We start from the raw sequence: 64,582 nt of genomic DNA, 5'->3' as shown, positions 1-64,582 counted from the left end.
AAGTGAATGATCTCATAATCCCAGGAAGTCGGCATGTTGTTTTCCCCTTTTCCCTGATTGTGCAGCAGAGGAGCAGAGGGGAACATAATTGCATGCTTAAACGCCTGAGAAACGGACGTCCAGTTCTGCTGAGCTGGTGCTTTTGGGTGGCCTCATTGTTGGGACGTGCAGTCATGCAGCTCTTTGCTCCCCTATTGCTGCTCATGTTGGGCTTTGGGAGTGATTGGGGAGGTTAGGAGGGTTGGAGGAGGGGAGGGGGGGGGGGGGGGACTGTCTAGCAGCCAGATATTTAATTCCAACACCAAGCACTGTGCCTATCCATGCCTGATGGGGGTGTGGGGGGATTGCCCAGGATGGCAATGTGGAGAAGAGAGAGGGAGAGGGGGACATTCTCATGCTTTTGTTGTTGGCCATTGAATCAGCTGTTTCATGAGGTCCATGGAGGCTTTGATAGAGAGAGACTTGATTAGGGGGGAAAACTCACACGCACGCACGCACACACACAAACACACACACATTCCCTCTCACACATGTACACACTGTCAGTGATACTTTCTGGTTGACATGCTTATTGTGGCTTGGGTGGAGAAACAAAAGGCTCCTCTATGGGGTGGCAGTGTAATGAGAGGCGGGTTGGTAGTAGATACATTGTTTCAAAGTTTTCCAATCTACTGCAGGACAAAAGGGATAGATCTTCCAATTCGGGTCATCCTCGGCTCCGACTTCGAAACTCAACTGAACTCACTTAGTGGAATCATTTGAGTCATCACGGCTAAGACTGTTTGTGTTCTGATTCTCCAACACAGTCGATGCTGATAGTTACGATGAGGAGGAGGATGATTGCAATGATGATGATGTTGTCCTACAGTGCTTCTGCATCTAAAGTCATGGAAAGTTTTTTATATACAGTAGAAGTCAAAAGTTTGGACACACCTACTCATTCAAGGGTTTTTCTTTATTTTTACTATTTTCTACATTGTAGAATAATAGTGAAGACATCAAAACTATGAAATAACACATATGGAATCATGTAGTAACCAAAAAAGTGTTAAACAAGTCAAAATATATTTTAGATTTTAGATTCTTCAAAGTAGCCACTCTTTGCTTTGATGACAGCTTTGCACACTTTTGGCATTCTCTCAACCAGCTTCATGACAAATTATTTTCCAACAGTGTTGAAGGAGTTCCCACATATGCTGAGCACTTGTTGGCTGCTTTTCCTTCACTCTGCGGTCCAACTCATCCCAAACCATCTCAATTGGGTTGAGGTCGGGTGATTGTGGAGGCCAGGTCATCTGATGCAGCACTCCGTCACTCTCCTTCTTGGTTAAATAGCCCTTACACAGCCTGGAGGTGTGTTTTGGGTCATTGTCCTGTTGAAAAACAAATGATAGTCCCACTAAGCGCAAACCAGATGGGATAGCGTATTGCTGCAGAATACTATGATAGCAATGCTTGTTAAGTGTGCCTTGAATTCTAAACAAATCACCAACAGTGTCACCAGCAAAGCACCCACACACCATCACACCTCCTCCTCCATGCTTCACGGTGGGAACCACACATGCAGAGATTATCCGTTAACATACTCTGTGTCTCACAAAAATCTCAAATTTGGACTCATCAGACCAAAGGACAGATTTCCACTGGTCTAATATCCATTGCTCGTGTTTCTTGGCCCAAGTTCTGAAAGAGCTGCAAAATCTGGACCCCTACAAGTCAGCTGGGCTAGACAATCTGGACCCTTTCTTTCTAAAATTAGCCGCCGAAATTGTCGCAACCACTATTATTAGCCTGTTCAACCTCTCTTTCGTATCGTCTGAGATCCCCAGAGATTGGAAAGCTGCCGCGGTCATCCCCCTCTTCAAAGGGGGTGACACTCTAGATTCAAACTGCTACAGACCTATATCCATCCTGCCCTGCCTTTCGAAAGTATTTGAAAGCCAAGTTAACAAACAGATCACCGACCATTTCGAATCCCACCGTACCTTCTCCGCTATGCAATCTGGTTTCCGAGCTGGTCATGGGAGCACCTCAGCCACGCTCAAGGTCCTAAACGATATTATAACCACGATCGATAAAAGACAGTACTGTGCAGCCATCTTCATCGACCTGGCCAAGGCTTTCGACTCTGTCAATCACCGCATTCTTATTGGCAGACTAAATAGCCTTGGTTTCTCAAATGACTGCCTCGCCTGGTTCACCAACTACTTCTCAGATAGAGTTCAATGTGTCAAATCAGAGGGCCTGTTGTCTGGACCTCAGGCAGTCTCTATGGGGGTGCCACAGGGTTCAATTCTCGGGCCAACTCTATTCTCTGTGTGTATCAATGATGTCGCTCTTGCTGCTGGTGACTCTCAGATCCACCTCTACGCAGACGACACCATTTTGTATACATCTGGCCATTCATTGGACTCTGTGTTAACAAACCTCCAAACGAGCTTCAATGCCATACAACACTCCTTCCGTAGCCTCCAACTGCTCTTAAACGCTAGTAAAACTAAATGCATGCTCTTCAATCGAGCGCTGCTTGCACCCACCCGCCCGACTAGAATCACTACTCTCGGCGGGTCTGACTTAGAATATGTGGACAACTACAAATACCTAGGTGTCTGGTTAGACCGTAAACTCTCCTTCCAGACTCACATTAAGCATCTCCAATCCAAAGTTCAATCTAGAATCGGCTTCCTATTTCACAACAAAGCCTCCTTCACTCATGCTGCCAAACATGCCCTCGTAAAACTGACTATCCTACCGATCCTTGACTTCGGCAATGTCATTTACAAAATAGCCTCCAACACTCTACTCAGCAAATTGGATGTAGTCTATCACAGTGCCATCCGTTTTGTCACCAAAGGCCCATATACTACCCACCATTGTGACCTGTACGCTCTCGTTGGCTGGCCCCCACTACATATTCGTCACCAAACCCACTGGCTCCAGGTAATCTATAAATCACTTCTAGGCAAATCCCCGCCTTATCTTAGCTCAATGGTCACTATAGCAACACCCACCCGTAGTATGCGCTCCAGCAGGTATATCTCACTGGTCATCCCCAAAGCCAACACCTCCTTTGGCCGCCATTCCGTCCAGTTCTCTGCTGCCAATGACTGGAACAAACTCCAAAAATCTCTGAAGCTGGAGACTCTTATCTCCCTCACTAACTTTAAGCATCAGTTGTCAGAGCAGCTTACCGATCACTGCACCTGTACACAGCCCATATTGTTATTTATTTTGCTCATTTGCACTCCAGTATCTCTATTTGCACATCATCTTCTGCACATCTATCACTCCAGTGTTAATACTAAATTGTAATTATTTTGCACTATGGCCTATTTATTGCCTTACCTCCATAACTTACTACATTTGCACACACTGTATATAGATTTTCTATTGTGTTATTGACTGTACATTTTGTTTATTCCATATGTAACTCTGTGTTGTTGTTGTTTTTATCACACTTGTTTTGCTTTATCTTGGCCAGGTTGCAGTTGTAAATGAGAACTTGTTCTCAACTGGCTTACCTGGTTAAATAAAGGTTACATACAGTGGGGAAAAAAAGTATTTAGTCAGCCACCAATTGTGCAAGTTCTCCCACTTAAAAAGATGAGAGAGGTCTGTAATTTTCATCATAGGTACACGTCAACTATGACAGACAAATTGAGAATTTTTTTCTCCAGAAAATCACATTGTAGGATTTTCAATGAATTTATTTGCCAATTATGGTGGAAAATAAGTATTTGGTCAATAACAAAAGTTTCTCAATATTTTGTTATATACCCTTTGTTGGCAATGACACAGGTCAAACGTTTTCTGTAAGTCTTCACAAGGTTTTCACACACTGTTGCTGGTATTTTGGCCCATTCCTCCATGCAGATCTCCTCTAGAGCAGTGATGTTTTGGAGCTGTCGCTGGGCAACACGGACTTTCAACTCCCTCCAAAGATTTTCTATGGGGTTGAGATCTGGAGACTGGCTAGGCCACTCCAGGACCTTGAAATGCTTCTTACGAAGCCACTCCTTCGTTGCCCGGGCGGTGTGTTTGGGATCATTGTCATGCTGAAAGACCCAGCCACGTTTCATCTTTAATGCCCTTGCTGATGGAAGGAGGTTTTCACTCAAAATCTCACGATACATGGCCCCATTCATTCTTTCCTTTACACGGATCAGTCGTCCTAGTCCCTTTGCAGAAAAACAGCCCCAAAGCATGATGTTTCCACCCCCATGCTTCACAGTAGGTATGGTGTTCTTTGGATGCAACTCAGCATTCTTTGTCCTCCAAACACGACGAGTTGAGTTTTTACCAAAAAGTTCTATTTTGGTTTCATCTGACCATATGACATTCTCCCAATCCTCTTCTGGATCATCCAAATGCACTCTAGCTAACTTCAGACGGGCCTGGACATGTACTGGCTTAAGCAGGGGGACACGTCTGACACTGCTGGATTTGAGTCCCTGGCGGCGTAGTGTGTTACTGATGGTAGGCTTTGCTACTTTGGTCCCAGCTCTCTGCAGGTCATTCACTAGGTCCCCCCGTGTGGTTCTGGGATTTTTGCTCACCGTTCTTGTGATCGTTTTGACCCCACGGGGTGAGATCTTGCCTGGAGCCCCAGATCGAGGGAGATTATCAGTGGTCTTGTATGTCTTCCATTTCCTAATAATTGCTCCCACAGTTGATTTCTTCAAACCAAGCTGCTTACCTATTGCAGATTCAGTCTTCCCAGCCTGGTGCAGGTCTACAATTTTGTTTCTGGTGTCCTTTGATAGCTCTTTGGTCTTGGCCATAGTAGAGTTTGGAGTGTGACTGTTTGAGGTTGTGGACAGGTGTCTTTTATACTGATAACAAGTTCAAACAGGTGCAATTAATACAGGTAACGAGTGGAGGACAGAGGAGCCTCTTAAAGAATAAGTTACAGGTCTGTGAGAGCCAGAAATCTTGCTTGTTTGTAGGTGACCAAATACTTATTTTCCACCATAATTTGCAAATAAATTCATAAAAAATCCTACAATGTGATTTTCTGGAAAACAAATTCTCAATTTGTCTGTCATAGTTGATGTGTACCTATGATGAAAATTACAGGCCTCTCTCATCTTTTTAAGTGGGAGAACTTGCACAATTGGTGGCTGACTAAATACTTTTTTCCCCCACTGTATATACAGTGGGGAGAACAAGTATTTGATACACTGACGATTTTGCAGGTTTTTCTACTTACAAAGCATGTAGAGGTCTGTAATTTTGATCATAGGTACACTTCAACTGTGAGAGACGGAATCTAAAACAAAAATCCAGAAAATCACATTGTATGATTTTTAAGTAATTAATTTGCATTTTATTGCATGACATAAGTATTTGATACATCAGAAAAGCAGAACTTAATATTTGGTACAGAAACCTTTGTTTGCAATTACAGAGATCATACATTTCCTGTAGGTCTTGACCAGGTTTGCACAAGCTGCAGCAGGGATTTTGGCCCACTTCTCCATACCTTCTCCAGATCCTTCAGGTTTCGGGGCTGTCCCTGGGCAATACAGACTTTCAGCTCCCTCCAAAGATTTTCTATTGGGTTCAGGTCTGGAGACTGGCTAGGCCACTCCAGGACCTTGAGATGCTTCTTACAGAGCCACTCCTTAGTTGCCCTGGCTGTGTGTCAGGGTCGTTGTCATGCTGGAAGACCCAGCCACGACCCATCTTCAATGCTCTTACTGAGGGAAGGAGGTTGTTGGCCAACGTCTCGCAATACATGGCCCCATCCATCCTCCCCTCAATACGGTGCAGTCGTCCTGTCCCCTTTGCAGAAAAGCATCCACAAAAAATGATGTTTCCACCTCCATGCTTCACGGTTGGGATGGTGTTCTTGGGGTTGTACTCATCCTTCTTCTTCCTCCAAACACGGCAATTGGAGTTTAGACCAAAAAGCTCTATTTTTGTCTCTTCAGACCACATGACCTTCTCCCATTCCTCCTCTGGATCATCCAGATGGTCATTGGCAAACTCCAGACGGGCCTGGACATGCGCTGGCTTGAGCAGGGGGACCTTGCGTGCGCTGCAGGATTTTAATCCATGACGGCGTAGTGTGTTACTAATGGTTTTCTTTGAGACTGTGGTCCCAGCTCTCTTCAGGTCATTGACCAGGTCCTGCCGTGTAGTTCTGGGCTGATCCCTCACCTTCCTCATGATCATTGATGCCCCACGAGGTGAGATCTTCCATGGAGCCCCAGACCGAGGGTGATTGACCGTCATCTTGAACTTCTTCAATTTTCTAATAATTGCGCCAACAGTTGTTGCCTTCTCACCAAGCTGCTTGCCTATTGTCCTGTAGCCCATCCCAGCCTTGTGCAGTTCTACAATTTTATCCCTGATGTCCTTACACAGCTCTCTGGTCTTGGCCATTGTGAAGAGGTTGGAGTCTGTTTGATTGAGTGTGTGGACAGGTGTCTTTTATACAGGTAACGAGTTCAAACAGGTGCAGTTAATACAGGTAATGAGTGGAGAACAGGAGGGCTTCTTAAAGAAAAACTAACAGGTCTGTGAGAGCCGGAATTCTTACTGGTTGGTAGGTGATCAAATACTTATGTCATGCAATAAAATGCAAATTAATTACTTAAAAATCATACAATGTGATTTTCTGGATTTTTGTTTTAGATTCTGTCTCTCACAGTTGAAGTGTACCTATGATAAAAATTACAGACCTCTACATGCTTTGTAAGTAGGAAAACCTGCAAAATCGGCAGTGTATCAAATACTTGTTCTCCCCACTGTATATATATTTTTAAAGCATGTCTCTTCTTCTTATTGGTGTCCTTTAGTAATGGTTTATTTGCAGCAATTTGACCATGAAGGCCTGATTCACGCTGTCTCCTCTGAACAGCTGATGTTGACATGTGTCTGTTATTTGAACTCTGTGAAGCATTTATTTGGGCTGCAATCTGAGGTGCAGTGAACTCTAATGAACTTATCCTCTGCAGCAGATTTAACTCTGGGTCTTCCTTTTCTGTGGCGGTCCTCACGAGAGCCAGTTTCATCATAGCACTTGATGGTTTTTGCGACTGCACTTGAAGAAACTTTCAAAGTTCTTGAAATTCTCCGGATTGACTGACCTTCATGTCTTAAAGTAATGATGGACTGTCGTTTCTCTTTGCTTATTTGAGCTGTTCTTAACATAATATGGACTTGGTCTTTTACCAAATAGGGCTATCTTTTGTATACCACCCCTACCTTGTCACAACACAACTGATTGGCTCAAATGCATTAAGAAGGAAATAAATTCCACAAATTAACATTTAACAAGGCACACCTGTTAATTGAAATGCATGAAGCTGGTTGAGAGAATGCCAAGAGTGTGCAAAGCTGTCATCAAGGCAAAGGGTGGCTACTTTGAAGAATCTCAAATATAAAATATATTTTGATTTGTTTAACACTTTTTTGGATACTACATGATTCCATATGTGTTATTTCATAGTTTTGATGTCTTCACTATTATTCTACAATGTAGAAAATAGCAAAAATAAAGACAAACCCTTGAATGAGTAGGTGTGTCCAAACTTGACTGGTACTGTATATATTTGGACACGTGGATATTTGAGCGAAATTCCAACCACAGTCACTGATAAAGGTAACCCAATTTAACAAATCACAAATAAAAGTAAACTTTGAAAATGTTATGCAATTAAAATAGACAAAAATGCAATTTCCTTATGCAGAAAAAGTTGTACACCCCTACCTTTACGATCACATAAAATTGTTAAAATTTGAATCAGGTGCAACAAAACAGGTGCAAATGATTAGAAAATCATTAGAGAGTAACTTGGGAGGGTCCAGCCTTCCATAAATATGAGAAACTTGGTCTGGTTTGGTCTGAACCATATGGGTGTGTGGTAACACATCATGCCAAGATCAAAATACCTATCTGAGGCCCTCAGAAGAAAGATTATTGATGCCCATGAGTCTGGGAGGGGTTACAAATCCATTTTCAAGCAATTTGAAGTACATCATTCCACTGTCCAGACCACTGGCAATCTACCTAGGACAGGTCGTCCCACCAAATTCAGCCCAAGAGCTGACCAAAAGATGCTCAAAGAAGTCTCTAAGAACCCTAGGGTAACATCAAGGGATATACAGGCCTCTCTTGCCACAATCAATGTCGAAGTGCATGAGTCAACTGTCAGAAAGAGACTGCACAAACTTGGCCTACATGGGAGGTCAAGAAGGAAGAAGCCTCTGCTCTCAAAAAATATTATCAAGACACAACTGACATTTGCCATACAACACCTGGGTAAAGACCAAAACTACTGGAACAATGTGCTCTGGACAGATGAGTCAAAGGTGGAGTTGTTTGGATGCAATGCCAGATACCATGTTTAGTGAAAACGAAATACTGCCTTTGAACAGAAGAACCTCATACCAACCGTAAAGCATGGGAGACGGTGGCATTATGGTTTGGGGCTGCTTTGCTGCCTCAAGGCCAACTTGCCATCATTGAGTCAACCATGATTTCCATATTGTACCAGAGAATTCTTGAGCAGAATGTGAGGCCATCTGTCAAAAAGCTGAAGCTGAACCAAACATGAATCTTGCAACAGAACAATGATCCAAAACACTCAAGCTCAAAAATAAGAAATGGAGGGTTAAAGAATGGGCGAGTCAAAGCCCAGATCTCAAGCCTGTTGAAATGCTGTGGGGGGACTTGAAGCGGGCCGTGCATGCAAGAAAGCCCTCGAACATGACACAGTTGAAGCAGTACTGTAAAGAAGAGTGGGCAAAAATTCCTCCCAGTCGAGGTAAGAGACTGATAGGCAGTTACAAGAAATGGCTACATTAAGTTATTTCAGCCAAAGGGGGAAACACCAGCTATTGAAGCTAAGGGTGTACTTATTTTTTTATTCATTATGGAATTGCCTTTCTGTTGATTTCTGATGAATAAATGATTGCAAAGTATAATATTTCAGTGTCATTTGTTAAATTAGGTTACCTTTATCTGTCAATAGTGTTTAAGTGAAGATGACATATCCATCTGTCCAAATATGTACCAAAAAAAGACAACTTTCCAGGGGGTGGACTTACTTTTTACCATGACTGTATACAACAGTCAGAGCTCTAAGACTTTTGGAGAGTGTTTACTAGAAGATGTTCTGAGAGTTCCTTTCAAGTGTGCACCGCTGGTTGGTTGACTGCCTTCGAAAGAGAGAGAGAGAGAGAGAGAGAGAGAGATAGAGAGAGAGAGAGAGAGAGAGAGAGAGAGAGAGAGAGAGAGAGAGAGATGGAGAGTGTGAGAGACTGAAAGAGCGAAGGAGAGAGGGTGAGATAGAGAGAGAGAGAGAGAGAGAGAGAGAGAGAGAGAGAGAGAGAGAGAGAGAGAGAGAGAGAGAGAGAGAGAGGGTGAGAGAGAGTGGGTGAAAGAGAGAGGCTGAGAGAGGGAGAAAGCTAATGAGTGTGAGAGAGAGAGAGGGTGAGAGAGAGAAAGACTGGATTGGGTTCTAGCATCTTGGAAGAGATTCAAGTATTGTACAACTTAATTAAGAAGCATGGCAGCACCCTTTTTGTCTCCAGCTTCACTGAATGGAAGCTATTTACAGTAGCATTAATTTACTCCCAGTATCATTGGATGAGTTTATACTGAATATAAAGATATTCAAGACAAGATTATAGTTGCCATTGAGTGACTATCTATTTCCTAATTAAGGTGAATAGAGTGTGGTTGAAAGGAACCCTGGACAAATTTTTCCCAGGGGGCCGCATTGGTCTTCAACAAGGTCTTAAGGGCCGCACTGAATTGTTTTAATATTTCCTCGGCATCATAATTAGTCCTCTATCCATCATTTTGGGAATTTTCGATGCTCTCTCCCACTGTGCAGACACTGGTTGAATCAACATTGTTTCCAAGTCATTTCTATGAAATTATAGACGTTGAATTGACGTCTGTGCCCAGTGGGCTGACTGCCTAGCTTTCATTTTGGTGATTATTAAGCTGGACACAGTCAAGAAACTGTATGAATGTAGGTCGGTTATCCTTTCTACACAGTTTCGATTGAGTTTAAGTCATTTAAAACTATACTGAGTTAATTCCCCTCCCCCCAAAAATAATTTAAAATAATAATAATAAGCAAACCACCCACGGGCCAGGTGGTATGTTTGACACCCCTGATTTAGGGTATAAAGAAGAGGGAATGTCTGTGGGCTGTCGGTAAGAATTCGTCCCAATCTTAACCCAAGCCCTGTTGCAGCTTGTGGGTTTCTCTGGGTCTGTCATTGCCCTGTTACTTAAGATGTGAAATAGCTTGCCAAGTAATTCATTCACCAGGTTATAAACCAATTTCTGTGACATCAGTTTATCATCAAATACAATATCATAACAGAAAGTTGTCTCACACAAGTTTTTTCACACAAAGCTACACCAGCCAACCATCAGCTCTCTACTAGAGGATATGCCAACCCAGATCCATGAAATCCTTTTAACACATTATTATGGTTCAGTTGTTAATCATCTATGGTTGCCTAACTAAATTAAAAGATGATGATAGAGCGAGAGAGAGAAAGAGAGAGAGAGAGAGAGAGAGAGAGAGAGAGAGAGAGAGAGAGAGAGAGAGAGAGAGAGAGAGAGAGAGAGAGAGAGAGAGAGAGAGAGAGAGAGAGAGAGAGAGAGAGAGAGAGAGAGAGAGAGAGAGAGAGAGAGAGAGAGAGAGAGAGAGAGAGAGAGAGAGAGAGAGAGAGAGAGGGACTGCTATGATTCAAGCGTCTTGATTAAAATGCGTATGTGACTTGTTTATATTAGACATGATTGTAAGGTGGAAAGAAGAGCAGCAGGAGGATGGAGGGTGGATAGATACACACACTGTCCATGAGGTCATGTGAATCCAATGTGTGTAAACCAACATTCAACAAGCAGACACATCCTCACACCATGAATTACTTACAAATCTAATGAAGGGGGGAAATAGTAGAGAGGAGAGGAAAAAAACATGAAATATCATCCTTATTTTCCATTTCTGCAATCAATGGTTATGAAGCTGAAACTGTCATTTTTGGCATGGCTGTAATTGGTTTTGGCCTGCATTGGGCCCAGTGACTCATGGGAGGAACACATATGGAGCGTTTCCTAAACCCCTGAGAAGAGGAGGACAAATCCCCCATTCAGGTCTTAGACTCTCCTACGTCTAATTATGACCTATAACAGACGTCCGGACAACGTCCGCTCCTCCCCCAACATGATGTTGAATCCAGTCCTGTTGCTGATGTTATAAAACCCTTGGACTTAGAAGAATGTTATTTAGGAACCATTTTATTTTGAATTTTTCTTTAATTTAGTCAGCTTAGTGACACTGATATAAAGTTGCTTGATGCTTCGATTGATGTCACTAATAAGGTGCCATCAATTTCCATTGTAGTCATCAGTGACCACAAATATTTAGGCAGTTGGAAGGAGCTAGACAACTGGAGCATGGTGACTTGTGGGCCTAAGTGTAAACATCTTTCTTCACCTACAACATGGTCTGCAATACTGTTCTAAAAGTTTTTATCTTTCTTTTCATCTGAATCTCCCTCTTCCCACTTAATAAAAATATATAACAGTTCAAAAAGAATCTCCCTCTTCAGTGGCAATAAATTCGGGTTTGAAAATCTCCTTACAAACATGGCAGTCAGAAATGTCAAGAAAATGAAGTCATGAGAAAGAGACAAAGTTACTTCATAAACACACCAGAGGCCAGAGAGTCGATGGGTGAGAGAATATACAAGTTATAACAAGAAATGTCTCTCCCTGGGGTCTGATCTGATAACCCAGAGTGAATGAACTGTTGTCTATCTGTTGCTAGGCAGAGCAGTCTTGTAAATATTGCAGATTTAAGCTAGCACTGTGGAACAGTGTCGGTCGGATTGTAGTTAAAGGCAAACTTTATATGTTTGTAATGTGTGTTATTGTAAGCCTGTGATGTTTCAATTTCCCTCTGGGGATCAATGACATTTAAAATTTTTTTATTGCTATCCATTCCATTCAATGTAATTCAATTCAATTCAATGTATTGAAGTCCAGTCTATCTGTTGCTATGCAGAGCAGCCTTGTAAACACTGTGTAATAGTGTCTAGTATCCTCTATCCACGACTTAACTTTCTCTAAACGAAGCAGCACGGTGCGGTGCAGCGCAGTGCAGCGTCCCCCAGATGAGGCCCGTCCGCCATGGTACACTGCCATACAAAAATGGAACTTTTTGTTCCTGTTTTCTCAACACAGGGAATTTATAGGGCAGCTGCCGCAGATGTTCCCATAAAGAGGAAAGCCCAAACACTGATGTCAAATGGTTTACATACTGCGCTAGATCTCACACACTTGTTCTCTTGCTGAACCGCGCAAGGCAGTTCCATGGCCTCTTTTACAATAATAGATGACGGCTGTCCGGGACACATGACTGGAGTAGATAGATCTGTTGTTTGAAATACTGTAGGTCTCGATGACAGCCTGTTTGACAAATCACTGTGGTGGGGTTATTGAGTGACTGCTGGGAGAAAATATGCTATATTTTTGGTTACCAAGGCAATGTTTTCATGTTTGTCCATTTGTAGTACTGTTATTTATTTCCTTTTTATGTATATCCAAATTACAAGGTTGTAGCAACACTGCAGTAAACAGCCTATCTGTCTCCCTCTCTGTTCTTGCTCAACTCTGACTGTGCTGCCTGGACACTAGAGAGCCAAGGTGTACACACACACACACACACGCAAGCATGCGCAAGCACGCACACACACACACACACACACACACACACACACACACACTCTACCGCAGAGACCCTACTCACAAACACTACCCAATAGATAGAACGCCTGCACACTCCACCCAGCTACCCAAAACATTCATATCTTGCTCTCTCTGTCTCTCTCTCTCTCTCTCTCTCTCTCTCTCTCTCTCTCTCTCTCTCTCTCTCTCTCTCTCTCTGTCTCTCTCTCTCTCTATCTCTGTCTCACCTGAGTAGTGGTCTGATGCAGGTTTTCCTGCCAGTGCATGTACTTCCTGGAGAGGCCATGGCATCCACCAGTCAGGACTCGAGCCACGTCAAAGGGCTGCAACACAACAGCATACTCAATGGGTCTGTGTCTGCGTGGGTGTGTGCAGATGTCACCGTTTGATGTATTAGGCTAGGCAAGATTGTACTTAACTTGTACCTTACCTTCAATTTAAAAAGCATGCATCCATGGTGCAGCATGTAGCCTAGAACTCCATACTATATGTCAAGATCATCATCCCCTTTCAATCAATGGATGGACTCAATGGACTCAAAGATGGTGGACTGTTTATGCTTCTCCTTTTACATCTGTGATAGGCTTAGGGTTGCAAAGCTACCGGTAGTTTACCAAAGTTACGGGAATCTCCAGTCATTTTGGTAAATAACCGAAAATCTATGGCAATCTATTGTAACTTTGGTAATTTATACTTGAAAAAATAATATTAATATATAGTATTCATTTTCTGTTGTCCTAGTAGATAGACCATATGGTTTAAGAGAAAATAGCCTAATCAATGAAAAAAGTCAACAAAGTGTGAAAAAAATTTGTGATAAAAAAAAAATTAAGGATATTTGATTTTGAAACCCTCATATTAAACACCAATAGTATTCACTAAGTTGATAATATTTTACAGCTTTCCATTTTTGTTTGTTTTGAAAATCATCTTATTTAATTATGTATATATTTTACATGTGATAAGGCCACACAGAGGGCCAGAGATAATTACAGACACCTGTTGATACAGTCCGAAAATGTTTTGCATGTTACTGCCCTCCATAGACGGAGGTAGATAGGCTAATGCCACGTTCACGTGCTAGGGAGAACTCGGAAACGTTGACATTTCTGAGAACAAGGAAACGTTGACATTTCTGACTTGCTAACTGCTTAAACGCGGCACGTGTATAACTACAACCTATTAGCAAGTCGGATATTTCAGAGTTTCCTAGTTCCGACTAGCACATAAATGCGGCATTAGCCTACAGCGTTTATTGCAGTGTTGCTACAACCTTGTCATTTAGATACACATAAAAAGGAAATAAATAACAGTACTACAAATCTTGAAAACTTGACAGCTAACATGTAAAAATATGTGGGACTGTATCAACAGTGGAGTAATGAAAAAAATACATGTTTTTGAGTGAAGTTTGCCTTTAAGTGAAGAGCAAATTCAGTGACGGAGGGCAGTGGAAATTCATAAGAGTTTAATTTATGTTAAAAATAAAAACAAAGTGTCTCAGCCCTTGGTTCACATTGAAAAGTGTTTTACAGATAAAGGAAATAATTAGGCTTTTACCCAGCTAACAACAAACATTCCCACAACTTTAGAGAACGTTCCCTTAAGAGCCTCATTAGGTAATTAACTACAGTTTCATAGGAATGTTCTCATGATGTGCAAGGAATTTTTCCAAGAGACCATTCCCTTAATGTCAAATAGAACTTGCCCAGAACGTGGCTACCATGTTCTCAGAACTTAAGATATTAATGTTCTAGACACATTTCATGGGAACGTTGCAAGGACATTCATGTGTTCAGTTTTCTGTGGGTTAGGAGACTAATGCATCACCGTCTCACTAAACATACACAGAACATGGTTGCCATGTTCTCAGAACATAAGATATGAATGTTCTAGACACGTTTCATGGGAACATTACAAGAACATTTATGTGTCCAAAGAAAAAGTCATTACACATCACAATTAATATATTCTTGAGTGTACTTTTAACAGAGCTGAGATGTACTTCAAAGTGCATTCACCTTATTGTTTACACCTATCAAGTTGTTTCAGATCTACACAAGCGCCTAGGGAGGAGGGGTTAGGGTTTCTTCTGGACAGGGCCTAACTATACTGGCCCAATAAGCACATGCTCTAGAGATATCCCACATTCGGAGATATCCCTTATTGGGACAGTGGTTAAGGCATTTGTCACTGGTCCTGGTGACCTGGGTTTTCGACCGCTAGGGTTGTCACCCTACTCTCACAAATATTATTTATGCATCTTTGTTTATTATCGTAATGTGTATAGAGTTCTCCTCTTTCACTCATTTCTGGAACTTTGGCTACCAGCTTTGTGCCTTTGTGTATGACCTCTAGATGGTTTTTCAGGTTTGATGTGGTGTTTCTGGACGAAGAGATCAATGCTGCCTTTGCAGAGTTTTCATTTGACAAAAACTGTGGTTCTCTTTCTCCTCGATTAACTCAAAAAGCATTTCCACAAGGGAAAGGTTAAGCGGGGTAACAACACAGCTGCCACCTTTCTTTGATTTTCACCTTTACGATAGCCTATTGGAAACAGGTTAGCATACAGCATGAATTCCGTTAGCATGAGACCAGGCTTAAAAAATACATATATATAAAACGCCGGTCGAGATATGCTTCTGTGTGACACTCTGGCTCCATGGACTTTGATATTTGAGCCAGGGTGTATTTTGTTTTGTTGGGTATTTGGGTGTATTTCTATGTTGGTAGTTCTGTTGTGTGTATTTCTAGGTTTGCCTTTCTGTTGGGTTCATTTCTAGGTTTGGTCTATGACTCCCAATCGGAGGTAACGAGTGTCAGCTGTCGGCTCGTTATCTCTGATTGGGAGCCATATTTAATCTGTATGTTTTCTTGTGGGAGTTGTGGGTTTTTGTTCCAGGTTCAGTCATAGTCACTGTAGGACTTCACTATCGTCGTTTGTTTGTTGTTTTCGTGGTTGCTTTTATTTAATAAAGTCATCATGTTCACTCCACGCGCTGCGTATTGGTCCGTTTTCTCAGACGATCGTGACAGAAAAACCCACCAAAAAAGGACCAAGCGGCGTGTCAAGCGGCAACAGGATCCACCTACTCAGGATTTATATCCACCCATAAAGGATTCATGGACATGGGAGGAGATTCTGGATGGTAAGGGGCCTTGGGCACAACCGGGAGAATATCGCCGTCCTCGTGAAGAGCTGGAGGCAGCTAAAGCCGAGAGGCGGCGATATGAGGAGGCAGCACGGAGGCAAGACTGGAAGCCTGTGGGTACTACCCAAGAATTTCTTGGGGGGGGGGCTAAGAGGGAGTGTGGCGAAGTCAGGTAGGAGACCTGCGCCTACTCCCTGGACTGACCGTGGAGAGCGAGAGTACGGGCAGACACCGTGTTACGCAGTTGAGCGCATGGTGTCTCCTGTACGCAGGCATAGCCCGGTTCGGTACAGTCCAGCTCCACGTATCGGCCGGGCTAGATTGAGTGTTGAGCCGGATGTCATGAAGCCGGTCCCACGCAGCTGGTCACCAGTGCGTCTCCTCGGGCCGGCGTACATGGCACCAGCCTTGCGTATGGTGTTCCCGGTTCGCCCACATAGGCCGGTGCGGGTTATTACACCTCCCCGTACTGGTCGGGCGACGGGGAGCATCAACCCAGGGAAGGTTGGGCAGGCTCAGTGCTCAAGGGAGCCAGTACGCCTGCACGGTCCGGTATTTCCGGTACCACCTCCTCGCTCCAGCCCAGTACCACCAGTGCCTACACCACGCACCAAGCCTCCTGTGTGTTCCCCGAGTCCTGTGCGTCCTGTTGCTGCTCTCCGCACTAGGCGTTATGTGAGTCCCCAGGGTCCAGCATGCCCTGTTCCGGCTCTCCGCACTAGGCGTTATGTGAGTCCCCAGGGTCCAGCATGCCCTGTTCCTTCTCCCCGCACTAGGCGTTATGTGAGTCCCCAGGGTCCAGCATGCCCTGTTCCGGCTCTCCGCACTAGGCGTTATGTGAGTCCCCAGGGTCCAGCATGCCCTGTTCCGGCTCTCCGCACTAGGCGTTATGTGCGTTCCCAGGGTCCAGCATGCCCTGTTGCTTCTCTCCGCACTAGCCCTGAGATGCGTGTCCTCAGCCCGGTACCTCCAGTTCCGGCACCACGCATCAGGCCTACGGTGCGTCCCCAGGGTCCAGCATGCCCTGTTGCTTCTCCCCGCACTAGCCCTGAGATGCGTGTCCTCAGCCCGGTACCTCCTGTTCCGGCACCACGCACCAGGCCTACGATGCGCCTCAGACGGCCAGAGTCTGCCGTCTGCCCAACGGGGCCTGAACTGTCCGTCTGCCCAACGCCGTCTGAACTGCCCGTCTGCCCAACGGCGCCTGAACTGCCCGTCTGCCCAACGCCGTCTGAACTGTCCGTCTGCCAAGCGCCGCAGGAACTGCCCGTCTGTACTGAGCCTGCAAAGCCGCCCGTCTGCCATGAGCCTTCAGAGCCGTCCGCCAGACCGGAGCCGCTAGAGCTCTCCGCCAGACAGGATCAGCCAGAGCCTTCCGCCAGACAGGATCAGCCAGAGCCTTCCGCCAGACAGGATCAGCCAGAGCCTTCCGCCAGACAGGATCAGCCAGAGCCTTCCGCCAGACAGGATCAGCCAGAGCCTTCCGCCAGCCAGGATCCGCCAGAGCCGTCCAGCCAGGATCCGCCAGAGCCGTCCAGCCAGGATCCGCCAGAGCCAGCCAGCCAGGATCCGCCACTTAGTCCGGTGCTGCCCCTTAGTCCGGTGCCGCCCCTTAATCCAGTGGGGGTTAGTTGGGGGGTGGTCATGTGGAGGGGGCTACGGAAGCGGATAGTGACTAAGGTGGGGTGGGGACCACGACCTGGGCCAGAGCCGCCACCATGGACAGACGCCCACCCAGACCCTCCCCTAGACTGTATGCTGGTGCGCCCGGAGTTCGCACCTTTAGGGGGGGGTACTGTGACACTCTGGCTCCATGGACTTTGATATTTGAGCCAGGGTGTATTTTGTTTTGTTGGGTATTTGGGTGTATTTCTATGTTGGTAGTTCTGTTGTGTGTATTTCTAGGTTTGCCTTTCTGTTGGGTTCATTTCTAGGTTTGGTCTATGACTCCCAATCGGAGGTAACGAGTGTCAGCTGTCGGCTCGTTATCTCTGATTGGGAGCCATATTTAATCTGTATGTTTTCTTGTGGGAGTTGTGGGTTTTTGTTCCAGGTTCAGTCATAGTCACTGTAGGACTTCACTATCGTCGTTTGTTTGTTGTTTTCGTGGTTGCTTTTATTTAATAAAGTCATCATGTTCACTCCACGCGCTGCGTATTGGTCCGTTTTCTCAGACGATCGTGACATTCTGACGGTAATATATGGGTTACTTGAAAAAGTAACTGTAATAATATTACAATATTTGAAGACAGTAACTCGTTACATTACTCCTTTACTCATTAAAGTATTACTGTAATATGTTACTGTAAGTAATTATTACCCCAACACTGGTCCCAAGTGATTCTGTTGCAATTTGTCTATTTTTCAACATAAAAACTTGGAGATGGAACTCTGTGTTGTGTATTGTTTTTGTATACCTGGCATCACCAATGCTTAAATGGCAAATGTGAGAAAGTACAGACATGCTACTGTAAATATACATATTTCTGATATTCTGAGAATATGCCAACCATGTTCGGAGTATGTTTGTTATCAGAGACACGTTTGTTCTACATGGAATAAGTGGTGTGGATTTCAAAAAGAAGATAGACCTCTTTGAGATACTCAGCTATCTAGAAATCTACCGATTCCCATCTTTCGGTAGCTAGGTTTCCATCCAATTGGTGACAGATTTTCATGTGAATATTCTAGAATTACCATAAAGAAAATATGCTAATTTCCCCACCACTAGCTAGGTTTCCATCCAATTGGCAACAGATTTTCATACGAATATTCTAAAATCCGAAAGAAAACAATATGCGCATTTTCCCACCATCAAATTGACTTGTTGCAGATAAAAGGCTGTGCGTGATGACGTAATGCACATAAAATACCTTTTGCAATTAAATTCCCATGTATGGGATAAAAAATACAAGTTAAATGGGTTTCCATCACATTTTCAACTCTACTGATGTTTTTCTCACAATTTGCTTTCGTTATAGAGCGAGTGTGCCTGCTCTGGTATTGACACGTGCTCTCTAGCCAACAGCATGCAGGGCTCTAGGCTCACATATAGCCTACATGATGAGATTATTATGGACAAAAGAGCGAGATTATTTTTATTTGTCAAACGGCAGCCAAACATCGATGATCATGTCACCAGAATAAGACCCTCGATATTTATTGGAAAGGAGCAAGCTTGCACTTTCATCACCCTGTGAAGTTCATCATAATATATTTCATGTGTAATTTAATAAACTGTATGCCTTCTGGACGAGTCCTAGTGGGAGGCCCACACACCCTGTCATCGTGTGACTCCAAATTCACTTCGGTATGATACTTTTACCGATACAAAAAGATCCCAATATGTCGAACGAACAAATTATCTGTCGGTATTTATAAAATTGTACCAAAACTTCCTATTTCTATCACAGTTGTTGTGATTTAAAAAAATATATGGTATGACTTTACTTGAATAAAAACTGTGGATGGAAACGTGGTTAATAACAAACTAATTTGAATTAGATCACATAGGTGGGTTGTAACTGTTGCCAAATAATGACATTGACATACAGTATATTGCTAAGAATGTGAGAGAAGGGTGACTCCCCTAGCGGGTTGTAAACCCAGGCCACCAGTGCCAATGACCAACACCCTAACCACTGTCCCAATAAAGGATATCCCTAGTGCATATGTGTTTATTGGCCAGTATAGTTAAGCCCTGTCCAGAAGAAACCCTAACCCCTTCTCCTTAGGCGCTTGTGCAGATCTGAAACAACTTGATAGGTGTAAGCAATAGTGTGAATGCACTTTGAAGTAAATCTCAGCTCTGTTAAAAGTACACTGAAGAAAAACTTGTATTGATCATAGTGATTCAAGAGTATCATTAAAACAGATTAATATGCCCCACCAACATTAGACAACTATACAGAAATCCCTTAAACGGTAACTGCACCCGTTGATTTGGCCTCATTTTTTGGCTTGCTCCTCAAGAAATGCCAGAAGCCAAACGTGAGTTGGCTTGGGGGTGTTGTTTGATGTGTGTGTTTCTTGGGTTTGTCCTTGCCACCACCAAGACACACCAATCTGTTAGAACCTTGTCCCCATCTGTTTTCCGCTACTCAATCACAACAAACAAACCTCCTGCAGGTTGAGTTCAATAACTACGGGCAGATGTACGGTGAGATGACGGAGGAAGCTTTGAATAGGTCAGTAGCCTACAGAGTAATATGAGAAGAATGCAATTGCTGAATTTATGTAGATATTCTAAACTAAGTGTTTTGATAACTTTCAAATGTAGTAACAGTTCCATGTAGAATAAACAACCCTTTACATAATACCATAGAAGAATTGTTCTGTTAATATAACAATGTGCACCTTTCATCTTTCATTGTAATTCATAGCTGATACAGATAAATCAAATCAAATTGTATTTATCACATGTGCCAAATACAACAGGTGTAGACCTTACCGTGAAGTGCTTACTTACAAGCCCTTAACCAACAATGCAGTTTTGAGAAAATAGAGTTAAGAAAATATTTACTAAATAAACAAAAGTAAAAAATTAAATAAATTAAAAAAGTAACACAACAAAATAACAATGAGGCTATGTATAGGGCGTACCGTTACAGAGTCAATGTGCGGGGGTACAGGTTAGTCGAGGTAATTTGTACATGTAGGTAGGGGTAAAGTGACTATGCATAGATAATAAACAGCAAGTAGCAGCAGTGTAAAAACAAATGCAAATACTTTGTGTGGCCATTTTATTAATTGTTCAGCAGTCTTATGGCTTGGGGGTAGAAGCTGTTAAGGAGCCTTTTGGACCTAGACTTGGTGCTCCAGTACCGCTTGCCGTGCAGTAGCAGAGAGAACAGTCAATGACTTGTGTGACTGGAGTCTTTGACAATTTTTTGGGCCTTCCTCTGACACCACCTAGTATATAGAGTGAGGGAAAAAAGTATTTGAATCCCTGCTGATTTTGTACGTTTGCCCACTGACAAAAAAATTATCAGTCTATAGTTTTAATGGTATGTTTATTTGAACAGTAAGAGACAGAATAACATCAACAAAAATCCAGAAAAACATGTCAAAAATGTTATAAATTGATTTGCATTTTAATGAGGGAAATAAGTATTTGACCCCTCTGCAAAACATGACTTAGTACTTGGTGGCAAAACCCTTGTTGGCAATCACAGAGGTCAGACGTTTCTTGTAGTTGGCCACCAGGTTTGCACACATCTCAGGAGGGATGTTGTTCCACTCCTCTTTGCAGATCTTCTCCAACTCATTAAGGTTTTGAGGCTGACGTTTGGCAACTCAAACCTTCAGCTCCCTCCACAGATTTTCTATGGGATTAAGGTCTGGAGACTGGCTAAGCCACTCCAGGACCTTAATGTGCTTCTTCTTGAGCCACTCCTTTGTTGCCTTGGCCGTGTGTTTTGGGTCATTGTTATGCTGGAATACCCATCCACGACCCATTTTCAATGCCCTGGCTGAGGGAAGGAGGTTCTCACTCAAGATTTGACGGTACATGGCCCCGTCCATCGTCCCTTTGATGCGGTGAAGTTGTCCTGTCCCCTTAGCAGAAAAACACCCCCAGAGCATAATGTTTCCACCTCCATGTTTGACGGTGGGGATGGTGTTCTTGGGGTCATAGGCAGCATTCCTCCTGCTCCAAACACGGCGAGTTGAGTTGATGCCAAAGAGCTCGATATTGGTCTGATCTGACCACAACACTTTCACCCAGTTCTCCTCTGAATCATTCAGATGTTCATTGGCAAACTTCAGACGGCCCTGTATATGTGCTTTCTTGAGCAGGGGGACCTTGCGGGCGCTGCAGGATTTCAGTCCTTAACGGCGTAGTGTGTTACCAATTGTTTTCTTGGTGACTATGGTCCCAGCTGCCTTGAGATCATTGACAAGATCCTCCCATGTAGTTCTGGGCTGATTCCTCACCGTTCTCATGATCATTGCAACTCCACGAGGTGAGATCTTGCATGGAGCCCCAGGCCGAGGGAGATTTACAGTTATTTTGTGTTTCTTCCATTTGCGAATAATCGCAGCAACTGTTGTCACCTTCTCACCAAGCTGCTTGACGATGGTCTTGTAGCCCATTCAAGCCTTGTGTAGGTCTACAATCTTGTCCCTGACATCCTTGGAGAGATCTTTGGTCTTGGCCATGGTGGAGAGTTTGGAATCTGATTGATTGATTGCTTCTGTGGACAGGTGTCTTTTATACAGGTAACAAGCTGAGATTAGGAGCACTCCCTTTAAGAGTGTGCTCCTATTCTCAGCTCGTTACCTGTATAAAAGACACCTGGGAGCCAGAAATCTTTCTGATTGAGAGGGGGTCAAATACTTATTTCATTAAAATGCAAATCAATTTATAACATTTTTGACATGCGTTTTTCTGGATTTTCTTGTTGTTATTCTGTCTCTCACTGTTCAAATAAACCTACCATTAAAATGATAGACTGATCATTTATTTGTCAGTGGGCAAACGTACAAAATCAGCAGGGGATCAAATACTTTTTTCCCTCACTGTATATATACACACACACTACCGTTCAAAAGTTTGGGGTCACTTAGAAATGTCCTTGTTTTCGAAAGAAAAGCAATTTCTTGTCCATTAAAATAACATCAAATTGATCAGAAATACAGTGTAGACATTGTTAATGTTGTAAATGGCTATTGTAGCTGGAAACGACATATTTTTTATGGAATATCTACATAGGTGTACAGAGGCCCATTATCAGCAACCATCGGTCCTGTGTTCCAATGGTACGTTGTGTTTGCTAATCCAAGTTTATCATTTTAAAAGGCTAATTGATCATTATAAAATTATTTTGCAATTATGTTAGCACAGCTGCAAACTGTTGTGCTGACTAAAGAAGCAATAAAACTGGCCTTCTTGAGACTAGTTGAGCATCTGGAGCATCAGCAATTGTGGATTCGATTACAGGCTCACAATGGCCAGAAACAAAGAACTTTCTTTCTTTGTTTTTACTCCTGAACTTCCTCTACCCTCAACCTCTCCGATCATTTTCATGATGTCCATGCGGTTTGCTTCTATATGCTAATCTTTCTAACTGTGCTCTTTCACAAAAGCTCTCAACCTATAACCTATATACTTATTATGGACACAGTATGCTTTACATTAGTTCTCTTGTTGTTATTAGTTGTTGTTAAGTTGTTATTAGCTCCATTCAACGCCTCCCGTCTATCTCTTAACACCATCCATATTGGATTTCTATTTGCCATATATTTTTCAAATGTACTGTGATGTTTCACAAAAGTTCTGAACCCTTCTCATTGTTTCTACAGATTGTAAATTGAAAATAAACATTTTTGCTAAAAGTATTATTATATTATTGATCGATTGACTATGACTTTCAGATCACCCAGCAGTGCTATTTGCAGAGTTAACTACAGGTAAATGTTGTAATCCTTCAGCCATTCCTGAACCTGTGACCAAAAACAAGCTACAAATGGACAGTACCAAAACAAATGATCTAATAATTCTGTCTCTTCGCAGCAAAATTTGCAGAGCTGGGAAGATTGTATCCCCCATTTACAGTGGGGAAAAAAAGTATTTAGTCAGCCACCAATTGTGCAAGTTCTCCCACTTAAAAAGATGAGAGAGGACTGTAATTTTCATCATAGGTACACGTCAACTATGACAGACAAATTGAGGAAAAAAAAGCCAGAAAATCACATTGTAGGATTTTTTATGAATTTATTTGCAAATTATGGTGGAAAATAACTATTTGGTCACCTACAAACAAGCAAGATTTCTGGCTCTCACAGACCTGTAACTTCTTCTTTAAGAGGCTCCCCTGTCCTCCACTCGTTACCTGTATTAATGGCACCTGTTTGAACTTGTTATCAGTATAAAAGACACCTGTCCACAACCTCAAACAGTCACACTCCAAACTCCACTATGGCCAAGACCAAAGAGCTGTCAAAGGACAACAGAAACAAAATTGTAGACCTGCACCAGGCTGGGAAGACTGAATCTGCAATAGGTAAGCAGCTTGGTTTGAAGAAATCAACTGTGGGAGCAATTATTAGGAAATGGAAGACATACAAGACCACTGATAATCTCCCTCGATTTTTGGGGCTCCACGCAAGATCTCACCCAGTGGGGTCAAAATGATCACAAGAACGGTGAGCAAAAATCCCAGAACCACACGGGGGGACCTAGTGAATGACCTGCAGAGAGCTGGGACCAAAGTAACAAAGCCTACCATCAGTAACACACTACGCCGCCAGGGACTCAAATCCTGCAGTGCCAGACGTGTCCCCCTGCTTAAGCCAGTACATGTCCAGACCCGTCTGAAGTTTGCTAGAGTGCATTTGGATGATCCAGAAGAAGATTGGGAGAATGTCATATGGTCAGATGAAACAAAAATATAACTTTTTGGTAAAAACTCAACTCGTCATGTTTGGAGGACAAAGAATGCTGAGTTGCATCCAAAGAACACCATACCTACTGTGAAGCATGGGGGTGGAAACATCATGCTTTGGGGCTGTTTTTCTGCAAAGGGACCAGGACGACTGATCCGTGTAAAGGAAAGAATGAATGGGGCCATGTATCGTGAGATTTTGAGTGAAAACCTCCTTCCATCAGCAAGGGCATTGAAGATGAAACGTGGCTGGGTCTTTCAGCATGACAATGATCCCAAACACACCGCCCGGGCAACGAAGGAGTGGCTTCGTAAGAAGCATTTCAAGATCCTGGAGTGGCCTAGCCAGTCTCCAGATCTCAACCCCATAGAAAATCTCTGGAGGGAGTTGAAAGTCTGTGTTGCCCAGCGACAGCCCCAAAACATCACTGCTCTAGAGGAGATCTGCATGGAGGAATGGGCCAAAATACCAGCAACAGTGTGTGAAAACCTTGTGAAGACTTACAGAAAACGTTTGACCTGTGTCATTGCCAACAAAGGGTATATAACAAAGTATTGAGAAACTTTTGTTATTGACCAAATACTGATTTTCCACCATCATTTGCAAATAAATTCATAAAAAATCCTACAATGTGATTTTCTGGATTTTTTTTCTCATTTTGTCTGTCATAGTTGACGTGTACCTATGATGAAAATTACAGGCCTCTCTCATCTTTTTAAGTGGGAGAACTTGCACAATTGGTGGCTGACTAAATACTTTTTTTCCCCACTGTAAGTATTTGACCCCTCTGCAAAACATGACTTAGTACTTGGTGGCAAAACCCTTGTTGACAATCACAGAGGTCAGATGTTTCTTGTAGTTGGCCACCAGGTTTGCACACATGTCAGGAGGGATTTTGTCCCACTCCTCTTTGCAGATCTTCTCCAAGTCATTAAGGTTTCGAGGCTGACATTTGGCAACTCGAACCTTCAGCTCCCTCCACAGATTTTCTATGGGATTAAGGTCTGGAGACTGGCTAGGCCACTCCAGGACCTTAATGTCCTTCTTCTTGAGCCACTCCTTTGTTGCCTTGGCCATGTGTTTTGGGTCATTGTCATGCTGGAATACCCATCCACGACCCATTTTCAATGCCCTGGCTCCCTTTGATGTGGTGAAGTTGTCCTGTCCCCTTAGCAGAAAAACACCCCCCAAAGCATAATGTTTCCACCTCCATGTTTGATGGTGGGGATGGTGTTCTTGGGGTCATAGGCAGCATTCCTCCTCCTCCAAACACGGCAAGTTGAGTTGATGCGAAAGAGCTCGATTTTGGTCTCATCTGACCACAACACTTTCACCCAGTTCTCCTCTGAATCATTCAGATGTTCATTGGCAAACTTCAGACGGCCTTGTATATGTGCTTTCTTGAGCAGGGGGACCTTGCGGGCGCTGCATGATTTCAGTCCTTCACGTCGTAGCGTGTTACCAATTGTTTTCTTGGTGACTATGGTCCCAGTTGCCTTGAGATCATTGACAAGATCCTCTCGTGTAGTTCGGGGCTGATTCCTCACTGTTCTCATGATCATTGCAACTCCACGAGGTGAGATCTTGCATGGAGCCCCAGGCTGAGGGAGATTGACAGTTATTTTGTGTTTCTTCCATTTGCGAATAATCGCACCAACTGTTGTCACCTTCTCACCAAGCTGCTTGGTGATGGTCTTGTAGCCCATTCCAGCTTTGTGTAGGTCTACAATCTTGTCCCTGACATACTTGGAGAGCTCTTTGGACTTGGCCATGGTGGAGAGTATGGAATCTGATTGATTGATTGCTTCTGTGGACAGGTGTCTTTTATACAGGTAACAAACTGAGATTAGGAGCACTCCCTTTAAGAGTGTGCTCCTAATCTCAGCTCGTTACCTGTATAAATGACACCTGGGAGCCAGAAATCTTTCTGATTGAGAGGGGGTCAAATACTTATTTCCCTCATTAAAATGCAAATCAATTTATAACATTTTTGACATGCGTTTTTCTTGATTTTTTTGTTGTTATTCTGTCTCTCACTGTTCAAACAAACCTACCATTAAAATTATAGACTGATCATTTCTTTGTCAGTGGGCAAACGTACAAAATCAGCAGGGGATCAAATACTTTTTTCCCTCACTGTACCTGTGGATGTATTTCAAGGCCTACCTTCAAACTCAGTGCCTCTTTGCTTGACATCATGGGAAAATCAAAATAAATCAGCCAAGACCTCAGAAAAAAAATTTAGACCTCCACAAGTCTGGTTCGTACTCGGGAGCAATTTCCAAACGCCTGAAGGTACCACGTTCATCTGTACAAACAATAGTACGCAAGTATAAACACCACGGGACCACGCAGACGTCATACCGCTCAGGAAGGAGACGTGTTCTGTCTCCTAGAGATGAACGTACTTTGGTGCGAAAAGTACAAATAAATCCCAGAACAACAGCAAAGGACCTTGTGAAGATGCTGGAGGAAACAGCTACAAAAGTATCTATATCCACAGTAAAACGAGTCCTATATCGACATAACCTGAAAGGCCGCTCAGCAAGGAAGAAGCCACCGCTCCAAAACCGCCATAAGAAAGCCAGACTACGGTTTGCAACTGCATATGGGGACAAATATCATATTTTTTGGAGAACATTTGTGGGCAGAACTGAAAAAGCGTGTGCGAGCAAGGAGACCTACAAACCTGACTCAGTTACACCAGCCCTGTCAGGAGGATTGTGCCAAAATTCACCCAATTTATTGTGGGAAGCTTGTGGAAGGCTACCCGAAACGTTTGACCCAAGTTAAACAATTTAAAGGAAATGCTACCAAATACTAATTGAGTGTATGTAAACTTCTGACCCACTGGGAATGTGATGAAAGAAATACAAGCTGAAATAAATCATTCTCTCTACTATTATTCTGACATTTCACATTCTTAAAATAAACGGGTGATCCTAACTGACCTAAGACAGGGAATTTTTTACTAGGAATAAATGTCAGGAATTGTGAAAAACTGAGTTTAAATGTATTTAGCTAAGGTATATGTAAACTTGTGACTTCAACTGTACATACACTTTCGAACATACAGTCATCATATTCGCTGCTGCTACTTTAGATTGTTTTACTCTTATTATTATCTATCCTGATATCTACCTCAACTACTTCATATCCCTGCACATAAATATGGTACTGGTACTCCCTGTATATAGGTTAATTCTTGTGTATATTATTCCTCTTGTTTTTATTTTCTTATTTTTAACTCTGCATCTTTGGGAAAGAGGTTGTAAGTTAGCGTTTCACAGTAAAGTCTACACTTGTTGTGTAGACTTGGTTTGATTTGGTTGCGTCAGTGTTCCCTTCCACTGTGCCTAAATTGTACAACATGTAGCACTTTCTATTAAAATCTTAAAGCAATAATAAATGTTCACTTTTAGATATTTCGAAAAAAAATACATAAAACGTTTAATTATATTTTATTTTGGTTTTACTATTAGTTTCGTTTAAATGGACAATTAGTATTTTGGCAGCCAGGGTGATTGTGGAAAATGCGACGCCGAATGCTTAAGCTAGATAAACAGAACGCTTGCTAGCTAGGGACGCCCACCGTGGCAAGTACGGGCAAGATATGTCTCAAAGATCTAGTAAGCTACTAACTAGCTATATTTTTTAACTATGCACATTACTGTCCCGTCAAAATACTAAATAATTTAGCTATCTAGTGTTAAGTTAGCTAACCGTTAACTTACTGCCTGACCAATGTCTGTGCCAGAGAGTGAAGAGACTTGTCTTACTAGCTAGCTTGTCTGCCTGTGCTTTAGCTAGCTACAGCTTGCCACAATGCTTTTTGATGATGGCTTCAACTTCTACAGCTGACATAAAAGGTTTGTGACTCAGACGCTTAATGGAAGATAATTAGCTAGTTAAGCTTGAAAAGTTTTTATGTTTCTCAAAACAGCCACATAGCCAGCCAGCCAGCTACCTACTAGCAGAAGTTGCTAACTTAAGCTCACACTGAGTCAGATGTTAACATAATGTGGAATTTACGGTGGCGATTTTAGCATGTAATGTTAAATCATAATGAGGCAAACTCCCCAAAATGTTTTTAGATGCATGCCAGCAAAGCCACTAAACAATACATTAATTGCACTATAACGGTGACAAACGGTGCCCACAAACTGCTAGGGCCTACAGTTTTTATAAATATGTCCCAACAGCAGAGCTTTCTTTTCAGTACCATGGAGTGAATCCCTTACCAATGCTACACTTGGCTATCAGCGGAGCCTTGTCTGGCAGCTAAACAGTTCATTCAGCCTCATTTACTGCCTTAAAAAAATAAATAACACACTACCGGTCAAAAGTTTTAGAACACCTACTCATTCAAGGGTTTTTCTTTCTTTTTTTCTTTCTTTTTTAAAAACTATTTTCTACATTGTAGAATAATAGTGAAGATATCAAAACTATGAAATAACACATATGGAATCATGTAGTAACCAAAAAAGTGTTCAACAAATTAAAATATATTTTATATTTGAGATTCTTCAAATAGCCACCCTTTGCCTTGATGACAGCTTTGCACAATCTTGGCATTCTCTCAACCAGCTTTGAATGAGTAGGTGTTCTAAAACCTTTGACCGGTGGTGTAGCTGATATGGCTGACTTGCTTAAACAAATGTGGTTTCTAATGACAATTGAGATGTACAAACTATGGCATAAGGGGACGATGAGCGGATAAGAGGCAATCCGTAATTTCGATTAAGACATTAATGAGCAAGCTAGGACAGACGTAGTCAATATAACTATTTGTTCAGCACTTTTGAAATGTACAGCGACAGAATTCAGAACATGGGCCGTTCTTGCAGTATTCTCCCTGTACACCAAGTCAGAACCGTAGGATAAATAAAGGGGGCATATAAGCAGACAATGAAAGCTCTTACAATATTCGATGATTACATTTATCTAAAACAGGTTATAGGCTACATGTGCTCCACCAGGGGGAAAGGGACCAAATTATTATAGTGAGGCACATGGGCTACTAACAGCTTACTACATTTACATTTTATTTATTTATTATTATTATCTTTTTTATTAACAAGTGCCTGGATTAGGACCTGTGCCGCTTCCTGTGTAAGGCAGGGTCGTACTCTGCGAATGTTGTAGAGCATGAACCTACAGGATCGGGTCACTGCCTTGATGTTAGCGGAGAATGACAGGGTGTTGTCCAGGGTCACGCCAAGGCCCTTTGCACTCTGGGAGGAGGACACAACGGAGTTGTCAACTGTGATGGCGAGATCATGGAACAAGCAGTCCTTCCCCGGGAGGAAGAGCAGCTCCGTCTTGCCGAGGTTCAGCTTGAGGTGGTGATCCGTCATCCACACTGATATGTTTGCCAGACATGCAGAGATGCGATTTGCCACCTGGTTATCAGAAGGGGGAAAGGAGAAGATTAATTGTGTGTCGTCTGCGTAGCAATGATAGGAGAGGCCATGTGAGGATATGACAGAGCCAAGTGACTTGGTGTATAGCGAGAATAGGAGAGGGCCTAGAACTGAGCCCTGGGGGACACCAGTGGTGAGAGCACGTGGTGCGGAGACAGATTCTCGCCACGCCACCTGGTAGGAGCGACCTGTCAGGTAGGATGCAATCCAAGAGTGAGCCGCGCCGTAGATGCCCAACTCGGAGAGGGTGGAGAGGAGGATCTGATGGTTCACGGTATCAAAGGCAGCAGATAGGTCTAGAAGGACGAGAGCAGAGGAGAGAGAGTTAGCTTTAGCAGTGCGGAGAGCCTCTGTGACACAGAGAAGAGCAGTCTCAGTTGAATGACCAATCTTGAAACCTGACTGGTTTGGATCAAGAAGGTAATTCTGAGAGAGATAGCAAGAGAGTTGGCTAAAGACGGCACGCTCAAGAGTTATAACGTGATTATCTGTGGCCAATGACCTTGAGCCTTCTTGGATGGGCACTTCTAATGTAACTCTATGGCAGCACCCAAGGGGCTTGAATTTTCGAGCTCTCCCCGTAGATTTGGCGGTGACGTAGTGTCCCCATGACTAACAGAACACTGAGCCAATCACGGCGCAACTAGAGAACATTACCAACCCCATACGCTCCGTATTCTCCGCTGGCTGCCCCACCACCACAGAAAGCACTGAGCTAAGCTGAAACACCTGCATTTTGGAGCTGCCTTACTCAAGAAAGCAAAAAAGATACCATGTTTGTATGCGGCTTTATTGCAAACTGATATGTGACATGTATTAATGCCAAAATAACATGCAAAACAGGCAACAACAAAAAACATTATATATATATATATATATACAGTGGGGAGAATAAGTATTTGATACACTGCCGATTTTGCAGGTTTTCCTACTTACAAAGCATGTAGAGGTCTGTAATTTTTATCATAGGTACACTTCAACTGTGAGAGACGGAATCTAAAACAAAAATCCAGAAAATCACATTGTATGATTTTTAAGTAATTAATTTGCATTTTATTGCATGACATAAGTATTTGATCACCTACCAACCAGTAAGAATTCCGGCTCTCACAGACATGTTAGTTTTTCTTTAAGAAGCCCTCCTGTTCTCCACTCATTACCTGTATTAACTGCACCTGTTTGAACTCATTACCTGTATAAAAGACACCTGTCCACACACTCAATCAAACAGACTCCAACCTCTCCACAATGGCCAAGACCAGAGAGCTGTGTAAGGACATCAGGGATAAAATTGTAGACCTGCACAAGGCTGGGATGGGCTACAGGACAATAGGCAAGCAACTTGGTGAGAAGGCAACAACTGTTGGCGCAATTATTAGAAAATGGAAGAAGTTCAAGATGACGGTCAATCACCCTCGGTCTGGGGCTCCATGCAAGATCTCACCTCGTGGGGCATCAATGATCATGAGGAAGGTGAGGGATCAGCCCAGAACTACACGGCAGGACCTGGTCAATGACCTGAAGAGAGCTGGGACCACAGTCTCAAAGAAAACCATTAGTAACACACTACGCCGTCATGGATTAAAATCCTGCAGCGCACGCAAGGTCCCCCTGCTCAAGCCAGCGCATGTCCAGGCCCGTCTGAAGTTTGCCAATGACCATCTGGATGAACCAGAGGAGGAATGGGAGAAGGTAATGTGGTCTGATGAGACAAATAGAGCTTTTTGGTCTAAACTCCACTCGCCGTGTTTGGAGGAAGAAGAAGGATGAGTACAACCCCAAGAACACCATCCCAACCGTGAAGCATGGCGGTGGAAACATCATTCTTTGGGGATGCTTTTCTACAAAGGGGACAGGACGACTGCACCGTATTGAGGGGAGGATGGATGGGGCCATATATCGCAAGATCTTGGCCAAACAACCTCCTTCTCTCAGTAAGAGCATTGAAGATGGGTCGTGGCTGGGTCTTCCAGCATGACAACGACCCGAAACACACAGCCAGGGCAACTAAGGAGTGGCTCCGTAAGAAGCATCTCAAGGTCCTGGAGTGGCCTAGCCAGTCTCCAGACCTGAACCCAATAGAAAATCTTTGGAGGGAGTTGAAAGTCCGTATTGCCCAGCGACAGCCCCTAAACCTGAAGGATCTGGAGAAGGTCTGTATGGAGGAGTGGGCCAAAATCCCTGCTGCAGTGTGTGCAAACCTGGTCAAGACCTACAGGAAACGTGTATGATCTCTGTAATTGCAAACAAAGGTTTCTATACCAAATATTAAGTTCTGCTTTTCTGATGTATCAAATACTTATGTCATGCAATAAAATGCAAATGAATTACTTAAAAATCATACAATGTGATTTTCTGGATTTTTGTTTTAGATTCTGTCTCTCACAGTTGAAGTGTACCTATGATAAAAAATTACAGACCTCTACATGCTTTGTAAGTAGGAACACCTGCAAAATTGGCAGTGTATCAAATACTTGTTCTCCCCACTGTATATATACAGTACCAGTCAAAAGTTTGGACACACCTACGCATTCAAGGGTTTTTCTTAATTTTTACTATTTTCTACATTGTAGAATAATAGTGAAGACATCAAAACTATGAAATCACAGATATGGAATCATGTAGTAACCAAAAAGTGTTAAACAAATCAAAATATATTTTATATTTGAGATTCTTCAAATAGCCACCCTTTGCCTTGATGACAGCTTTGCACACTCTTGGCATTCTCTCAACCAGCTTCACCTGGAAAGCTTTTCCAGCAGTCTTGAAGGCGTTCCCATATATGCTGAGCACTTGTTGGCTGCTTTTCCTTGACTCTGCTGTCCGACTCATCCCAAACCATCTCAACTGGGTTGAGGTCGGGGGATTGTGGAGGCCAGGTCATCTGATGCAGCACTCCATCACTCTCCTTCTTGGTCAAATAACCCTTACACAGCCTGGAGGTGTGTTGGGTCATTGTCCTATTGAAAAACAAATGATAGTCCCACTAAGCCCAAACCAGATGGGATGGCATATCGCTGCAGAATGCTGTGGTAGCCATGCTGGTTAAGTGTGCTTTGAATTCTAAAAAAATCACAGACAGTGTCACCAGCAAAGCACCATAACAACACCTCCATGCTTTACGGTGGGAACTACACATGCAGAGATCATCCGTTCACCCACACGGTTGGAACCAAAAATCAAATAGGGCTAAACCCTACCTTGTCACAACACAGCTGATTGGCTCAAATGCATTAAGAAAGAAATTCCTCAAATTAACTTTTAAGAAGGCACACCTGTTAATTTAAATGCATTCCAGGTGACTACCTCATGAAGCTGGTTGAGAGAATGCCAAGAGTGTGCAAAGCTATCATCAAGGCAAAGGGTGGCTATTTGAAGAATTATTTAACTTTTTTTGGTTACTACATGATTCCATATGTGTTATTTCATGGTTTTGATGTCTTCACTATTATTCTACAATGCAAAAAATAGTAAAAATAAAGAAAAACCCTTGAATGAGTAGGTGTGTCCAAACTTTTGACTTGTACTGTGTGTATATATATATATATATATATATATATATATATATATATATATATATATATATATATAAAAAAATTTTTAAATAGCTAAACAGGTGGGGCTGCTCTGCCCCACCTGCCCTGAATAATGGGTCGCCACTGGTAATTTAGCCTATTAAAAACAAACTGTTTCAAGTGAGCATTCAGCATGTCTGATGCCAAAAAGAAAGTACATTCTTGCTTACTTCACCCATATCTTCATTTCCTTTTGCAAAGAAAGTAGTGTGTAGTTCCAGTAGTTAGCTACACCGCTACATGGCAAAAAAAGTAATTGGCTAACTACAGGAAACACTACCAAGATTTGAATGTAGTTCAACTAACGACGTTACTACCAAGCTACTGCAAAATGTAGTTGAATTACATGTTGTTCACTACTCCCCAACACTGCTTGCTGTCTACCTATTTAGCTAACCTGACATAACTCTGCCTAACCAAGCCATGATTTTCCCTCCCTCCCATAAACAGTGTGGCATGAGGGCGACAGATGCCTCGCTCCCAGCCCCAGAGATGGCACCCTACTACGAGAGGGGACAATCCAGAAACTCCCCTCCACATCTCATGGTGAGGACATGGCATTGGTGAAGTTCACAGATCAACATGATGAAGATGAAGAAGAGGAGGCAGTCTTTCCAGTCTGTAAACTCCTGAGATCAGACACAAACCAGTCCTCTACCAGTGTAGTGTCTGCCCGGGAGAAGCCTCTATTCCTCAGCAGCCAGACACCCCCCGGTCCATCAGAGCCCTTTGTGTTGTCACAGAGTGGTGTGGCAGTCCCATATACCATCAACAGGTACGTGAGCTGTTAACGATGAAGCTGGGATTTTGCTGGGCTTCCCAGGTTGTATTTGCTGTATGAATGGGGCCTTAATTAGATGTCAACAGGTACCTGAGGTACTACCAGAAGGAAGGGATCCAGTTCATCTATGACAACTATGCCCAGTCCAGAGGATGTATCCTTGGAGATGACATGGGCCTGGGCAAGACCATCCAGGTAAAAACTAGACTCACTGTCTCTGCAGAAACCTGATTGTTGACTGTATGTAGCTAGAGTATTATCACCATTGGCGTTACCATGTGAAGAAAGACCTGCTGTTCATAACTGACGTGTTTGTGTCTGTCAACAGGTCATTGGTTTCCTGGCTGCTGTGCTGGGTAAAACAGGGACATGGGAAGACATTGAGAAGAACAGGCCTCAGTTTCTTCTCACTCAGGTCCCCACAGAGCAATGCAAACCCCAAAAGGTAGAAATTGAGCTATATATTTCCCACAAGAGTAGCACTCTTTGTGGCAGATAACTGACTGATAGTTACAAAAAAAATTAAACTCACATGTGCATGTCCATGCTCTCTGTTAGGGTCCTGTGTAGGTGTTGTAATGTTCTCCATGGTTGTGCCCAGGTGTTCCTGATTGTGGCCCCTCTGTCGGTGCTGTATAACTGGAAAGAGGAGCTGGAGACGTGGGGTCACTTCCGGAGCGTGGTGGTCCACGGTCTGAGGAAGGAGGAGGAGCTGGCTCGCATCAGGAGGGGACGCTCTGAGATCGCCCTCACCACCTACGAGACCCTACGCCTCTGTCTGGAGCAGTTTAACAGGTAACATTAGCTAAGATAATTAGGTGTGTTGGCCTTCAACTCTAGCCTGAAACCTTAGTAGACCTGTTTGTATTCTTATCGTGAAACTCCACCTATAAGCCTGCCTTACATTCCAGCATTGACTGGTCTGCTGTGATAGTGGACGAGGCCCACAAGATCAAGAACCCTAACTCCCAGATCACTGGGGCAATGAAGGAGCTGAGGTGTCAGGTCAGAGTGGGCCTCACTGGCACCATCCTGCAGAACAACCTGGACGAGCTCTGGTGTGTCATGGACTGGTGGGTCTACACTGGCACTATAACTACTACTACTGTTTCTATAACTGTTACTACAGTAAGACTGATTCCCCTTATTTAGACCCTTATTAGTGCAATGATGTATAGTCGAGAGGTCACCAAAAAAACCTCCCAATACCCAGTACCACCATTTCCTTCTAAACCACTCTTTCTCTTTGGATTTACCTTCTTCCTTTGTGTATTTCAGGGCCATCCCTCGTTGCCTTGGCAGCCTGGGTAACTTCAAGAATACGTTTTCGGACCCCATTGAACTGGGGCAGAAGCACAGCGTAACTAAGCGGGCCCTAGCGATGGGCAGGAGGGCGGTCCGGGCCCTGGCCAGGAAGCTCTCCCACTGGTTTCTCCGGAGGACCAAGGCTCTTATCAGAGAGCAGCTGCCCAAGAAGGACGACAGGGTGGGTGGAGACTTCCACACAGGGTTAATGTTAATGAAGTAGGGTTGTACAATTCTGGTAACTTTTCCAGAAATCCTAGTTGGAGTATTCCTGCTTATTCCCTCCTGATTTCAGGAATTTTCCAACAGGGATTTATGAAAAACCTGGGAATTTTGGGAAAGTTACCAGAATTTTGCAACTCTAATTTAATGAATTCTCTGGCCTTGAATGCGAATATCCCTGGTCTAGTAGGGGGTTTCAAACATCTCACTAAGTGAATGGCGCCTCCATCTATGGCCAGGTGGTGTACTGTTCGCTGACGTCGTTCCAGCAGACGGTGTACCAGGCGGTACTGGACACGGAGGACGTCACTCTGCTGCTGCGCTCCTCAGAGAAGTGTGACTGTCACAGCGGACGCTCCCGCCGGAAGTGCTGCTTCAAGGTCAGCTTATAACAGGAACAGCTGTGTTATAACCTCTATATGACCCTCTATGAACCTCTGAAGAAATCTGTTAATTTACGTTTTGCATTCTTTAGGTCAGTAAACATCATCAATCAAGGTTTGAATCATTGTTTGGTCTTTGTAGTTCACCTAGACTAAGCAATGGTCACAATGTTGTCAGTAATGTTGACTTTATTGTGATAGGCCTTCCCTATGACGTTTGATCTCTTGTAAACTACAGGTGAATGCTAGGGGTGTGCGTGTGACAGACCTGTACTTCAGTTACTTGGCTATTCTCAGGAAGGTGGCCAACCACGTGGCTTTACTGCAGTCTAAGTGGAACACCAGCAAAAAACAGGTACGCTCTCACAAGTAAAGACCTAGTTATTATTTTACTGAAAGTGAAAAGCTCTGTTTGGTTTAACATCTGGACATACTGTGTTCTCTCAGGAGCAGTATGTGAATGAGATCTGTGAGAAGGTGTTCCAGAAGTTCCCTGACTTCACAGAGAGATGCAAGCAGGCAGCATTCGAGGCCATGTCAGACCCCATGTACAGCGGAAAGATGAAGGTAGGTGGGTCACAAGGTCAAAAGTACTCCTGAGTGGCGCAGTGGTCTAAGGCACTGCACCGCAGTGCTAACTGTGCCACTAGAGATCCTGGTTCGAATCCAGGCTCTGTCGCAGCCGGCCACGACCGGGAGACTCATGGGCGGCGCACAATTGGCCCAGCGTCGTCCAGGGTAGGGGAGGGAATGGCCGGCAGGGATGTAGCTCAGTTGATAGAGCATGGCGTTTGCAACGCCAGGGTTGTGGGTTTGATTCCCACGGGGGGGGCAGTATAAAAAAAAAATATATATATGTATTCACTAACTGTAAGTCGCTCTGGATAAGAGCGTCTGCTAAATGACTAAAATGTAAATGTAAATAAAAGTCATGTCGCGTGAATGGCAAAGGCAGTTAGGTAGGCTCATATGTTCACATATAGTACCAGGTTGTATCACGTTTTTAAGAGAAGTATTGCCTCATTTGGATCCTTGGTTAATATCCCTCCTCCTCTACACCCTGTCATAGGTTCTACAGAGGTTGTTGAAACATTACGTGCAGAGAAAAGACAAAGTACTGTTATTCTCGCTCTCCACTAAGGTAAAACGTTGTGTTGTATTTGTAGCCACAGGGATTCGGTAATTTGTGTGTAACTGTTTGTGTGTGTATGTGTGTGTGCTCGCGTGTCTCTCTGTGTGTGCGTGTGTGTCTGTCTATGTGTGTATGTACTGTAGATGTGTGAGATTTGGGGGATCTGTAGGGGTGTTAGTGTGTGTGTGTGTAGGAACATGGCTGTGGTAGATAATGGTGAGATCATGTACTGGGCTTTAGATGATGTCAGAGCTCTAGTTCAGACATAACCAAAGCATGGATTGGCCGTTTTACTGACTTTGTCCATAGACTGCTTACACGATGAGGAAACTATCCCTTTAAGCATACAGTGCATTCGGAAAGTATTCAGACCCCTTGACTTTTTCCACATTTTGTTATGTTACAGCCTTATTCTAAAATGGTTGTTTTTTTCCCCCTCATCAATGTACACACATTAACCCATAATGACAAAGCAAAAACAGGTTTATATTTTTTTGTGCGTAAGTATTCAGACCCTTTACTTTGTTGAAGCACCTTTGGCAGCGATAATAGCCTCGATTCTTCTTGGGTATGACGCTACAAGCTTGGCACACCTGTATTTGGGGAGTTTCTCCCATTCTTCTCTGCAGATCCTCTCAAGCACTGTCAGGTTGGATGGGGACCGTCGCTGCACAGCTATTTTCAGGTCTCTCCAGAGATGTTCGATCAGGTTCAAGTCCGGGCTCTGGCTGGGCCACTCAAGGACATTCAGAGACTTGTCCCGAAGCCACTCCTGTGTTGTCTTGGCTGTGTGCTTAGGGTCGTTGTCCTGTTGGAAGGTGAACCTTCGCCCCAGTCTGAGGTACTTTGCGCCATTCATCTTTCCCTCGATTTTGACTAGTCTCCCAGTCCCTGCCGCTGAAAAACATCCCCACAGCATGATGCTGCCACCACTATCACCAGCTTCACCGTAGGGATGGTGCCAGGTTTCCTCCAGACGTGACGCTTGCCTTTTGGCAAACTCTAAGCGGGCTGTCATGTGCCTTTTTACTGAGGAGTGGCTTCCGTCTGGCCACTCTACCATAAAGGCCTGATTGCTGCAGCGATGGTTGTCCTTCAGTAAGGTTCCCCCATCTCCACAGAGGAACTCCGGAGCTCTGTCAGAGTAACCATCGGGTTCTTGGTCACTACCCTGACCAAGGCCCTTCTCCCCCGATTGCTCAGTTTGGCCAGGTGGCCAGTTCTAGGAAGAGTCGTGGTGGTTCCAAACTTCTTCCATTTAAGAATGATGGAGGCCACTATGTTCTTGGGGACATTATTATTATTCAATGCTGCAGACATTTTTTGGTACCCTTCCCCAGAACGGACAATTCCTTCGACCTCATGGCTTGGTTGTTGCTCTGACATGCACTGTCAACTGTGGGACTTTTATAGACAGGTGTGTGCCTTTCCAAATCATGTCCAATCAATTGAATTTACCACAGGTGGACTCCAATCAAGTTGTAGAAACATATCAAGGATGATCAATGGAAACAGGTCCCCTGTAGCTCAGATGGTAGAGCATGGCGCTTGCAACGCCAGGGTTGTGGGTTCGTTTCCCACGGGGGGCCAGTTTGAAAAATGTATGCACTCACTAACTGTAAGTCGCTCTGGATACGAGCGTCTGCTAAATGACTAAAATGTAAAATGAAACAGGATGCACCTGAGCTCAATTTCGAGTCTCATAGCAAAGGGTCTGAATACTTATGTAAATATGGTATTTCTGTTTTGTATTTGTAATGAATTTGCAAACATTTCAAAAAACCTGTTTTCGCTTTATCATTATGGGATATTGTGTGTAGATTGAGGACATTTTTTAAATTTAATATATTCTAGAGTAAGGCTGTAACGTAACAACATTTGGAAAAAGGGAAGAGGTCTGAATACTTTCCGAATGCACTGTATATTTGTGATAACCCGCCACGTCACCAAAAGGAAGTGTTCTCAATGTGTTGTGTTAACCCTTTAGCTGTTGGACGTGCTGGAGAGCTACTGCATGGCAGAGGGGCTGGAGTATAGCAGACTGGACGGCAACACCAAGTCCAGAGAGAGGCTGAAGATCGTCAAAGAGTTCAACAGCTGCCCTGACATCAACCTCTGCCTGGTCTCCACAATGTCAGTGCCACTCCCACCACTCCTCATAGCTCTGCTTTAACAGAGCACCCTATTCCTTACATAGTGCACGGCCCCTGGTCAAAAGTAGTGCACTCTATAGGGAATAGCGTGCCATTTGGGACGCATATATGTTTGGTATGAATGGACCACTGACTGTAGGTTCGCTTGTCTGTTTCTCCCCCCAGGGCAGGGGGTCTGGGCCTGAACTTTGTAGGGGCCAACGTTGTGATCCTGTTTGATCCCACCTGGAACCCTGCCAATGACCTGCAGGCAATTGACAGGTATGCTGCAATATCCATATATACCATGTACTTACATAGAATGACAGTCATATAACCTTACAGGGTTCTTTCCAATGGGTTGTATCATATTCTATGTCTGTATACACAATGCCAGTGTTAACAAAAGTGATCTCTGTGCTGGTGTGGGAGCCATAGGTCACTCATTATGGCTTATTGACCTGAATGGGGACGCCTCTTCTATTCCTTTTTATTTCCATGGTTTGACCTCTCTTAGGCCGTATTGTATAGGCCAGTGCAGGGACGTGACAGTGTGTGACCTCTCCTCAGGGCGTATCGTATAGGCCAGTGCAGGGACGTGACAGTGTTCAGACTCATCTCTCTGGGAACAGTGGAGGAGGTCATCTACCTGCGCCAGGTCTACAAACAGGTACAGTCATCCTAAGCCTTTCATCACAGTAGGCTGTCTGCACATTCGCATTATTGTGTATGAGGATTTCTACATTTCTTTCATGGAGGACTGGCTTGAATTGTGAAGATAACAACACCATGTATTTTCATCATGAGCAAAAGCTATTAGTTTTCTACTCAAAGTTGCAAAGAACATGTTGTGAACCATTTAATAAACACAAGAGACCAGCAAAATGGATAAAAGGGTGTGGCAGTAGCAGGAACAGCGATATCTTGTGGGCAAAGCCTTGTACTTTCACACTAATTTATGGGGGGAAATGCAAGCTACTTCAATGGCAAATTTCTCTGAACAGGGGGGGAAAAACATCACCAAATTCACTGAGAATATATTACATAGTATGAATAAACAATACTCCAAGCCGCAGCTTCATACTACTTGTCAAACATAGAGAACTGATACTATATACTGGACGTTGGTGTGAGCTTTGGGGGTTCTGTGGGTGACTTTACCATTTTTATTTGGATTCCTCCCATGTTAATCAGTGTTAAGAAGAGGTTTGGTTCAAAGTTGGATACTATATTTATTGAATATTCTATGAATCCTATAAATTGAAATGGCCAATTTGGGTGAAATAACTTAGCTTAGTTTCTCAGATCAAATTATATTTCAACAAAATAATGTTGCAGGAATGCTTATCCTATATGTTCTTAACTACAGAAACCATTTCAAAGCAATGGCTTGCTGAAATGAAATGGACGACCCAGATGATATTGGTATTTAGATGGGGAAACCATCATTCTGACTGTTCTCTCCCTCCATCCCTGTCTGTGACTCTGCAGCAGTTGCAGTCTTCTGTGGTGGGTAAGGAGAGTGCCCGGCGGTACTTTGAGGCAGTGCAGGGGACCGACGGCCAGAAGGGGGAGCTTTTTGGGATACAGAACCTCTTCAGGCTGCAGACCCAGGGGACCTGCCTCACCAGTAGAATATTGGAGGTCAGAGGTCAAACAGCCTGAGTGGACAACCCTAGTACTGTGTGTTACATGTTTTTGTGTGTTTCTATCTCTGCTTATGTACATGTATGCTCAAGTGTGTGCGTGTGTTCCTCTCAGCGGGAGGGACGAGTGGAGTTAGGAGTAATGACGGCCAGCACACACACAGGGGAAGAGGAGGAGGAGGAGAGGAAGAGCGTGAGTAACTGCCTTTCTCAGGGACCCGTGACAGGGGCACATGTCTTTCCCATCCCTCACTCCCTCTCCTTTCCCAGGCGGATCTCTCTTTCCTCCATTCCCACGTGAAAGAGACGATTCCTCACACGTGGGTCTTCCTGTCTCTCCTTCACCGGCCCCTTCTTACTCGTCTCTCTTTCCTTCCTCTCTCCCCCTTTTCCCCTCCCCCTCATCTCTCTCTTTCTCTCTCTCTCTGTGATAGTGTCCCAACAGATGGACATAATTATCCCTCTGTAATGACAGGACCAGACCACACTGAAGGCTGTCTGTTCTGTTGTGTAGTATTTATTTACCCAATCGTTTGGCCTGTGACAGTTCCCAGCTAAGACCCAACACAACTGTCCTTTTATAAGGCTGGGTATGTACTGGGGCCATTCAGACTAACAGCCATACACAATACACCAGGGTGTAGTAACACACTACGGAAGAGTCATCTGGTTGGCAAAAACCATAAGATTAGTATCGCTGTAGGTGGTCGCACTCATAAAGGCCCTCGCATAACTCCCATGCACGCTATAAAAGCTACAATGTATCCTATTGTTTTGTATTTATGACATCACCACTCACGGCATGTCACATTTATGTGTGGATGATTTATTGTTACAAGCATCTTTGCATTACCAAGCACTGCTAAATGCTTTATGAATGACCAACCCTGTTCTGTAGCCTGGTGATGCCATCAGCCCCAGGTCACAACCAAATACAACATACAGAAGACTCCATAGCTTTGTCAATCTCATTAGTGGCGCTTTTTTACCAAACCTAACGCAATGGTAAATCATAGCGCTGGCGGTAGCGTCTTTGGTTTGTCCGAAATATTTTAGTTATTTTCACAGCGGGAATTATGAGCGCAGTAGCTGGCTCACTGGTTAATCGACGTGTTTCATGGCTTAATATTGCATGTCGTCTCACAATCTTTGCATTGTCATCAATTCGGCTGGAGCCACGGAATATTCTCGTCCTAGTCAATTGTGGATTAATACTACAGTTTATGAAATGGCATAGACTACAGTAGCCTAACGAGTAATAACAACAGTAAAAAAACATAGTGTTTTCTCAATATGTTTGGAGTGTTGACAGTCAACATTGTTGTAATTGGCTAAAATGAATATAGGCCTACATGTATTTACGCATCGCACTTCTCAAAAAATACTAGGCTCCTGTAAATTGTATTGAATGTTTGAGGCACGTTCTCAATAAACAAGATCTAGCCTAGGCCTACCGTTGATATGGCGTTATACGACTGAAGAATTTGAATATGTTAAGGAGCACGTCTTTGGTGACCGGACAAGAGGCGCTCTTTGGAAATGGGGATGGATACAAGCCGAATGGAGCATGCACTGCAGGTAGGCCTATGTAAATTGTGAATAATTAAAGGCATGATGGCAAAAGCCTCAGGAGTAAACCATTTTAATGACCTTTTTATGAATAGGCTAATGCATGGCCAGGATAAGAAAGACACCCTACGTATTGCTGTTGAACCAGCTTTCGTTCTCGTAAGGAAATGGTAGCCTACTTTTTAGTTATTTTTATCAAATGAAAAGAAAACAAGCAGTTGTTACAGGAAAATAACTTAAATGTTTCTAAATATGAGGGTCACCGGCAACATCTCATCTCTCGTTCCATGATGGGCATATGAACATGTAGCCTACATGAAGGGGTTTTTACACACACACACACACACAAAAAAAGAGCTAGCTAAAAATAATATACAATACATAGATAAAAAGGGGATGTCCTCACTGTTTTGCTGCTGTCAAACTTGATCTTTAAATAAAGCTTTGGTGATGAAGATTTATTTCAAAGCGGTCTCACCAGCCAAACCCTTTATCAATAGTCTTGACTACTTAGCGAATGCATTGGGCAGGACAAAAAAAAGTAGTCTTCATTGAGAGGAGGGGAGGCTATGCTTGATTTAAAAAAAATCGAATTAAACAAAATGGGAAAAAACATTACATTTTTATATTTCTAAATATGAGGTTTATGGACAAAAAAAAAGCACCTCTCTTGTTCCATGTGCATATGGGAACTGTGCATCAGGCCTGGATAGGCTGCGCTTCCGCTGTCAAAAGCCATGCCATAACCAACCGCGTTACCTCTAAGACCAGCTTTCAGTTGGTTTAAATATGCCCACCAGCGATGCCTGAAATTGGCACTGTGGCCAATGTTTTTAACGACAAACCTCAGATATTGCCACCCCTCCCACCTTAGCGCAAGCAAGCTCATATAAGACAGGTAAATTACCAATCCTGGCGCAAGGGTTGGAAAATAGCAGAGCGCTGGCTTTAACAGGTCGAATTTGCCAACTAACGTGTGTTTGACAATTGCGCTGGCTTAACGGCAGCCGAAAATAGAGCCCTAGGTCTCTATACTTGTGGACTGAAGGCTTGACACTCTTTCCTTAGAAAAATACTGGACAGATATGTTATTATATTTTTTAAATATGAAGACTCCGTTGACCTTGTGTTGCAGGAGGCTGGGGAGGTTTCCGCAAGGGACCCCTGTGAACTGGGCAATGGAGGGGCGATCGGCAGTGTAGGGGCCTCTGGGACCCCCAGGGGAACACCCAGGGGGGTACTGGACTTCAGCAGTGGCAGTGAGGAGGACGAGGAGGGGGGACGGGGGGGCAGGAGTAAGGTGCAGGAGAAGGGGAACACCTCTACCCCTCCTGGCCGACTCAGTCTCCTCCAGCATGGCTTCTCCAGGCTGCTCCAGAGGTCAGGGTTCAGGGCTGGGTCCGGGTCAGAATCAGGAGAGCATAGCCAGAGTGAGGGGGGAAGGAGTGATTCTGAGGAGGACAGGGATGAAGACACTTCTGCCATGGCACCAAAGGGCCCCAGCACCGCAGGGAGTGGGGCCCCCCAGAACCCTACATTGGCCCCCAAGGGTGGAAACCACCTGGATGCAGCTCCTCTGAAGAATGACTGGGACGTCTCCAGTGGCTCTGAGAGAGAGGAAGAAAGGAATGGAGGGAGAGAGGATGGACGGAGGGGGCGAGACCATGGTCCTGTTGCACTGTCAGGAGAGAGTGATGACATGGGGAGAAAAATACCAAATCTGAAACAAGGAATACATCTGAGGAGGGTGGAGGACGACAGTGATGAAGATTCACCCCCCTCCAACGGAGGCAAACGATCTAACACTAAAACTCCAGTTCCCAGAAGGCACCAGGTGGTGCTTGACTCTGAGTCTGAGGATATTGACATAGACATTGAGGTGCTGACGAGACCTGGTGCACAAACCCATGTGCTTAAGAGACCCCCCGCACACCTGAGAAGGAGGGCGATGGGGAGAGATGGTGGTAGTAAGAGAGAGACCAGCAACAGACCAGTAGACCAGAGCAGAAGAACCAGACAAACAGAGGACATAGAGACCTTCACCTCCTCAGACGAAAACCACACTCCAGTCAAAAGAGTCCGATCTGTTACAGCCCCACAGAACCACAATCATGGCCCAGACCCACAGAGAGACAGACATGGAGCTGGGACGTTTACAGGTCTGAAAAACCCAAACGCGAACCAGACTGTCCCTTCTGCCAAAGGACTGCCCTGTGGAACGATTGACAATGTGTTAGGTAAGGTCAAAGTGGGATTTTCAAATAATCTGTTGTATCATGTATGCCAGCAAACATCAGGGGCTGTATTCATAAAGCATCTCAGAGTACAGTCGTGGTCAAAAGTTTTGAGAATGACACAAGTATTGGTCTTCACAAAGTTCGCTGCTTCAGTGTTATGAGATATTTTTGTCAGACGTTACGATGGTATACTGAAGTATAATTACAAGCATTCCATAAGTGTCAAAGGCTTTTATTGACAATTACATTAAGTTTATGCAAAGAGTCAATATTTGCAGTGTTGACCCTTCTTTTTCAAGACCTCTGCAATCCGCCCTGGCATGCTGTCAATTAACTTCTGGGCCACATGCTGGAAAAGGCACTGGTCGTCTCCAAACTGTTCTTTGGATGGTTGGAATAAGTTGCTCTCGGAGGATGTGTTGGTACCATTCTTTATTCATGGCTGTGTTCTTAGGCAAAATTGTGAGTGAGCCCACTCCCTTGGCTGAGAAGCAACCCCACACATGAATGGTCTCAGGATGCTTTACTGTTGGCATGACACAGGACTGATGGTAGAGCACACCTTGTCTTCTCCGGACAAGCTGTTTTCCGGATGCCCCAAACAATCGGAAAGGGGATTCATCAGAGAAAATGACTTTACCCCAGTCCTCAGCAGTCCAATCCCTGTACCTTTTGCAGAATATCAGTCTGTCCTGGAGAGAAGTGGCTTCTTTGCTGCCCTCTTTGACACCAGGCCATCCTCCAAAAGTATTCGCCTCACTGTGCATGCAGATGCACTCACACCTGCCTGCTGCCATTCCTGAACAAGCTCTGCACTGGTGGTGCCCCGATCCCGCAGCTGAATCAACTTTAGGAGACGGTCCTGGCGCTTGCTGGACTTTCTTGGGCGCCCTGACGCCTTCTTCACAACAATTGAACCTCTCTCCTTGAAGTTCTTGATGATCCGATAAATGGTTGATTTAGGTGCAATCTTACTAGCAGCAATATCCTTGCCTGTGAAGCCCTTTTTGTGCAAAGCAATGATGACGGCACGTGTTTCCTTGCAGGTAACCATGGTTAACAGAGGAAGAACAATGATTTCAAGCACCACCCTCCTTTTAAAGCTTCCAGTCTATTATTCTAACTCAATCAGCATGACAGTGATCTCCAGCCTTGTCCTTCGTCAACACTCTCACCTGTGTTAACGAGAGAATCACTGACATGATGGCAGCTGGTCCTTTTTTGGCAGGGCTCAAATGCAGTGGAAATGTTTTTTGGGGATTAAGTTCATTTTCATGGCAAAGAGGGACTTTGCAATTAATTGCAATTCATCTGATCACTCTTCATGACATTATGGAGTATATGCAAATTGCCATCATCAAAACTGAGGCAGCAGACTTTGTGAAAATTAGTATATGTGTCATTCTCAAAACTTTTGACCACGACTGTAGATCAGGACTGCTACTCTGAGATGCTTCATGGGTACGGGCCCAATTATATACCAAGAGTGAGAGTAGAATTTGCCATTAAGCACAGACTTCTTCCTATTCGTGTGTGTGTTGTAGGTGGTGTACAGGAGGTGGTTTACACCCACTCTAACCAACATGTGGTGGGCGGGAGCAAGGCCGAGGAGCGAATCAGCAGAGCCGCTCTCAGAGACGTGTTTGAACGCAGGAAGTACACCCAGCTTCCAGCCAATGAACTCTGGGACACACAGGAGGTACACACCCCCACTACCTGGTGAAGCCCAAACAACCCAACGAGTTGATAGTCTAGTGTCCTATTCCAAATCAACTCCCTAACCCCTTTCCCTTGTCCCTTCCTTATCAGTGTGATTAGAATACATTCATCAAGTGTGTGTGTGCGGATGCATGTGTATATTACAGACCCAGCCCAAACACACTCCACCGTTCCATACTTCCCATAATGATGTTGGTTTGGTGGGAGCAGTGCAGAGGGTTGTGCACAGACCTAGTGTGGACCACCCAGTCTCACACACCATCAGGAGCGTCCACCACCCCACCCGACACACCACCGTCATCATCGGAGAGACCCCCGGAACAATCCGAAGGTGAGGGGAGGTATTCCTGGTAGGGCAGGGCAGAGAGCCGAATCTAACCACCGCTATGGTGTGGAGCACCCTCAAATGGTACAAAGGGGTTCTCTGTGTGTGTGTGAGACCACCTGAGCTAACCTGCTCAACCATTTCCCAGAACCTTGCTAAAGATTAGCCAATGGCCGTGACAGAATATGGTTTGTTCCTGTTTTAATTGCTGTGACAGAATATGGTTAGTTCCTGTTTTAATGGCTGTGACAGAAATGGTTAGTTCCTGTTTTAATGGCTGTGACAGAAAATGGTTAGTTCCTGTTTTAATGGCTGTGACAGAAATGGTTAGTTCCTGTTTTAATGGCTGTGACAGAATATGGTTTGTTCCTGTTTTAATGGCTGTGACAGAATATGGTTAGTCCATGTTGTTTTTGGTACGGTTGCTCTTGTCTTAGAAATAGGACCCTATATCATTCCATGACTATCAGAAATGTACCCTAAATATACACTACATGACCAAAGGTATGTGGACACCTGCTCGTCGAACATCTCATTCCAAAATCATGAGCATTAATATGGAGTTGGTCTACCCTTTGATGCTATAACAGCCTCCACTCTTCTGGGAAGGCTTTCCACCAGATGTTGGAACATTGCTGCAGGGACTTGCTTCCATTCAGCCACAAGAGCATTAGTGAGGTCGGGCACGGATGTTTGACGATTAGGCCCGGCTCACAGTCTGCGTTCCAACTCATCCCAAAGGTGTTCGATGGGGTTGAGGTCAGGGCTCTGTGCAGGCCAGTCAAGTTCTTCCACACCAATCTCGACAAAACATTTTTGTATGGACCTCGCTTTCTGCACAGGGGCATTCTCATGCTAAAACAGGAAAGGGCCTTCCAAACTGTTGCCACAAAGTTGGAGGCACAGAATAGTCTAGAATGTCATTGTACGCTGTAGAGTTAAGGTTTCCTGGAAACCCATTACATGAAGCTCCCGATGAACAATTTTTTTGTGCTGACGTTGCATCCAGAGGCAGTTTGGAACTCGGTAGTGAGTGTTGCAACCGAGGACAGACTATTTATACGCGCTATGCGCTTCAGCACTCTGCGGTCCCGTTCTGTGAGCTTGTGTGGCCTACCACTTTGCGGTTGAGCCGTTGTTGCTCCTAGACGTTTCCTCTTCACAATAACAGCACTTACGGTTGACTGGGGCAGCTCTAGCAGGGCAGAGATCTGACGAACTGACTTGTTGGAAAGGTGGCATCCTATGACAGTGCCACGTTGAAAGTCACTGAGTTCTTCAGTAAGGCCATTCTACTGCTAATGTTTGTCTATGGAGATTGCATGGCTGTGTGCTCGATTTTATACACCTGTCCGCAACGGGTGTGGCTGAAATAGCCGAATCCACTAATTTGAAGGGGTGTCCACATACCTTTGTATATATAGTGTATATCCGTGCAAGATGTAACCCATGAAGTACCAAGCACACCTACTTTCAAGACAACATTTTCCTATTTCTGGTAGTTTATAATATGTTATCATGCAACTTTCCTACGCTCTCTGGGCCGAATCCTGCGTGTGTGTGTATGTGTGTGCACGTGTATCTGTGTGTGTGTTCCCCATGTAGGCAGCAGCTGGAGGAGATGGCGTGTGTATTTGGATCCGGTTCATTGAGACAGTTTGCTGAGGAGGTTCTGAGGAGTACCTCTGCCCAGAGACTGGCTCAGCTACGACAGTACTACATTGACCAGGGCCCTGAGCTGGCTTCCATCATCAGGGAGAACTTCGCAGAACCACACACAGCCCAGCCCAAAGTTGACAGGACAGCCTCAAAGCCTTCCTCCTCCTCTACAGCCAAACACAGACCCAGCTCCAAAAGGAACCAGAGAGCTGCTCTAGAACCCCAAGCAGAGCCTAGAACCCCACATAGGTCCGTTGCAGAACCCCAGAGGGATGTTCCCTCTCCTGAGGAGCAGGAGAAGCAGGGGGTCCGGAACGCCAGAGGAAGGAAGAAGAAGAGTGGTAATAGTGGAACGTCCAGAGCTGCTCAGTGCTCCAGCTCAGACCTGGACAACAGTAAGAGTAGTCTTCTGGGACCTGGGGCCTCTGGAGCTCAACCTGTTTCCTCCTCCTCTTCTTCAGCTCTCAGCCATCCCCAGGCTAAGCCCACAGCCAGCCCCCAGGGAGGGAGAAGCGGCCTGCTGTCCTCCTCCAGGAAGAGTGAGGCTGAGGGGAGGCAGCGGTACAGAGCCCAGCCTTCCTCTCCTCCTCCGTCGCCCCCCAGCCAGCAGGTCCTCCTCACAGAGCTGCTAGGAGACACCTCCATCCTGGACGACCTGCTGCGACCCAGAAGCAAGGCCCCCTCAGAGCCTCAGAGGGGCTCTACAAAAACCCCTACCTCACGGGCTGTCTTTACACCCACTTCTCACTCTGCCACACCTGCCTCCTGCCACCCTAGAACACCTCCCAGCACACCCCGCCCTCGGCCCCTCACAACACCCGTCCCAGGCCCTTCTTCTACTACTACAACCCTGTCTCAATCCATCACCACACCCATCACACACCCCATTACACCACTTTCCTCTCTAGCCCCCGAGAGGTCAAAGAAGAGCCGTAGAGACTTCTGGGACATTCTGGAGGAGGGCAACGAGGAGAGGATCAACAAACTGACGGACCTGTCGGAGGTTGAGAGGGTATGTGAGAGCACTAGCGTCAGGGCCAGAGGAGGAACAGGGGGAGGAGGAGGAGGAGAGGAGAGAGGGAATATGTCACTCTGGAAGAGGAATGATAAGTTCCTGTGGAAGAAATGATTCTGGGGGAGAGATGACGACATGCAAATGTATTTTGCTTTCGACTTTTATTATTCTATGCTTTTTTCAATGTGTTTTTTAAAATGAAAAATTAAACACTTTTAACAAATGTTATAGTTTTGGTTACTGGAACCTGTCCTGAAATTATAGATAGATAAATACTTGTGTGTGTGAGAAGTCAACAGTGTAGACAAACCATGTGTGTGCGTGCTCATGTATGTTTGTGCAGGATGGAAATGTGCGTTGTAATTCAGAAAAGTAATGCCATGTGCTATTGACTTGGGCCAGGCATGGTCTGACTGTCAGTGGTGGTAGCCCAAGCTGTCTGCTGAACTCATTAGTGACCACCAGCCTGAGGATCTCATGTCTGCCCACTTACATGGCAGGACCCTTGGTGGTCTTAACAAAAATATCCCTTTAAATTAGACACTACCTGTCATTTCGAGGCCCAAATCCACCCATACTCCCCCTCTCGCTCACTCAGTCATTCACTCAGTCTATCTGTCTCTCTGTCTTCCGCAGTAAAAAAGTGTAATCCTTTAGCCTATTTCAGGGCAAGGCTTTGACTAGTTTGCCTATATATTATTTCTCAATAGACGGTGTGTATGGGAAGTGGGGCAGGGCCTGTGGTGGGTGCCTGTCTGGGCGCTCCCTCCCGCCTCAGTACTCTGTAATGTGATAAGCTGTGGTTGGGCTCAGCTCTCCTTCTAATGGCCTCAGAGTGGAGGCCGCTGCTGCACCATTAGACCATTAGCAATTCTCTTCTGAAGGTAAAAGGGAGGCTGAGAAAAGAGCTGCTGAAATGAGAAAGTGCTGATAGCTATCAATAAACAACGAGACGAATACGTGCCTCAACAGAACACTCAGCTCCGCTGCCAAAGCTGTGTGTGTAGCCCTTCTGGGTGGTAGAAGGTGCACACAGACAGACCACACATCTGCCACACCTGTTCAAATCTGAGACTGAGGAGAATAAAAAGCCCCTTATCTCTCTCTCCCCCTCAAACTCACGCCACAAACTAATCCCCATTTACCTCCCTCCCCTCTTTGCTCAGTCTGGTTCAAGTGCAATGACAGTCAGGCTTAAGGCTTTAGAAATGTAGAAATGCACTAAATGACTGTAAAGAATTAGACACCTATGCAGTACATCATGCCCCAATGATTCCCAATGTTGTCCTGTCTAAAAGCTATCTAAAAGGATTCCAGCGCTTCAGTGATGTGAGGAATACAAACCGAGTGCTGTTCTGTCCTCTCTGTGGATGGTTGTCATTAAATAAAAACAGGTGGAACATGTTTAGCAAGAGGCACTGAGGACTAAATGACACTAAGACAAGAGTCAGAGTTGTTTGTGTTCACTGGATTATGGGTCCACTTGTGTCTACCATCTTTTCACTCTGTTTTACTGTATTTTGTTCCATCTTTTGGGCAACACGTTTGACCAAAAATGGACTGCTGGCTTTTTCTAACTTCCCTATTAGGGTATTTTCTCTGTGTCAGGACAGTGAGAGGACTTTTTGGATTCCCTGTCACAATTACCCAAGTGTCTGTCCATCCATCTGACTGGCTGGGTTTACTTGCAGAAGTCTGGAAGAGACAGACAGAGCGTGTGGTTTGATTGGTGAAAGAAAGGCCTCTGCTTTCAGGTTTCTACACAGACAGAAATGACAAGTAACTGCCAAAATAAAGGAAAAGCTTGAGTAAATGAGGGATACAAAGTATATTGAAAGCAGGTGCTTCCACACAGGTGTAGGTCCTGAGTTAATTAAGCAATTAACATCCCATATTGATTAGGGTAATGTATAAAAATGCCCAGTTGCCCATTATTTTGGCTACCTTGGCTAGAAGAAGAGATCTCAGTGACTTTGAAAGAGGGTCTCAAAGGAACATAGGTGTTTAAAGTGTGTGTGTGTCAGTCAGAAGAATGGTCTCGCATCCCTCCAATAGAGTTCCAGACGCTTTTAGAATCTATGCCAAGGCGCATTGAAGCTGTTCTGGCACCTCGTGGTGGCCCAACGCCCTATTAAGACACTTCATGTTGGTGTTTCCTTTATTTTGGCAGTTACCTGTCCGTCTGCTGTGTTGGAGCTCACAGCTCTTCATGAGGAACTAAGAAGACGATGATAACCTTGGCAGAATATGGTAATTCTGCCCCTCTGTAGCATTGTTTTCATTTCATGCATTTTGCATGTGGATAGAGAAGTCATTTAAATAATACATCAGCTGCTTCAATGAGTAGTTTGATTAATAATATTCCTAAAACCATCCATTCCTCGTCTCTGTCCATCCAACCATTCCTCCCTTCTCCTTATTGTTGTGTTTCAGCGATTTCACTTATTTTTCCTTATCCTCTCACCCACTCACATTTCCCTCCTTATGGCTCCATTTCTCAGTCCTCTATATCTTTTTGCTTGCCATAATATTTACCACCTTACCCTTTCCTTTTTTGGTTGAAAATGTTACTCACACAGACACATGATTTTGAATGAGTGGCTATTCTATACTATAGTGTTACTGTGTATATACTATTTTTAGTACTACTATGTTCAGTACACTGGTATTCATGGGCATACAGTAAATAAGAGTCCATGTAGTGAGTGTATCTAAGTCTCATTAAGGCCTATGGGGCATTTAGGTGACTCAGCAAGCATACAACTCCATCAAGGGGGGGAATATCCCACAGTTGTTACAGTAATACTCCAAGGAAGTCTCTGAATGAAAAAAACATTCCCCCCTCTCATTTCATTAGGAAATTACACACCATTGGTCAACCATTCCTGTCTTGGTTTCCTAGGAGACCCGGTAGCTGTAACTGAGTCTAATTTACTAACTGCTGGGCTTCCTCTCCTTATTGTTCTACATCATAAGAGGTAGACTGGATACACACACAGGAATAATCCTCCTGTTTAGTCTAGAAACAGAGTGGAAGTCCACTGCCTGAATATTAATGATCCACTGGTGAGACAACTAAAATGAACTCAGATCTGCTTGAAACCTCATTCTCCACACCCAGACAGAATGACTGAAATAGTAAATGTGTGGTTCTATGATAGATTATGATTTATAAAATAAGGTCAGTGTCCTCATGCTTCTCTGGATAAGAGATGCATCTACTCTCTGAACCTCTTCATGTTAAACTGTAAAAGGTGAGCCAGATAGTGAGGGAGGTCTCTCCTTTCAAACAGGACAAAAGCAATGGAAAATTGTGTGTTTCCGTAGAGTAAATATTTGGAGTAGGGAGATCTAAACGTGGAGAAGAAAGGCATTTCTGGGCCGTGTCTGTACCGCTGCCAAAGGAGCCTGCTTCATCTGATCCATTGTTTAGTGAACGCGGGGCTCGGTAAGCAAGCGGCTCGCTGGCCCCTCTCCTCTCCCCCCCAGCTGTATCCTCTCCTGTGTTTATGTTTGCAGGGCTACAAAAGCAAAGCCCCGCCATATGTGAGTGGAGTAAAGTGCGCTCTGCTCTCCTTTTTTTCTCTCCATCGCTCTTCCTGTAATTTGGGGTCCTCTCTCTCGCTGCCTCTGTCTTTCCCTCTCCCCGCCTGCTTGCTGACAGTGCACCTTCTCCTTGACAGCATCCTGTTTAGGAGGAGATGAAGGGTAGGAATTATACTCTTGAGTTTCACAGATCTACGTCGAGGACAGGAGAGATAAGTGGTATTACTAAGGAGAGAAATTAGGCCTTGAAATGCGGTGAAAATCGTTGATGTTCACAAAAACAAAGTTGAGAGACAAGGTGGTAATTATGTCACAGAAATACGTATGTCAGAGAATGTATATATTACAATATTTATTCTGGTGAGTCAAACTGACAAGCTCGGCACATTCCTCTGATTGAGAAACCAGCCATATGAAAGCTATAGTAAAGAACGTCAAATATCTTGTCATGGTTCCTGTCCTGGCTGTCCTAGTTCAGCGCTGAGGACTATTCTGGGCCTGCCTGTGTGTTGAGGTGAGTGGTCCGGCCTGGTTCCTAACCATGCGTGTTGGGTGGGCTGTGGTGGCTGTCAGCTTGTTTTGGATGCTCCTCTAAACCCTTTCCTCCGTTTACTGAAACAACAAGCACTCAGTTTTCAGAGTGGAGCGCCGTCACGAAGGCCACATCTTCAAAGACGGCTTTTGGTTCTGTCCTCTCACCCACCCATACAGGACCATTGTATTACATTTATTCCTCCCCTCCTTGTGTTAATCACTGAATGGATAATATTAGGTGAGAACTAGAGTTTCCATGAGGCTTTCTCCAAGCCACCCAGGTCAATGATGTGTGAGGACTGTGAGGAAGGAAGGAGAGAGAGATTGATAGAATTTATAGAATTTGCTGTTGACCCTTACAGGACTAATAAAGGCCCAGTGCACTAATTTGATGGAAAAATATATTTAAAATGAATATATATTTTTAGATATATACTGTATATTGTTTTGATTTATCAGGGGGGGGGGGGGGGGCTGCAGCACCCTCAGCACCCCTACTTCCCGCGGCTATGTCTATCTAACTCTCTCTCTCTCTTTGTCTCTCTCTCATTCTCTCTCACTTCACTCACCTGTTTTTGCGCTCCCCATCAAACAGTCAGTTTTAAAAGCTGAACTCTTCCAATGTGACAAGGGTTCAATTGACTCATCACTATCATTTCATCCATGAAAGGGTTTGAAATGTTAAATACCCACTTTCAATTTTCTATGTTCAAGGTCCCACCACAGAATTACCTAGTAAATCAGGTGTGGAAAGTCCCATCTGTGAAAGAAAAAACAGAACTATTTTTTATTTCTGCTGAAAGTGATATTCATCCTTCAAACTGTCGGTTGGAAGGAGAACGCACAATAGCCTGAGTAACTACTAGCCTATATCAAAGAGATCTATCAGTGGAAATTCCCTGAGATTTTTTACATTTGCTATAGCCCAAGGAGTCATGCTGAGACCATGGTCTATTTTGCAGATAAGCCCTGCATGAACACATCAATAAACAACAATTACTCTATAGATATCTATACTGAACAAAAATATAAACGCAACATGTAAAGTGTTGGTCCCATGTTTCATGAGCTGAAATAAAAGATCCCAGACATTTTCCATATGCACAAACAGCTTATTTCTCTAAAAATCTTGTGCACAAATTTGTTTACATCCCTGTTAGTGAGCATTTCTCCTTTGCCGAGATAATCCATCCACCTGACAGGTGTGGCATATCAATAAGCTGATTAAACAGCATGATCATTACACAGGTGCACCTTGTGCTGGGGACAATAAAAGGCCACTCTAAAATGTGCAGTTTTGTCACACAACACAATACCACAGATTTCTCAAGTTTTGAGGGAGCGTGCAATTGGCATGCTGACTGATTTCCTTCTATGAACTGTAACTCAGTCAAATCTTTTAAATTGTTACATGTTGCATTTATATTTTTGTTCAGTATATATACACATCAATTACACAATACATGAAAAACAAAACACAGTCATATGAAACAATGTATGAAAAATGTATGCACTCACTAACTGTAAGTCGCTCTGGATAAGAGCGTCTGCTAAATAACTAAAATGTAAAAATGTAAACAAACATCGAATGGTGGGCTTTTGCACAGATGGGGCTCCATCTATGGCGGGACAGCGAGAAGGCCTCTGGACTCTAGATATTAATGTGTCTCCATCTGCCAGATGGACCCATTGTATGATACACCGAGAGCAACTGGTGGCAAAAGAGCTGAGCACAGAATGCGAAAATATACTGCAGCAGGTAACTTCGATTGTAAACTACATCAAACCACATCCACTGCGCGCACGCCTGTTAGCAAAACGATGTGGAGATATGGGATCAGAGCATGACAATGTTCTATTTCATACCGAGGCTTAGTGGTTATCGAGGTGCAGTGTTGGAAAGATCTTTCGCATCGAGAGAAGAACTGTCATTCACAATGGATGTAAAAACTGACGTGGTTGACTTTCTGTGTAAAGAAAATAAAATGTGTATCCTTGCCTATGTAACAGACATATTTGGAAAACTGAACGAACTGAACGCAAGCATGCAGGGGAAATACAAAAACATTCTACAGATGAGTGACCGAATCAGTGGATTCAGAGGAAATAATTCTTATTGGAGAGTGTCTTTCAAAAGCGAACCATGCCGCTTTCCCTCGGCTGTGCATGTTTCTAATCGCAAACAGCATCAGTAAGTGTCCCACACGAGTAATGGCTGCTCACCTCAAACGCTTGGAAGAGCACTTTGGGGCCTACTTCCCAATCCGTTTGAATGTGGTCCTGGCTCAGTTGACATGCCTGTAAGTGAAATCGAACAGCTGATCGAGCTGTCATCTGAACGAATGCATTCACAGGTCACTACGGATGAGTTTTGGTTCCTGACTCAATGGGAATACCCTGCCGCGTTCAAAACAACTGGGAACTCGGAAATCTCCGACTTCTGATTTCAGTTAGTTCAAGACAACTGGCAACTCATTAAAAAACGAGCTCCGACTGGGCAAAATATATAAATATAACGGTCATCCAACTGGGGAATTCTGGTCCTCTTTCTAGAGCTCCGAATTTCCGACCTTATGATTTGACCTCGCATTTTTCAAAGTTCCCAGTTGTCTTGAAAGCACCATAAAATTAATGGTATCCTTCGCCAGCTCATATCTGTGTGAAGCTGGATTCAGTGCTCTTATCTGCATTAAAACCAAATATCGATCCAGGTTGGATGTGACAGTAGAGATGAGGTGCGCATTGTCGACGACGCCCCCTGACTTTGAGAAGGTCTGACACGTCATTCATCAAGCACACACATCTGATTAGTGGTGGTGAGATAAGCTACATGATGTAAGACTCATTTGTAATTGCACTGTCATAGCCCCATGTCGTATATGATGAATGGTGGCAATTATTGCTGTCAACAAAAAGTCCGCTATGCTGCATCGTGTTAGAGGCTTTTATTAAAATCACGAATTTACAGCATAGATACAGACTCGCGATGTCCGGACAACGGCTCCCCAGATTACTATGGCCGTTCTGCCATCTCATCGTTTACCCCCTATTTATAAACAATGCAAAAAGAGGAGTGACTCCCCTCTTCTGGCCAATCACCAGTCTCCCCTGGGGCATCACCCTCCCAACGCTACATTTGAACTAAGATCATAAAACAACATTCTTTGTTCCTCCAAAACATTTAACAAAGGCATAATCTTCAGATACGATACCCACATTCAAAGTATATGATGGTGAGTTGAGAAGAAAATCAGAAAAACTGTTAGAATGTTTTTCAATTGACTGCCATAGCCCCAAATAAAAAAGTAAACATTGCCTGTTAATTACACACAAAAAAAATCACATTGGGGTCATGAGAATTTTCTGATATAAAATGGGGTTGTGGGCCAAGAGAGTTTGGGAACACCTTCCATAGATGCACCAACTCCACCAAATTTAAGGAGTTTTGGAGATAATAATAATATGCCATTTAGCAGACGCTTTTATCCAAAGCGATTTACAGTCATGCGTGCATACATTTTTGTGTATGGGTGGTCACGGGGATCGAACTCACTACCTTGGCGTTACAAGCGCCGTGCTCTACCAGTTGAGCTACAGAGGACCACTGAGATCATTTCACATGAGAGGCGCAAAAAAAACTAAAAGTAGATTTACCTAACTCGGTGGAGATTGAAGGGATCTCCAGGGTTAGCCATGCCTTAGTCCAGGTCTGGTAATTTATTCGTCTGAAGGTTAACAATGAGGTAAGGTATGGCGGAAGTTTATGCAAGAGGGCTTTATAAACAAAAAGAGCGCAATGCATCGATATACGAGACTTCAAAGAGGGCCTGCCTACTTTCTGATACAAAATGCATGATGTCTACTGAACCTTTCGCTCATAATAAAGCGCAATGTGCTATGGTAAACTGCGTACAATGGCTTCAAACAGTGACCGCTGCATTCATATAGACGATATCCCCATAGTAAATAACCGGAATGAATGTTGACTGAATTACTTGTTTTCTGCTATTTAACTAAAGACAGGACCTGTTTTAATTCTTAACTTCTTAATTTACTCATCAACATGATTTTCGAAAGATAGCTTTTGTCAATCCAGAGGAATATCTGGTTGTCAATCCAGAGGACCAGATATTTATAAGAGGGAAGGAACATGGTCAATGAGGGCACCATCCAAAGTTAATACTGCATATGCATAAATCTTCAGTTTTTGAGGGGGTGATTTGGAAAATAACATATACTTGGTTTTACCTGCATTAAGTACCTATTTCAGTTCAACAAAGGCTTTCTGCGGGGCAATAAAGGCAGATTGAAGCTCTGACAGAGCCTGGTCAGCTGTGGGGGCAATAGCATACACCACAGTGTCATCTGCATAAAGGTGAAAGTAATATTTTACAGATAAACCAATATTGTTCATGTAAATAGTGAAAAGAACCGGACCAAGAATCGATCCCTGTGGGACACCTTTTGTTATGTCCAGAAAACCTGATTTACCACCATCAGTGAATACACACTGCTAGGCAAGAGAGTTTGGAAATGGGGCGATAATTATTTAGGTGACATGGGTCACCACCTTTTTGAAGGGGGAGTATATGGGCCACCTTCCCGACCCTGGGGATGGTACTATAAATAATTATAAGGTTAAAAATATGTGTTAAAGATTCTGCAATCAGAGGAGCAGAAAAGCGCAGCAAGAAAGGATCAAGCAAATCAGTCCAAGTGGATTATTTTACATCAGTCTTGCGCAAGGCATTTAGCACATCACAAGTAGAAAGTTGTTGAAATGAAAACAAAAATTCACTATATGTCGATGGAATTTCCATAGAGCCAACTAGAGGCTCGGAGGGGCAGGCAGTCGACTGGCTGACCAGGGTCAATTAAACCAGAATTTATTTCAAATAAAAAGTGTTGGTGAAACCATAAGGAGAGGAAGTACAAGCCAACGACGCTAGACAGAGAGGAATATGCTTAAGCAAAAGGCAGTTTATTAAACACAGAGATAGCTGGTACTGCTCAAGCTACATGCATGGGCCCAATGCATGGACCCAATCAATTGCCTCTTATGGAGACAGTTGAGAAGGATCCAAAACAGAGTTTACAGCATTACTTTATACAATGTAACACAAAGGAAGGGGTCCTTCTTCTAGTCCCTTGATTGGTTCCCGAGGCGTAGGAGGCGGGTCTGCTCTGTCCAGAGTAGAAGCCCCTTTGGTGCACGGCAGAGTCCTCTGCCCTAGGCACCCGACCAGTAGAAAGAAGTGCAGTTTGTGTGTGTGCGTAACTCGTGAGGCATGAGGATGAGTGTGCGTATGCATGGAGATGTGTGTGTGAATGTGTGTATGTTCTCAAAGGAAAGACTCGTGGGGAGCAACCAGATTGTGGCCTGTGGCGTGGGTGTTGTCCTTGAGAAGATATTGGCTCTGTCCATTGTTCTTGCATAGGAACAGCATTGATTGAAAACAAGCTCCTAACATTAAAATGGGTCATGCACAAGATTTTAGTCAGACCAAGCTATAACATTTTAATATTTACTACGACAAATGCCTGCGGAGATAAAATGCTGATTAAAAGCATCCCTTACAGGTATCTATTTTTTTCTCAGTAATAATGCCATGGAGTCTGACATCGGGATGAATTGGGACTAATAGGATCATTGGAACTGCAGTGAAAGGTGTATATTTAGTGCCCTCTCCTGGCTATAGTGGCCATAGCAGTCTGTCATGCAACCCATAGAAGAAAAATAACCACAAGTGCTGGGTCGTATTCACTCTGAATGAAACAGAAGCAAATGGGGAGGGACTACCTTAACTTTTCCAGTAAGAAACACTTGTTTTTCTTTTCCATTGTGAAATGTTTTGCTATGGTGTGCACTGATGAATAGGACCCTGTTTCATTATGAATAATAGGAGGTCAGTTACAAATCTGTGCTTCATCAGTTGATTCTATTCAGTCATTGCATTGTAACCATGGTTCTTGGATAAGTCAAAATCCGTATTAATTAAATCCAAAACATCCATAGATTACTTATCAACAGGTTAGGGCTAGGGTAAGATTGAACCCGGGTGTGGACATAAAGCTACCCAGCTAACAATTCTAGGGTGAGAAAACGTTTTTGTAATGTTAACCGTAATGTTCCCCTAATGTTTGAGTGTCCAGTTTTCCATTAGTTAGGGGAACATTCTATCTATGTTAGCAAAAGTCTTCTGAGAAACTTTGAGCATGTTTTGGTGTTAAAGTCAAGTGTGTTAAAGTCAAGCAGCACTTATCTAGAACGTGGTTACAATGTTCTCAGAATATACAACATTAATGTTCTACACTCGTTTTATGGGACTTTGCAAGAACATTTCTGCGTTCAGTTTTCTGAGGGTTAGGAGAATATTCTATCAACGTCCCACCAAACACACAGAACATGGTTGCCATGTTCTCAGAATGTAAGATGTTAATGTTATAGACACATTTCATAGGAACATTGCAGGAACATTTCTGTGTATCAGTTGTCAGGACGTCACCTGATGGTCCCAAAGAAACATTCACATAAAAAAAAATAGAAATTACACTTCACACCTTATTACTGTTGCCAAGCCAATCAGACCCGATCCGAGTGAGGGAAGCAGCAGAAAATTATTTTTTTAAGCTACTTCATTAAGCGGAGCTGATAAAGCGCGAGAGGAGGGAGAGAGAAGTGCCGCTCTAGCATGTGGAGGAGGGGCCGTACTGTGAGGGAGTGCCACGGGGAGCAGGTAGGAGGGAGCGGGGAGGAGGGAGGGGGGAGCGGGGAGGAGGGAGAGACAGCCACCAACCAAGCCGACTCGCGCTATAGTAGACTAATAGCTGCCATAGCTAGGTTATTTATCATCAAATATGATTATGTAGTACCTGTCTTGACTGCATCAAAACGGGAGAAGCTAGTTAAGCTAGCGATGTTAGCTTGCTAGGCTAATTGAGGCTGCATTGAATGCGTTTTCTCTTCCTACAGTTACAATAACAACAACTACGTTCAGAATATTAAGTAGCAGCCTACCTATTGGCTCTTGGTCGTTGTAGCCTATCCTTCTCCTTTAAGATTTAATTCCGTCATTTTAATTCCACCTTCCATTGATTAGATATCTCCTAACTCTTGCCACAGATGGAGGCTCTATGACTGAAGCCTATTGCCGCTTTTATGACTTATGATTGGCCAACAACAACAAGCTACATGCGCCATGCTCCATTTACATTACATTTTACATTTTTTTTTCCGCTCATGTGAAAAGCAAGAGCAGCAGCTTAAATGATACAATTTATCCCTCTCTCTCTCTCTCTACTGCAGCAGTCGCGTTGGGATCTGTACGGGCCCTCCCAGACAAGTTAGTTAAAATCACACATACCCAGACTATCGGGCACAGGTGGATCCCTGAAGACCTATAGAGTAGGGTGACTCCCCTAGCAGGTCCAGGCCACCAGCACCAACCACTGTCCCAATAAGGGATATCTCTAGAGCATGTTCTTATTGAGCTAGTATAGTTAGGCCCTGTCCAGAAGAAACCCCAACCCCTCCTCCCTAAGCACCTGTGTAGACTTGAAATAAACTTGATAGGTGTAAGCAATAAGGTGAATGCACTTTGAAGTAAATCTCAGCTCTGTTAAAAGTACACTCAAGAAAATATTTTATTGATCATAGCGATTCAGGAGTATAACTGAAACAGGTTAATATGCCCACCAACGTTAGACAACTATACAGAAAGCCCTTAAATTGCAGAAATGAGTAAATAAAATCAATGATGAGAGAATAGTCAGATTAAATAACTGATACATGACATTGACATGATGGCATAGCAGGAAGATCAGGGTGCTGTGGAACCACAAGATTGTGAGTTCTAATCTCAAGTGAGGACATGTTGAATAATAATTACTGTATAAATGAAACTGCTCAATGTAATCATGTGTGTCAAATATGTAAATTGAAAACACTGTATGTGAGTATTTGCCAACAGACAAAGACCTACAAATGGATCAGTGGTTCACCAATCAGGGCTTTGATTGGCTTGGCAAGAGTAACGAGATGTGTAATGAATATTTTTTGGGACACATAAATGTTCTCGCAACGTCCCCATGAAACATGTCTAGAACATTAACATTTAATGTTCTGAGAACAAGGCAACCATGTGCTGTGTATGTTTGGTGGGACGTTAATAGAATATTGTCCTAACCCACAGAAAACTGGACACATGAATAATGAGACCTAATGAGACTCTTAAGGGAACGTTCTCTAAAGTTGTGGGAATGTTTGTTGTTAACTGGGTAGGGTTAGGATTAGCTGGATTATGGCTGTAAGTACAATGTATTACCATTTTACTGTTAGGGTTAAGCCTTTTATCCTACTCCTCTTTGGGACCCGTAAGGTGCAGGAGCCAGGCTCTGGATAGCTCTGGCTTAATTTAACCACTGCTAATAATAACAAAGAACAGACTCCTAACCACCCTGTTTCTGCTCGTGATGACCATAAACTGCCACTAGATGGTGACATAGACTGAAAATATATTACATGTTGGCATGTTCCATTCTTTGTTAAACGTTACATTCTCTGAATTATTGTCAGCCAACCTAATATGCTCCCATTACACTGGTTTATCACAAGACATGCTGGACAATGTTGGGATCCGTGAGTGTGTGTGTGTGTAGGTGTGTCCTTGCCTGCCTTCTTTTGCGACTGCCTGTGTGTGTGTGGTTCTGTCTGCCAGTCTGTCTCCCCTGTATCTTGCTGTGTGTTAATAATGAGAGTGACATACTTTGTTTACCCTCATTTCTTCTTCCCTCCCTCAATCTCTCTCTGTCTTGAGAAACAGTAATATGCAGAACGAGGAAAGACATTGGTATAGGTAAATCTTACCCCCTTTTTAACATCTCTCCCTCTCCATCCCTCATTTCCCCCTCTCTTCCTCTATCTACTGTATAATTTACCCTCTCCGAATCCATTCCCCTTTTTCTCCCTTACCATAGGAAGATCATTCACCATGACAGTTCAATCACTCCAGTCACCCAATGGTTAGCCAGTCAACATGCGCTGACAAGCTGGCTCAACATCAGCTACGGTAAGTGGGGGTGAAAAGTTATCAGTGCTTTTTATTATTTATTAAATGTTGCCCTATTGGTTTGCTGTTGTCCACATCACCCCACAATTGAGGCTTACTGTATATGTGAGGGTTAAAAGCATCAGTTTCAGTGATTTACTGTAGAGTGTAGACAGACAGACAGAACGGCCTGGCTGTCTGGTCATCTACTCAACACCACGCTGAGCTGCGCTCCGTCTGTCTACAATGACTACACTGAGAGTTACAGACACACGCTGTGCGTGTTTGTGTGTGTGTAAAGATATGGCTCCAGTCTCACTTCCTCACACTGTTCTTCAATGAGTGTTCTGTAGGCCTCCACACACCATGAAGGACAAGTTCCAATTGTCTCTACATACGCATACAGACACGCACGCTGATATTGAATGTCTTATTGTCATTTTGCTGAAATATTCTCAGAATAGTATATATTTCCTGCACTGTAAAACCGGATTAGTTCTGGCTACTCAAACATTTTGAGGAAACTGATTACCTCAAAACAATTTAGTTAAGAAACTTAAATAGTTGAAGTGAGCAGTACTACCTTCATATGAGTAATACAAATTGAGTATCTTTTTTTACCCCTTTTTCTCCCCAATTGGTAGTTATAGTCTTGTCCCATTGCTGCAACTCCCGTATGGACTCGGGAGAGGCGAAGGTCGAGAGCCATGCGTTCTCCGAAACACAACCCTGCCAAGCCGCACTGCTTCTTGACACATTGCTTGCTTAACCCACAAACCAGCCGCACTAATGCGTCGGAGGAAACGCCGTACAACCGGCGACTGAAGTCAGCGTGCATGCGCCCCCCGGCCCGCCACAAGGAGTTGCTAGAGCGGGATGGGACAAGGACATCCCGGCCAGCCAAACCCTCCCCTAACCCAGGCGACGCTAGGCCAATTGTGCGCCACCTCATGGGTCTCCCAGTCGCATGAGGGCTGCAACACCCAGGTCTGCCTTAGACCGCTACGCTACTCGGGAGGCCCAAAGTCAAAGTTGCAATACTTGAAATGTTTGAGTTTAACAAAGCTCACCTTGCTTAGAAAATATAATTTACCATTACTCAAATGTAACTGTAAGTTGACAGATTTTTTGGGGGGGAAACTGATTACCTCAATTTGATAAATTAGCCTCAACTCAAATATAATTAGTAAATACAAAATAGTTAGTTAACTACACTCAAAAAGCAAAAGTTCAGAAGCGTTCTGTCTTCCTCTAGAGCTCAGAGAGCAGTTGAAACGAGACACGTTTACGTAGTTGATTGGCCCAGTAAGACAACAGTGCCGCCGGCCCTCTCTCCCCTCTTCCCTCACTGTAACCCCCAATGTGCTGTAATTCCTCAAAACCTTTGAGGAAACCTGTTACACTAAATATATCTGAGTACTGTTACATAAAGTGATTTTGTAGTCATTACTCAAACCGATAGTCACTGTGACCCTGTAAGGGGTCCAGATTTGAGTTGTATCAGCTTGAAAATGTTGAGTCACACCTCCAATATAATAATATATGTTAATAATACCAATACCAATAATATAATTTCCCAGTGTGCCTTGCCTTTTCGAGTGAATTGTACAGTTACCACTCATGACTGTGTATGTTAGTGACAGAGACATGGTTGTTGAATCCGTTCACTTTCAGTCCTGTGGCTTTCAACAACTGAGTTCCTAGGCAAATGTTATGATAATAATTAAACTCTTTATGACAATACATTACATATCTCATAAGGCCTTATTTTGAGGCCTAGCTTTACCCTTATACAGTGGCCTAAAACTCATGGTTTACAGGCCACAGCAGTCCTTCAAGTAGGGTTGCAGAATTCCAGTAACTTTCCCAAAATTCCCAGATTTGTAAAAAATCCTGGTTGAAGGGGATTTTCTGGAACACCTGGGAAATTTACCTGAATTTTGCCCTGTACCTGCAAGTCACATTATGCTGGCTTGCAAAGTGGTGTGTAATTGCTATTGGAATCCAGCCAGTTAGGCTATCCAACAGTTCAAATTTGTATTCACACGCAACCTGATAATGACTTCCAGAG

At 43.8% G+C, this 64,582-nt stretch overlaps 2 protein-coding genes across 8 annotated transcripts in view; one reads left to right on the top strand and one right to left on the bottom strand.

Moving 5' to 3' along the window:
- Positions 1-27,856: 27,856 nt before the first annotated feature.
- Positions 27,857-49,604, top strand: ercc6l2 (excision repair cross-complementation group 6-like 2). 2 transcript variants are annotated; one of them, XM_084176984.1, is made up of 20 exons: positions 27,857-27,890; positions 33,710-34,034; positions 34,127-34,235; positions 34,369-34,485; positions 34,642-34,835; positions 34,952-35,113; positions 35,319-35,526; positions 35,807-35,947; positions 36,189-36,305; positions 36,398-36,517; positions 37,020-37,091; positions 39,070-39,215; positions 39,401-39,496; positions 39,785-39,884; positions 40,706-40,858; positions 40,976-41,053; positions 43,565-44,666; positions 46,211-46,365; positions 46,532-46,716; positions 48,316-49,604. In XM_084176984.1, the coding sequence occupies exons 1-20, from the start codon at positions 27,875-27,877 to the stop codon at positions 49,496-49,498; spliced, it is 4,779 nt and encodes a 1,592-aa protein (XP_084033110.1). In that variant the 5' UTR covers positions 27,857-27,874; the 3' UTR covers positions 49,499-49,604. The 2 variants fall into 2 exon arrangements, with proteins under 2 accessions (XP_084033110.1, XP_084033109.1); XM_084176983.1 differs by having other exon boundaries at positions 27,857-28,130.
- Positions 49,605-63,641: 14,037 nt separating this feature from the next.
- The window catches only part of LOC311141757 (17-beta-hydroxysteroid dehydrogenase type 3-like), a 39,068-nt gene continuing 38,127 nt past the window's right edge, over positions 63,642-64,582 (bottom strand). For 5 of the 6 annotated variants that reach the window (XM_084177198.1, XM_084177195.1, XM_084177196.1 and 2 more), the window contains one exon: positions 64,225-64,582. This exon is cut by the window's right edge and continues 454 nt beyond it. The gene's annotated coding sequence lies outside the window, so the exon portion shown is untranslated. The other variant, XM_084177197.1, reaches the window with a different exon arrangement.

The sequence above is a fragment of the Coregonus lavaretus genome (assembly GCF_964263955.1).
Source record: "Coregonus lavaretus genome assembly, chromosome: 14".
NCBI classification, from domain to species: domain Eukaryota; kingdom Metazoa; phylum Chordata; class Actinopteri; order Salmoniformes; family Salmonidae; genus Coregonus; species Coregonus lavaretus.
This window is presented reverse-complemented; position numbering and strand designations above follow the sequence as displayed.

Coding starts and splice junctions, on each gene's coding strand:
- ercc6l2 (XM_084176983.1), top strand. CDS start 28,097: ATGATGGCTTCAACTTCTACAGCTGACATAAAAG. Junction 36,518..37,019: donor TGTACAGCGGAAAGATGAAG/GTAGGTGGGTCA, acceptor ACCCTGTCATAG/GTTCTACAGAGGTTGTTGAA. Junction 39,497..39,784: donor GACCTGCAGGCAATTGACAG/GTATGCTGCAAT, acceptor ACCTCTCCTCAG/GGCGTATCGTATAGGCCAGT.